Here is a 72,089-nt window from a genome sequence, read left to right as displayed (position 1 = left end):
TTTTTGGTCCATTCCATGATGTCTACTGTATTAAACTGATGCTCAGAACAGTAGAAGGTAAAGCTCTAATATATTTCTATCTGTAGCAGACCAAGTTCACATAAGACAGGGGTATTGTTACCTTTAAATCATATCATATATGTCTTAATTATGCCAGAAATCAATGACTGTCATGTTTAAAACAACGTCAGTCTATTCTTATACGTCTGATAAATCATAATAGCACAAACAAGATCAACTATTTTATTTACTACAATATTTCTACAAGTTACAAGATCTATTTATCATATCATCAACTTGTTGATGCAATAAAAGACTGTTATATCCCTTGACAAGATTTACCTTCTTGTGAAAACAAAACAAGTGACTTGATAAGATTTCAAGTGAGATAGAATGATGTTACTAGCTCAACTTTATTTGTTATCCAATACCTTACAAATCACTTGTCAGCTTGTGTCCGCTTCAAATCACCTTTTTTTATCACTTTAAAATAAGCTTGTCATCTAATTTTCTCCTGTAAATATATGCTCAACAAGAGGCATTAAGCTACTTATTGTATGGTTAAAGATTTAACTCATGTTGGCAGACAAACTTCTCTCAATGCAGGTGGCTGAAGAATTTCTTTTTCTCCTGCTGTCTTTGTACTGTTCTTTTGACAAGGGACCTGAATGGCCTACAAACACAACACCTCAATCTTTGTAGTAAATCTACACCACTTTATCATAAAAATAGCTTACTATAGGTCATATACTGTATAGTGGTCTACAAGGTCTCACCGCTCACTTTATCTTCAATTCACTGACTTGTGCTGTTATTTGAACAGTAGCTGATCTGCCTAACACCAGACAAAAATGGAATGTGCCGTTGTCTGCTAGCTGGCCTACCCATTGAGATTGTCGGGATCCTTAGCTTGGCACACTAACCATTGATTGATACTAACTGGTGACTAGCTGATAACTCGTCTTATTCTATACATTTAACTCGGATAGAATTACATGCATGTACAGACACACGGAAATATACAATTCTATTTCTTCTATATTGTGGAGAGATTAAAGAGCTAAGTGCTTTATTACAGACTATGACATTGTGGATATAGTTGGTTGTTTGTGTTTATGTGACAATATATATCAGCTGTTTATGTGTAATTTATATTGTGTATTATATACTGACATGTAAGTTATATATGTATGTAGAGATTAGTTCCTATGATAGTGGTTAATATAATAGAATAGTTTGATATCAATATGATACAACACCAACATTCGACTATTCTAATTACTTCTTGTATGCATTGATTGAATCAATATAACAATTTCACAGTTTGCATTGTGTTGACAAACCATGTCAAATCTCTCTTTTACACTAGTGTCGTCTGCTTTCCTCCAATTCATTTTAATGGCAATATCAAATAACTAGCATTTGAAACGTAAGGAAATTATTACCATGCTGTCTTAAAGTAGAGGGTAGATGACAATGCTGTGGTTGTTATAGCTTGTTAGTTTACAATAACAACTTCTTAACTCGCTTTACTTATCACTAATTACTCACTTATATTTCATTCTAGTTTATGCACTATTAGTTTTCAATCTATCAGACTAGTGTTTTCTTGAATGAACCTCTCAACAAAAATGATGCACATCACTGATTTTGTGACATACTTACTTTTTTCAGTGTTTCCTAAAGAAACCGGCTGTTGATGGCAAATTAAACTAGATATTTGGGCTAAAGAAAGAAAAGATTGTGAAGGTCTGTTAGTGTTCACACTCGTGCTGTGTAATGGTTTCATAATTGGTGTTAATCAAAAAGTAAGTAGACTTTAGTTGATCTATGATTTGTACTTGTTTACTAGTTCATGTTGTTTATGTTATTTACTACCTGGCTTATTATAGGTACAAGTCAAACTAACAAATCATTCTGTATACGGGTAGTTTGGCACGTGGGTTGTACACATGTTGACTTGCAGTTACACAGTGCATCAACAAACACATGTCTTTGTTAATTTCATGCAATGCAATATCTGCATACGATTAGAGGGCAAAATGCATATAGTTTTCTCAAATGTTACGTGTTTACGTTAACGCAAATATTTATTTAATATGTTTTAGTAACAGTTGAATAATCTTTGATTTCTTTGATCTCATGGTGTTGATTTTTTATTAATTTTCATTACTTATTTGTTAAAAGTTTTTGTGTTAGAATTGAATGATGTTGCCAGAAATTAATGACTGTAATGGTTTCCTTACATCATGATATTTCCCATTAATTTCAACCAGTTTCTACAAGGAGAAGAAAGATTGACGTTTTTTCTCTAAATTAGATTAAAATCAAGACATGTAAAGTAAAGGTTTGATTAAATCAGTAGATCATGTGGTAGGCTGATATACAATAGATATCTCCAGTCTTAACTTCTGTCAATGTCAATTCTGTCCATTTCTCTTACATTAAAGGAATGCCTTCAAATATCTGACCTTTTTTGTTGCGATAAAATCAGCATCCCATGGTACTTCTTGATTATCTGATCAATTTTGTTTGTGCAATTCATCTACTGGTTGACATTGCAAATTGTCCATAAAGAGACATTGCTAATCATAAATTGTTTGACTTTGCAAATTGCCCATTGATTGATATTCAACCTTGAATTGACATTAAAAAGGCCCTGAATTGACATTGCAAGTTATCCATTTGCTTGCCTTGATATTTGCCCATTGGTTTGCAGTATGAATTAGTCGACACCACAAATTATCCATTGATGAACATTGCAAATTATTTATCGGTTGACATATCAAATCATCTGTTTAATGAAAATAATCTATTGTTTAACATGACAAATTATCTGTAGGTTAACATTGCAATCATCTTTCTGTTGAAATAGATTGACTTTACACATCTATAGCTTGACATCAGCTGACATCACAAAATAGCTTGACCTCAGCAGATATCACAAATCAACAATAGCTTGACATCAGCAGACATCACAAATCAACAATAGCTTGACATTAGCAAACATCACAAATCAACAATAGCTTGACATCAGCAGACATCACAAATCAACAATAGCTTGACATCAGCAAACATCACAAATCAACAATAGCTTGACATCAGCAGACATCACAAATCAACAATAGCTTGACATCAGCTGACTTAAAAAAAATCATCTATAACTTGATATTAGCTATAATTTATCTATAAAATTGTCTAATGTTATCTATAGGTCGACATTGCATACCATTTGTTGGTTGACATATCATTTTATTGGTTGAGATGTAAATCATCCAATAGTTAACGTTGCAAATCATTGGTTGACATCACTAATCATCTACAGGTTGACATTTAAAATCATTTATTATAAGCCTATTGATGGAACAATAATCCAAGACCATGTTTGTGCAAGCTAAAGGTAGAAAATAAAAAAGAATAGGATTCTGTTGCTGTCCTGGGAAATTTTCATCACTGCTCACTGCATGTCATTGATGTCCCAATTAAGATTTTTAAGAATGTAAAATTCAATGTAATTTTATTTCATTATGTATATGATGTAGGTGTATGTCATGTAAAATGATATGTTTTTCTTGTCAAGTTATTTTAAGAAGATTTGTGATGGAAAGACTGTTTGTAATTAATGAAGAAGTAATGCTATCATTGACAGAAATATATTATCTATTCAGTAGACATCTTTATCTTAAAGATTAGTCAATTCCTATTAAAACCTTGTCTGTAGACTATTGATAATGAAGGCTCAGTTTATTGTAAATGTTATTAGTTGAAAATGGTCAGTGAAGGCAACTGATTGTAATTTTCTTCAGAATGATGTTAGCTTTGTTACCCTGGTCAGAAGTTAATAACAATGGAGAAAGTGTGTTGTTTATCATTAAAATAAAACTTTGACTTATGCACAGATGTTCTATGCTTGGTATTATGCTGTTAATCTGAGAGAAAAATTGGATGATATTGATAAATTAGGGGCCCATGTAAAATACAGGATTGATGACATCACAAAATCAAAAATATAAATAAACTTAGAAAAGGAATATTCTACATTTGATGCAATCCTCAATGGTAATTGCTGGCATTATTTTGAAGTCAAAATTCTATAAGGATATATAGGAATGTAGAAATCCTTTAAATGAGACCATTTATAATACTAAATCTAATATGATATTTATTATTGGTTTTATTTTAATCTTATCTTGTCCTGTATAAAACTCACAACTTGTCAATTGTTTACTACCTATAATTGCTTTGTCATTTTATTTCTCTAGGTAAACTTGAAGCTTTAGTTTGATAGCTTGTAGATCAAATAATTTATCACCTCAGCGCATGTTCATTGGTGATATTATCGGCCTATATTACTCTTAGAGAATTACAAAGATAATAGTAGGTTATCTTCAGATGGTTTATATCTTATTTAGATTAGCGCTTATTTAACTTGAACTATGTGATAGAGTTATGATAGTTATAATATTTAAACATTATAATAAATAAAGGTATTTAAACAGACAGGTAAGTGACAGATTTAATCACACTTGTCATTTTATTCAAGAAATATTTTAATTGTTTTTCAATCTCATTATTTCTAAATATAAATTCAGTACTTTATTGTCAATCCTTTTGTTCTCTATTGTATAATTATTAATTGAATTAGTATCTAGACAATAGGTATATTTTCTGTACTGACACAAGAGTTTTGATTTATTGATTGTATATGTTTAAAAGTAGATCGGTTAAATTTCTATAGTGGATCCAAAGTAACACAAGATTAATTGCAAACCTGTTTCTGCTTTAGACTGAATGCCAATTGAATATTACCAACATCAGATCTATCTGCAATGGCAACTTACTGCTTTGGACTAACAAAAACACATGGTCTTAAAGCTTTTAGGTTATGGAACACACAGATCTTTGTAGTGTTTCTTATTGGGTTTGTCTTAAAGGTGACATCCCTGATATAAATAATGTATATCTGTAGACTTTATACATTTGGTATAATTATACCATTTGAATATTTTAAACATTAGATTTATCTGTAACAGAAACTTTAATGTTGGTTTAAACTGCTGTTTGTGAGGGATTTTGACAGGCTTATGTTGTGGTTTTGTCACTGGTCTTCAGGATTGATGCAGATTCTAGTTGGTCAGTATATAGTTCTTTGATAGAATTGTTAATCACCAGACTATTGTAATCTGTAACAGGAAGATGTCACCTGTCACCTCTCATAATCACATTATTAAATTTGAAATTTTTGTGGTCTGGAATGCTTCTAAATGTGTCAATGAAGTGGAAAGATCATAAAGATGTTGAAATAGTTAGTGATTTGTTTAATTCAAGAATTAGATATATAGATATATATTAAGTATTCATGTACCAGATTGAGTCCTATTTGATCCATATTGTTTATGCGAGTTCATCTCTGTTCAAACACTGAATAATTGAAATATTATTGTAGTTGATAATAAGGGAGAAAAAATGTCAATAGTGGAAGCGAGTTATGTCAATAGAAGTTGACGGAGGTGTGACAAGCGTAGATACTATCAGATTATAAAACATGTTTAATTAGACTCCAGTAAGATATTGAATCATGTTAACAAGGTTTAGCCACATTACTAAATTAACTATACATTGTTTGACCTACTCTTTAATTTATACTTATTTTATACAGTTAATTAAAATTTGCTTTCTTTTACTCGTAATGATATTTATGACTAAATATTTATTAACTAAATTATGTTTTTGGTCATGTTATGCTTGCTGAAATTTGTGGTTCTATAAATTAGTATGAAAAACTTTCTGCTACGTGGATTTATGATTAACTGTTGTATTAACAAGTAATGGAATGCATATTTTTATGTAATAAATGAAATTAGTGATAGATCCAGATTTGTATAGATTTCTGCATGAGCAACAATGCTAAGTATGTGTATGTTTCTATGACATACCTTTTCAAATTAAATAAAATGCATGTTTTTGAAATAAATAATGTTTTTGAAATATTCTATATTAGTATATAACAGTTTACTAATTGTTTATATTAGTTACTAATCTAACTTATATAAATATAACCTTATACATCATACTATCACTTATTAATTATTTTAATGGAAGTCTAAGATCTTTTTACTAATAATGTTTCAATGTAAAATCTATTCATTAGGGGACAAACAACTTAATTTTCTCTACTAGAGTTACAATAGGCTATATAGTCAACCTACTTAGAAATCAATAATCACCTCCTATATTCCCTCTAATCAAGCACACTACTTCATAACATATGATTGGAAATGTACGATTTGTTTTCTAGTCTATATAATAAACATGTATGGCTTTTGTTTCACCTCAATTGACAAGATAGCTGCCTATAAATAATATATATTTCAATAATTTCATCTATCAATAGTTATACGTAAGTTGCTATAACATGAAAGTCATATATATTAAAATCAGCCATCTATGCTATGATCAGCACTTAATATAATGCATTAAACTATAAATAACATGTAAGTAAGTCATCATGTAATATTTGCTACATATACTAACATTATTGCTGAATTTAAGCATAACCGTAAAAGTTGGTGGCTTAAAGCAAGAAAACTGTTGCTTAGATCGCAACATGAAGAGTAAAATGGTTTATTGCTCAAAAAAAGGCAGAAAGAAACTCAAGTATCGCTTTTCAGCCCAGCAAAGCATAGATGTCAAAAATTTATCTCCATGTAATGTGTGATTTTGAATATCTTTTAAGGAAAAATTAATGATAGTTCATTGACATAAGCGACAGTGGTGTTGAAATTAAGATGTAATTTTTTTTAAGTTTCAACATTTCATACTTTGTGTGGTTGAAAATTAAATTTAAGCAGATTTTGATTTGACTGTCTGCCACCTACTTGCAGGCGAAAATAAATGATTTTATTAGCTCTTTACAGTGATATTTAACAGGGAAGTTTAAATTCAATACACCTTGTCTCTTCATAAATCTTTCTACTCATTCCAATTCAATTGAGTTGAATTTCTTTTTCTTACTTTGATGTGTCTGAGATTCATTCCAACCCCTCTAGCTAATATCTTGGTATTGTCACTTTATTTCACTTTTTTTTATTCCATTGTTATTTCATGGTTGTTCTGATTGTAGTCATGAAATATCTGATGAAATGAAAATCTTGAAATATCTGATGTTTGTCATGAAAGGTTTGATGGTGGTCTTGAAATATCCAGTCTTGAAATATCTGATGCTAGTCTTGTAATATCTGATGATAGTCATAAAATATCTGATGCTTGTCTTGAAATATCTAATATTTGTCTTGAAATATATAATGTTTGTCTTGAAATATATAATGTTTGTCTTGAAATATCTGATCGTACTCTTGAAATATCTGATTAGTGTCTTGAAATATCTAATGGCATTCTAGAAATATCTGATGTTAGTCAGACTTAGTCTTGAAACATTTAATGGTACTCTTGAAATTTCTGATTGTAGTCTTGAAATTTCTGATTGTAGTCTTGAAATATCTGATGTTAGTCTTGAAATATTTGATGGTACACTTGAAATATCGGATGGTACTCTTGAAATATCTGATGGTACTCTTGAAGTATCTGATGGTACTCTTGAAATATCTTGTGGTCTTGAAATATCTGATGGTACTCTTGAAGTATCTGATGGTACTCTTGAAGTATCTGATGGTACTCTTGAAATATCTTGTGGTCTTGAAATATCTGATGGTACTCTTGAAATATCTTGTGGTCTTGAAGTATCTGATGTTGTACTAGATATCTGATGATAGTCTTGAAATATCTGATATGTCTTCAGATCAATTTATTAGTATCAAAGTTTCTGACTTCAGTTTTAATATTTCTAGCTTTTGCTTGAAAATGTCTGATTTTCCTGGGTTTTTAAACTACCAATTTAAAACCTAACCAACAAGATTACTTACTACAAATGACTTATTACTGATTTGTCTTCGAAAGTCTCCTGCCTTAACCTTATTAGTACATTAAGAAGGCTGTAAGTCTATTTAACGCTTTGTAAGGTATTTACTTTATGATATGATTATGTTTAGAAGTGTAACCAAGTAGTTCAAGTTTGTTAACTGATAAAATAGAAAGGGTGTTCATGGTCACCCCAGTTTACCTAATCATATTACAATAAGGTGATAATAGAACTAGTCAAATTCTCTATCTATATATCTACTCTATACACTTCTACTGTCTATATTTCACATTCTTGACAATACCCTGTTGTTATGAGAGCGTACACCAATCTATTGTATTGAAATGAAGCATAATATTATCAAGTGATTAGACTAACTTGTGCAGTTTATCAACGCTAATAATAAGGTGAACATAATTTGTTCTATTTGACTGACATGTTTATTCCTCCGTTGCATCTAATATTATAAACTGTTGAGTTATGAATAATAGCTTTTTGATAGAAATTTAAATAAAGAAATGCAGAGTTGTTAAACAGAAAAAAACAAGTTTGATAGATATCACTCAGAACAGACATCTCTTTATTAAAATAACTTTATTTACCAGACTAGAAATAAGAAAATAGAAAAGTTGATTGCTATCATTCATGGTTTTTCTACATCACTTCCTGTTAATAGAATGCTCGGTAATAATTGTGTATGATTGATTTTATTATAAAATATAACCATATTACTAAGGGAAGTAAATCATGTTTGCTTTGCTTGTCTCAACTGTGTAGACACATAAAATGGTTGAGATCAGATTCTAGGATTATGCTGTAGATCAAGATTTTTTAGGATGTGAATATTGTCCTGATAAGATTTTTATACATTATATAAGATTGCTCTTTAACTCTTATCAGCTTTGGAATTCTTTAGACAGCTAGACTTAAAGGTTGAGTCCCACCTCAAAAATTTTATTTTGGTTCATCTATTCATTAATGAATCTCATCAAGGGCAATAAGGCCAAATTAAAAAAAAATTACAATTCCAAACATATTCCTTAAAAAATCAAATTCTTGGAAAGTTATAGGCACCTTTTATTAAAACCATCATTCAAATGAATGAAATCAAAATGGATCTATCTTTGATCCAAAATGCCTTATGATCTGAAATGAATAGGCATGACCTTTTTTAATCACCAAAATACCCATACCATCTAAGAAAAGTAAAAGAATGGCTGCACTAATGAATCGAAGTATTAATAAGACAGATACTAATATCAGTTGTTAAATATATATTGTTATTTACTTCTGCTTCATTTCTAGCCAAAACATAGCTCAACAAGATTAGAGCTGTCAACCATCACCTCTCATTGCCAAATTTACAAATAGATTTGTTTTTTTAACTTCCAGATGGCAATATCATTGATGGATTAATAATAAACAAAAAGAGCTCTGCAATCAATTTTTGGAAGATTAGTAATTGAAAGGTAGTAGTAATGGTGAGCAGTAATCTAAACAAATGTTTATGTATTATTATTGCTAAGGGCTACAATATCAATGTATAACTATATATTTAAATGTATCTTTTGAAAGGAAAATGTTAAGGAGTGTTACAAGTTAAAATTATGATAAATAATCTTTTTTCATATAAAAACTTCACAATACATACAAATTCAACAATGCAAATTATATATGCTGACTACTCTACAATGGCCAACACCCATGTTAACATATGTATTGTAAAACTGTAGGATCAACAATTTTCATTTTATTTTGATGGAAGCCGATATGTAAAACATATTCATAAAAAATCTTTGTATTGAAGTATATAATCACAAAGTGGGGCTTATAAAGGCACTTTGGCAGTTTATCATCCTGGACCTGAAATATGGAAATGCTGCTAAACATTTTAATATTGAGTCTGACTAAGACCTACTATCTTAACTTTCGGTTTGGTTTGTTTCTATTGTTAAAATTTCCAAAAAAGTACGGATTTGTGTATTGTAAGTAACATCACATTTCCATAGATAGAAACATTTAAATTTTCACTTAGTACCTTAGTTACCTGATCAATGATAGTATGTCTAGTGGTGGGTTTTAGTTTTCATCAAGTAAAAACTGATATCTAAACCAGATTGTCTATGTTACGGCTATACTATATAGTATCTTTATCTCCAATCTTGAAGATATATATGTTTTAATAGACATTTAACTCATTACTTATATATCACTCAACTTTACCTTAATTAATCTATCTTAAATAAACCTTTCTTGTAGATATTGTAATTCATATTTCAACATTCATACCTTCTGTATAGTTTTATTACCTTGACCACTTATACTGAAGTTAAAAGCGGTTACAAAAATATCAAAAGAACATTATGAGCTTTATTTATCCAACCAGGAGTAGTGTGGCATTGACATGTGATTTTTAAATTGTCTTTAAGTTTAAGGTCACTTTTCTTTTACTTAAAGACTTTATTTAGACATTCTTACAATAACTTAATATTTTGGTTGTTAAAACAGTGCTTATCAAATGTAGAGCATTATATAGAAATATAAGTATTACTAGAATTTTTTCTAGAAATAGAATGTTTTTCATGTATGTGACTTGAAAGTATTAATTATTGTTACAATATGAGAGAAATATTGTTTGAATTATAACCATTTATTATACATGACAACATAATAATTATAACTTACAATATAACCATTGTCAAAAAAACATTCAAATATATCTGTTGACATGTTATGTACCTATTTTATTTTATTTTATAAATATAAAGATTCATCACTTGAAGCTTTATGATGCAAGGGGTTGAATTTCTACATGTTCGTAACATTTGCAAAGCATCAGTAACAAAACATACAAATGTGAGTGCAGATGTTCCACAACATAGTTTGGCAAACATATGGGATTTTATAACAGTAATTTATATAAATATCAGTTAAATACTCTTGTGATATTGTATCATGTTGATGTGGCTCAACATTATAATCATTATTATATGATATAGATAGTTATCAGTTATAGTTGAAGTTAAATTCAAAATTGTAAATGCATCTGTGAATGAGTATGAAATTCTTTTATGAAATTTAACAAAATACACTAAATAAATGGAGTAAATTCTGCTCCATTAGAGAGAAAAGAGGTACACAAAACACTGCCAACATGTTTAAGTAACAAGTTAGATAACAGTATTAAGATTTTAGAAGCAATGATGTATATAATATTTCACAAAAAGCAGCAGACACACCATAGCCATTATAATATGAAGATCTTATATTTACAGATAATTGGTTAGTGAGAGAATGCATTACCAGTATTTATTAGAAATAAAACTATTATGATCATATAGAAGAAAATTATAGCAGGATGGTGTTGAGCTTCATGTTAATTATTAAGTACAGATAAAAATCAATTGTCTCAATGCATGGCTGATCTCACTGAAATTTTAATTTTAACAAAGTAACTGGCAGAATCAGGAGTGTTGGTTAGGTTACATTTGCCAGTTATGACTGAACAGTTAAAATGTTTGCAGAAAAGTGGTTAAAGTGAGAAGAGTTCATAGAAACTCATAAGGAATTTTGAACACTGCCTTGTCATTTTTGATTGACAATGGTTTGATTGTAGTATATGCCAGCAAATACAGTCAATCAGAAGGCTCGGTTACATAAGCAGCCATATTGTATTTAGTCTTTCTATTGATTGGTTGTATTTGGTAGCATAATGTCCAATTAAATCAATGCATATAGTTCTAATGCCTTGAAATTGCAAATATGGCTGGAATTATAATATTTAGGTAATGACTTCAGATTTGTGATACTCCAAACCATAGAGAAAAACTTGTGAAGAAAAAGGAAGACATGACATAAATGATGAGAAACAGATACTTCAGTTGGACTTTGATTTGAAGAGTGAAAAGAAACATGGATTCCATTCGTTTCTAATCATGATATAATTCCTTCTTATATCTACAAGTTGAACCTAATTATAATTCTTTATACTAAAAACCAATCTAGTTATTGTAACAGACATTGAAAGTAGATCTGGATTTGGCGTTGTTTTTTCTATTAACTGTGTGACAGTATGTCAGTATGAGGCTTCTAATACTTTCCTTGTAAAAACGGTATGGAAAGGAAAACAAGTGTCTTAAGGGTATAATTATACATGTCTGGTATAGAACTCTTTCTATTGAATACTTTATTAGACTGAATAAACCCAAATGAAATTGAACCAATCATGACGAATAAACTTTCGATTTATTTTCTTACAAGATTTTATCTTGACTAAGGCTCTTTAAAGTTGATATAAAAATGGCTATCAATTGATTTTAATTAACATTCTACTTGTACTTGTGTTTTCTTGAATCCTGAAACTTTTACTATGTGAATATTAATGAGCTTGTCTGGAGTAGCTTTGTAGGATGGAATGAATAGATAGAAAATAAGCTTTCAGAGAAATACACATACAGACACCAAGGAAGTGATGAGATAGACATTTGAATAATATGCACATTAGTTACTGTTACTCAATAAATGATGGTTAAGAGATGAAAACAAATGAATAGACATATGATAATAGAGCTAGACAGGGATGATGATAATAGGAAAATAGAAATCATTAATTAGACTAGATAGATAGAAACATATACACAGACTGGATAGATTGAAACTGATGTAAACTTGATAATAATAATCAATCATTAGACTGGATAGATAGAATCAGATACACAGACTGGATAGATAGATGATCTTGATTATATAAATTAATACAGGATGGATATAGATGGATACATAGGCTGGATGGATAGAAATGGATACTTAGGCTGGATGGATAGAAATGGATACATAGGCTTAATGCATAGAAACTGATATGAGCTTGATTATAAATATCAATATAGGATAGATAGAAACTGATACACAAGTGGATAGATATAAATGGATAGATATAAATGGATACATAGGCTTAATGGATAGAACCTTATATGAACTTGTGTATAAAAATCAATACAGGATAGATAGAAACTGATACACAAGTGGGTAGATAGCAATGGATACATAGACTGGATAGATAGAACAGATACATAGACTAGAAATCAGTCTACAATCTGGATAGAGGAGATAGCTCCTTATTGATGAAATTTATCGAAACGTACCATTTAAGCAGATATATAGGAAAAGATACAAGAACATGTACATTGATCAAATACAAATGCATATCATAATGACAAATTTAATTTTTGTCAAATATACAACAATATCGTTGTTATAGATATATAGATTATTATGCTTCAAGGCATTTCTAAATTGAATAGTCTACTAATAATTGAGAGAATATGACTTTAACAATGTGTTAAAGTATGTCATATTTATATTTTTGAAATGTTTATGTATAGACTAAATAATTATATATCTAATAAAATAAAAAGTTGAAGTATATTGGACAGCTGTTTGAGTATATAATTAATACAAGGAATAATTGTTAACTGTATATTCTATTGTTGGTATGAGTTATATTTGTTACAAATTAATCAATGAATAATATAATAGAAAGTATTCAAACTCAACTACAATTCAAATTTAAATAATCAAAATAAGTTGATATATTATGTTTACAGTCAGTAATGTGAATGGTTCTTTCTTTGATTGAATTTCAATACATCCAATCATTATACACTATCAGGTATTAATACTTTTCTTTTTTATTCAAATTCTGTTTTAAATTTTGCATTTAATTAATGATATTGCATGAGCATTACTATTTAACATTTTCAGTGTGCGAAATAAGGCGAATAAGGCGAAAAAATTCAATAATTGCTTGCAGATAGATTTTCAAAAACTGCTTTAATTTATATTAAATGTTAATGGTATGCAAATCAAATTGTCTCAGGAGTGATATTGAGTCATGTTGGAGGGTGAAATGACATCATATGAACATTTTGACATTTCTTATTTTGTCAATAAAATGCTTACTAATAACCATTAATTGTCATTTTACTGCTGAAACTAGTAACGAGTGTGTATAAGGCTAGTGTTATTATTAAAGTGTAAATTTATCAGTTATGCAGCAGTCAGTATTTAATCATTGATCTGATAGACTCTTATCAATTCATTAAACATTTAGGAGGATCAGTAATATTCATGATAAATAGATTAGTGAGAATTTAACAGATTAATATCATGTTGAATATAATCAACCAACTGATTTAATTATCTAATAACATGAATTATTCCAATATACAGATTACCTTGATTATTACTAATATGTATCAGTTTATAAAAAAAGTGTATTATTTCATTATTAACTATGATGATATAAATCGGACTGGAGATATTTATAGCTTTCTTTTAGTTGTCCTCTTGAGAGAAAAAAAATCTTACATTAGCTCTAGTTTAATTCAATATGGTAGAATGTTTTTACAGGCAACAGTTCTTCTACTGAAATAAGATTTGATTTCCAAGCAAAGATTTATTTAATAGCTAGAGATGATTAAACTGAGCTCTTTAACTTTTCTCTGGCTCTGATCAAGTTTACTTGCCAGTGTTTGCACCCAACATAGATTTGTAGAGAAATGGTATTGATTCGTGACAAGTTGTGAAACGGTAATTCATCATGTATAACCATGATATTGACACATTTTATTATACGTATACACATATGTGGATTTGACAGTCAACATTGCTCATTATTGCTTGTTAGTATTGATTGATTTTTCTACTTCGCTTAATATTTCATTTAGAAAATACAAAGTTAATATTTACATAGCATGAGTTAAATTCATACACATCGACTAAATACATTTTATTACTAGACCTGCTGGCGATTTCTTACATTTCTTTATTGTTTGCCTGGTGCCCTAGGACATATAACGAGACCAGAGGCCATAAAATAATTCCCAAATCACTTTCTAACATATTGATTATGATGTTTATAAATTAAACATAAATCTAGAGATTTTTATAATTAAAACTTGATAGTTGAGATTACCGTTTATTGATTTTCACCAACATTCTGTTAAAACATGTTTTCTGTTTAATTTTTAACTGTTCTTAATAGACTTTAACAAATTAACAGTCGGGTATATTTAAATGTTCAGAGTGTTCAAATATGTTTCAGTTTATTTTGTTGAGTATTAAGAATTAGGGTTGATTGTCGGCATGGTTTTATTCCAAACTAAATAAAAAATTAGGTTAAAGTTTGTTAACTGGCAGAAAGTGTCTTACAGAAGTACATATTCTTGTTATGATGTTATGTATTGTTACACTGCATACATATGCTTTAAATCCATACATAATGTAATTAAGTATCCCATTTCCACAAAAAAACATATATGTTTACTTTCAGCCCTTGAGGGTGGGAGTAGGGTAGAGTAGGGTCAATGAATAGCCAGCATATTTTCTCTTGCCATTTTGCAAGTTAAAGAGATTGTCAAGAGGTTTTCTAAAAATTTGTGTGTATAGGGACCACTGATAACATCCGTTTGCACAATTCCAATTGCATGTCCACTGTTAGTTTTATTGATGATATCAGTGTCCCGGACACACATAAGAAGTTTAAAAAAAACTTATTACAATCCCTTTCATAATCCAAGGTGTCTTCATGTATTGCATGTTGTAGTAGGTGATATGATCAATTTATCAATAATTCATGTTTAATGTTACATATCAGATTTTACTGCATATTAATTAAAGATTTATATTTTAAACTATATTTAATTAGTCTTAGTTTTATCCCCAGCCACTGTCAGTGATAGAAGGGAGCATATAAATTACATGTTACGCCTGTAAATATATTCTGAAAAGAAATTGTGTGATAATGGTCAGAAATTGTTAGACATGAATTGTGCACTTTCTTATTAAAAAGAGAAATTGTGAGGAGAGTGGAAGGGATTGGGGATTAATCTCTTGTCTACTTAATGTTCAAAATTATGAAAATAGTTTATTATACACAATATTAATTTTGGGGTTTTGAATTTAGTTTAAAAGTTTTCCCACCCCAAATTTAAAATGACCAAACCAGAACTAAGAGTTCAGGATGTGATTTTTGAATAGTTAACAATTTTTACATATTTGAATTTTTAAGTGAAAATAAAAATGATTTGAATAAATTTTATTGATTTTTTAGAGTAAAGGTATTAACATCTGTTACAATAAATATACAATATTATTTTAAAATAATTTAACTTATATCTACCTGTAAATTATAATCTCAGTAAAATGTCATCGTGCATATAAATTCTATTTTCAATCTAATTTGAAAATTGGTTGTATGAAATTAACTTTCAGGCAATCCTGTCTGATAGATCAAGTTTCATTTTAATTTACCTTTATTTTCAAAATTAGAATCTGATGTTCAATAGACATTGTTTTTTTGTAATATAAATAGTTATTACCTATTTGAAAGAATAGTGTTAAACATGATCTCAACTATTTTGATAATTTCTATTGCTCGATGTAATTGATATTTTCATACTATCCTTAGTCCATTGTTTAACAAAATATCCTACAGTCTTTTAATTGCGAATTTTGTCATGAACAGGGTTTCATAAAAATCACTCTTTGATCAATTTTAACTTGAAATCTACTGTGTGTGAAACTGTCAAAACTGTAGCATGATCCATTATCAGATAAAAAAATAAGGATTAGAATTAAGTGACAAGTGGATACATTTTGACATGCACTATATAGCCTCAAAATTTTTTTCTTTCCATTTAATGTACTCTTAGGGCTTAAGTGAGGGGTTAGGGCAAAAAAATTAAAAGAAGTTTACTTTTCTTTAATACTCCATTTATAATAGTTCAAGCATAAATAAGTAAATTATTTGACATATTGATTGTCCTATAAAGTAGTATTGGTGTCAATTTATATAGGTGAACAATATTATCTATATTGTAATTTTAACAATTGCAAATGGATTATTGAATGGAATAATAAACATTCCTTTTAAAATAAAGAAACTACATTGATGTCCTTTAAGACATTGTATTAGAATTTGATATTAAAGCATTCCTATTTGATTTTTTTTTTCCTCAGAAAAACTCCTACTGGCATTTAATTTCTGTGTAATTAAGCTGACAGGAGGACAAGCCTATGTATTTATAGATAAACCTTCAGAAATATTATGTATTTATAGATAATTCTATTTCTATAACTTCCTGATTTATATTTTCTGGTTCTGTGGTTTTTGTGTAGGATTCTGAAAAATTAAGTGGTTAATTCTGAAGTATTGCACAATGTTGTCACTTAAACCATATTTATACAATATAGAACAATCTAATAACTAGAAAATGTTTCTAAGACTGTAAAATTAGTAATGCAATATAGATTACTCATATCTAGAAATCTGGAACATTATCAGTGTATTAAATATATATATAACTCCAGAGATCTGGACCATTATCAGTGCAGTATAGATTATTGGAAATCTAGAGATCTGGAACATTATCAGTGCAGTAGATATATTTGTAAATCCAGACATCTGGACAATTATCAGTAAAATAAATATTAATCTAAATCGGGAAATCTGGAACATTATCAGTACAGTATGGATTGGCTCAATGTATAAAACTGGAACATTATCAGTGTGCTATAGATTATTGTAAATCTAGAAAACTAAAACATCAGTGTAGAAAACTGGAAAACTATCAGTGCAGTAAATATCAAAAGTTGAAAATATAGAAATCTGTAACATTATCAGTGCAGTGTAGTTTATTGTAAATCTAGAAATCTGTATCATTATCTGTGCAGTAAATATATTTGTTAATCCAGACATCTGGACAATTATCAATGCATTAAATATTTATCTAAATCAGGAACATTATGAGTGCAGTATGGATTGGCTCAATGTAGAAAACTGGAACATTATCAGTTGTAAATCTAGAAATCTTGAACATTAACAGTGCAGTATAGCACCTGTATTCACTTGTCACAATTTACATTCTATCAGCCAGTACTGTAACTAACTTCATTATATTTATATACAATAAATAATTTGGGTCTTGTTGTTATCATGAATAGAAGTAAAGTGCCATGATAGTTTGTGTAACAGCAGTTCTCCAAGTTAAATGAAAGTTTGAAGATCAATAAAGACGTAAATGGGTGTTAACATGTATAAGTGTTGGTGATACCACATGTTACTGTATTAGTTATACCTTGTTTTCCATATATTAACACCTCAATAATATCTACCAATCCTTACAGTGTTTTCTATAATCATCCTTAGTAAGGTGCTAAATATTAGTTTTGTTAAGTACTGATCTATATTGACTGGTGTGGGATCAGTTTAAATAGATTTCAAGCTTTCGGGTCAATTACATATGATGAATAAGATATTTCAGGTGTTATAGAAATTGATTATTGTATTAGATTTCTAATCCTATTGGTATGTGCTTTGTTATTGATAGATATTAAAGAAAAAAAAAGATTTACAAAGGATCAATTTCTTGTAAATATTACTTAAAGATAATGATCCTCAGAATTTTGAGTATTAAGTTAAAAAATGTTTATTTAATCATTGTTAAATTAAAGTTTTATCTGGCTATTTATTAAGATATTCTCTAATCTTTTCAGGCAGTAAAGAAGAAGAGGGAATAGTTTATTTTATATGATGTGAAAAGTAAGATGAAAAAACCCTCCCAGTGTGGTCATTTACATAAAGTTGTAAGCAATGATTGAAATGGAAAGACATGTCAATCAAACAAATGACCGGCTGCTTTGTATCAAACAGGTGAGTTGTGTTTCAATTTGATTGAAAATTCAATACTTCATTGATACTGGAAATCATGCTTTTTTTGTGAGTGAATACAAAGTATTATCATCCAGGAAGAGAGGAGGGGCGCCATCCTCCAGTATTTAGGCTCGCCCTCCCCCATTTTCAAATTTCTTATCATTGAATATAGGGGAAAATTGCATTGTGGCCCTAACTCAGCCCCCTCACTGAATGATTCTTCAAAACGCCACTGTTTTCATCATTTTGTGGCATCAAATTACATCAATATGTATCTATCAATTTACTTTTGCTTCAATCAATTGTCTTGCTGCAATCAAGTTATGATCATCTAGTATCAATAAGACAGCACTGGTTTCCATCATTTAGTTTCATCAATTCATAATAAATTAGTATTCATTTAGTATCGACAAATCTACTACCTAGTAGCAATCAATTCATCATCGTTTAGTTGCAATCATCATTAACATCTAGGCAAAATCAATTTACAACCCTCAAATAGCATCACTTCCATCATTTAATTTTGATCAATTTACAATCATTTAATCATCATTGACATCCATTTAGTATCATAAATTTATAATCATTTAGTATGATTAATTAGTCTCGGTCAATTTTTCCTTATTTAGTCCAGTAGTATTGATTGATCATCATTTAGTATCCATCAATTTGCTGCCAGATATGGTAGTATGCAAATCATCATTTAGTAGTAGTGAACTTGCCATATCAGAGAAGCAGTCAATTGCTGTATTTGAGTAACAATTGAATTGCTATCATTTGGTAGAATCAAATATTAAAGTAGTAACCAGATTTCCATTTTAAGTAGCAACCATATTGTCATCTTAGATACACGTGGTAGCAGTCAAATTACCATGTCTGATAACAGTTTTTGATTAGCAATCAATTTACTGTGTTGAACTTTAATCAAGTCAGCATTTTTTAGTAGTTAGTGATTGTAATTTGTATTCATAGCTGTGCATTCTGGGTATCCATCCAATAAGTTTTCGTTAATAAATTAACATAATTGGTTTTAATATTTTATCAAGATTTTATTTGTCTCCTTTCTAAAACTATATATGGAATTCTTGTTGAATGTATATAATCATGATATGTATATCAAGTGCTTATAGTCTGCTGTTTCAGCCTAATATTAGACACATTAAATAATTTGATTTTACCTGAGACAAAAAGGAAGTTTGTGGAATACAAAGAAAGCTTTTAAAATCATTTTTCCTTTATTAGATATACAACTATCTCATTTACGTGATCACTTGGTCTAATGACATCTATTTCTATGGCTTTTTTCCACTCTAATCTCTGAAAATCCCATCAAAATGTAACAATAGTTGTAATAGAAACTATACAATATGAGATGCTAATAGCTTGGATGATGAAAATTTAAATGACATTATAAAAAATATCAAACATTAAGAAAAAGATTAGTGCTGAAAATAATGCAGCATCTAAATTTGTTTAACAGAAAGAAGGGAAAATGTTTGGAATTTAATTGTGACATGGAAAGAGGACTAGAATAATGTGAATGATGTGACTAATAAAAGACAGACAAATTAAGGATCGGGAGAGATTTGGTATTGTATTCATTGTTCCATGACTAATCCAATTTAATCGGTATCTAATACTAACGCAGGTTCTGTAACATTACTACAATAGTTACACAGTAAACATTACTTGCATTAGCTTGATTAACTTTCAACTCCTGAGGGTATTTCTCACTGCCTTTATATCACTTTTAAATCCTATTTATAATAATACATAATAATGCAGTTTTGATATATGGTGGTTTACACAGTTCCTTTGAATTATATTTGACTTTGAAAGTCCTAGAAAAAGGACCTAGGTTGAGAGAAAGATCTAAGTTGGCACTGTCTTCGGCCATGCATTTTGTCAAGCTTTGATCAATGTCACAAAGATGTGGATGCCATGGCTGGTGCCTTCGAGATTTTGATTGTACCAGTCCAATTATTCATGGTAAATTAAAAATTGGAAACCCTTTATTTTTCAATAAGCATGTGAAAGTGCATTCTTAAAGGTCAAGTTCATCGCACAGGTTAGCATTACGATTCTAGTGACGAAATGACAAAATTTTACTACATCATATACTGGTACTTAAAATGTACTGGTACTATATAATTGACTTTAATAAGTGGAAATTAGCAAATCTAGGTTATTTTTGCCCTATAACTCTTTATTGACCTTTCACAGTTTGTCAGGAAATCTGAAACGCACTGAATGACATTGTTTAGAGAGTACTGGGGAGATTTTAGTAACATAACTGTAGGACATATAGACACTGAGACCTTGACCACATTATCCAGACTTATTCACTTCAACATAATTTCTTGGATTGATGAGCTTGTAGCATGATTTTTTTAACTGAAATAATCAATAAGCCAGTGGCCAAATATGGATTTAATCCTCTATTTGTTTATCTATGCTTCTAGGTTTAATGTTGTTTCAACGAAATTTATTATCAACTAAGAACTTTCAATCAAATAATTGTGGAATATGCTCGAAAGTCTTCAAATCAAACCTAGATTCCATTATTTTGAAATTTTCTGGACAATAATTTTCAGATTTTTTGGGCATCTGAAAGTTGTATAGACAGAGGTCAATCAAAAAAGATTAAGATTAAATCGAAGCAGTTTTACAAAGACTTTAATATTTACTATATTTTTATATGCCCACATGAATATGTGGTCGTATATCGTCGTCGCCCCTGTCCGTCGGTCCGTTCGTCCGTCCGTCCGTCCGTCCGTCCGTCCGTCAACATTTCTTGTGAGCACTATAGAGACTACAGTTTTTATCTGATTTTGATAAAACTTGGTGTGATGCTTTAGATTGATAAGATCTCAGTCAAGTTCGAATTTGACATATTTTTGATGAACGGTTTTTGAGATATTGCCCTTGACTTAGAACGCCTTGAAATTTGTTAAAAATTGTTCGTGAGCAGGATTGAAGCTACAGTTTTCATCCGATTCTGATGAAACTTGGTGTGATCTTTGGAATTCATAAGATCTCGGACAAGTTCTAACTTGACGCATTTTCGATGAAATGTTTTTGAGTTATTGCCATTAACTTACCAAAAACGCGTCAAAATTTGTTTGTGAGCACAATAGAAGCTACAGTTTTCAACCGATTCTGATGAAACTTGGTGTGATCATTGGAATTGATAAGATCTCGGACAAGTTCTAACAAGAGATATTTTTGATGAACATTTTTTGAGTTATTGCCCTTGACTTTGGAAACACGCGTCAAAAGTTGTTTTTTGCCCTTGATTAGAGCTGTGTGATTTAATTGTTTGTTGTATTTGGGTTATTGATATTGATTTTAAAAAATTTTGTGGAATTATTCAGCAGAAATAATTTCTTCAATATGAGGAAATTCGTACTTTAGTCACTAAAGACTGTTTTATTATTTCTGACAGCTGCCAGTGGGCGTATGTTACCTTGCAACGCAAGCTATCTTTGTTTATGGTTCCAGAATATAATTTGTATGCATATTGTCAAGTTGCTAGTCTGTCACATCTATGGAACAACATGGTATTTTGGTATATGCTTTGATGATATCATAGATGACACCTTTAATTTTCTTTATTATTTATCAGTTATTGCCCTTGACTTAGTCAATTAGTCGTTTGGGTTTGATGTTACAATTTTTGTTAGAAGGTTTTAGAGTTTTTGCCCTTAAAATCTTCAATATAGAATGAATGATAGATACCACAGCTTTGAGCACCTAATACTGATTAAAAAATTGTTGCTGTGTGGGCATATCTCACTGTTTGGGAAACCACACATCTTTTTATGACATTATGCATTTACATACTTTATTTAGCTTTTAAGCTCATTATATATAAATAATATGCCGGTAAGATGTCAATAACGAAAGATTTAGACTCTGACAGAAAAACTACTCTGATTTGATTGCCGTGTTGACTATATTCTTTTCTTCTTTCCTCTAACCACATGATTTGTGTATAAAAACAGCTCATAGCACACTTAGTACCTCACTAGTGTATCAGTGTATTTAACATTCTCATAATAATCAAGTCAACAAGAGTCAGAGTTTTGGGAAGTCTAGCTATAAATACAACAATATGTAGAAGATATCAGATATCTTAACTTCTCACTAAATATTTGACTAGGTAAAAAGAAGTGGAGTTGGGGGAAATAATAACATCTTGATTTATCCACTAAACCTTGTAGCCAACTTGTAGAAGAGATAGTAGATAAAACATACATACTTATTATTTTAACTCTGAAAATATTTCAACAATTACAAAAAACTTGATTATCTTTAGTTCTAGATTAAAAACAAACCTCATTACTTTTTAAAGAGTGAAATGCATTAATGTAATTATCATACTGCATGAAGTATGTCTTTTGAGTACAACATCATTTATTATAATACAACATCATTTATTATAATACAACATCATTTATTATATTTGTAACATCTTTCTCTATATTTTTTTCAAATTTTGTTGAGGGATTATGGTTGTTCCTCTACCAGCTATGTATAAACTAAATTACGTCAACTAACCTTGAAGTATAGATTGTGGTAGCTACCATACCAATTATTACTGATACTGGTATTTGCATTGATAAATGTTCATAATGCCCTTGAAGTAACAACAGACAAAGCTTTGGTGTTTTTTTTTGTTGAATTATAGGAGAAACAGATGTCAAATTTAATTCTGTAAAGTGATACATTGTATATGAATATTTCTTTATTTTATATAATTGATTGTGTCATCAAAATATTTGACCAAACCCACATTAAGTGACTATACTTTTATGATTTGTTCATTCCAGCATCTGTTGACACCAGGAGGGTTTCAAAATGCAGCAAGAGAACTATTGGAATGGTGTTCTGATCTTCGTGCATTTCAACGACAGTTTGAAGAGAGTTTGATGTCATGTTTAACTGTAAGTTTGGCAACTTGATTTATTTCTTGTCACTTCCATTCCAGATTGCGAGAAAATAATGAAAAAAAATATTTTGACATTTCATTTGTCTTAAGTTCAAATAGCTGAAAGGAATTCAAATATCAAAAGTTGATGTTGGAAAAAATTGATTTGAATTGAGGTTATTTCCGCTTTAATTGATAATCAGCAGGAGATCGTCAATATTCTGGAAATAAAAAAACTTCTTTGTAATGGAAGTAGGTTCTCTCCCTTGTTAAGTCGTCTGCTAGAAAGCCAGTAAATATATGAGAACTATTACCATAATATAAATCTTGTGGAATCTAGTTATAGAGTAATTGGTGTATATTTATAGAATGAGAAGACAACAGTTTATATAAGATAATTAGACTATCTTTAACATAGCAAAGAAAGTTATCTGGTTTTAGCATATTAACAATACTTCTACACTTACAACTATATAAATGACTTCACACATTTTTTATAGTAATTATATTATCACAACCTACAACAAAGCTTTCACTATCTAATCAACTTACTTTAAAGGAGCATGATCTACAGTTTTCATTATCTACAGCAAACTATTACCTTACTTACATACTGTTTCTGAATCTTTTAATGTGCTAAATTGAAAAGTCTGAAAATTTCTGTCTATTTCTATTATTCCATTAATTTGAAGATATTGAAAAGTAATAGGTTATTGCCCTAGACACGCTTGATTTAAGTATTCTGATCTCTATTGAAACAACTGTTTGTTACATCAATTGTAGAGGCATTGACATGTAGGCCTACATTTGTAACAATACAGTTACATAACTCTAAAAAGATTTAGAGAGACATTGGGATGTATAGTATAGCATAAAAGAACTTTAGTAATAGTTTTAGAGAGATATTGGGATGTACACTTTACAATGTAACATAACAGAACTTCAGTAATAGTTTTAGAGAGATATTGGGGTGTGCACTTTACAATGTAACATAACAGAACTTCAGTAATAGTTTTAGAGAGATATTGGGGTGTGCACTTTAGAATGTAACATAATAGAACTTCAGTAATAGTTTTAGAGAGATATTGGGATGTACACTTTACAATGTAACATAACAGAATTACAGTAATAGTTTTAGAGAGACATTGGGATGTACACTTTACAATATAACATAACAGAACTTCAGTAATAGTTTCAGAGAGACATTGGGATGTACACTTTACAATGTAACATAACAGAATTACAGTAATAGTTTTAGAGAGATATTGGGATGTACACTTTACAATGTAACATAACAGAACTTCAGTAATAGTTTTAGAGAGATATTGGGATGTACACTTTACAATGTAACATAATAGAACTTCAGTAATAGTTTTAGAGAGACATTGGGATGTACACTATACAATGTAACATAACAGAATTACAGTAATAGTTTTAAAAAGAAATTGGGATGTACACTTTACAATGTAACATAACAGAATTACAGTAATAGTTTTAGAGAGACATTGGGATGTACACTTTACAATATAGCATAACAGAATTACAGTAATAGTTTTAGAGATACATTGGGATGTACACTTTACAATGTAACATAACAGAACTTCAGTAATAGTTTTAGAGAGATATTGGAATGTACACTTTACAATGTAACATAACAGAACTTCAGTAATAGTTTCAGAGAGACATTGGGATGTACACTTTACAATGTAACATAACAGAACTTCAGTAATAGTTTTAGAGAGATATTGGGATGTACACTTTACAATGTAACATAATAGAACTTCAGTAATAGTTTCAGAGAGACATTGGGATGTACACTATACAATGTAACATAACAGAATTACAGTAATAGTTTTAAAAAGAAATTGGGATGTACACTTTACAATGTAACATAACAGAATTACAGTAATAGTTTTAGAGAGACATTGGGATGTACACTTTACAATGTAACATAACAGAATTACAGTAATAGTTTTAGAGGGACATTGGGATGTACACTTTACAATATAGCATAACAGGATTACAGTTATTGTTTTAGAGAGACTTTGGGATGTACACTTTACAATATAACATAACATAATTACAGTAATAGTTTTGGGAGACATTGGCATGAAACATAATTACAGTAATAGTTTCAGTGAGACATTGGGATGTACACTATACAATGTAACATAACAGAATTACAGTAATAGTTTTAGAGAGCCATTGGAATGGGTCAGAATTACAGCAATAGTTAAAGAGAGACATTGGAACGTACATTTGTTAGAATACATTGTATATAAGACATTTTAGGATGAGATGTACATTTGTTACAATACATGGTACAATACCCAATTACATTAATAGTTTTAGAAATGAAATAATACATCCATTTCATTCTGACATTGAAATGTGCTCATGTCTTAATTTGTTACACAGCTCAGTAAGTTGCATTAAAAGTTATAATCTTATCTTATATAAAGATATTGTCTGAGGTGCCATCATGATATAAAACAGAGCCTGGTGTAGTCGTTTGATTTTCACCGTTTATTGAATTATAGATATCAATCTTTAACTTATAGAAACTATAATCTAGCCTTTAGCATTTCTACACACTATCATTACCTTCTTGTGATATTTAGAAAAAAGGATATTTGTGATGTAAACCTTTCATTATTTTCTATTCTTCTTTAATGGACAGTTTCTTTTTTCTTAAAACAAGTGTACTTCGTTTATAATTATAAACCTCTAATATTGTCAGCCCATTAATCTAGCAGTATTTTATATTTCTTATAAACCTCTAGTGAGTTCACTGTTCAGATTGTATTTCAAATTTCACAAAAATCCCTTTCTTTTATAAACCTAGAAATATATAATATTGTAAACTATAAAAAAGAGTTTTAAGATGCAGGTTTTAAATATCATTAAAAAAAATCCTTGGCTGAACTGTGTATATATATAAATGCATTTGTTGAGAATTAAATGATACACAGGTTTTAATGAAGATTCAGATATATTTTTATACCCTTTTGCAAGTACCAATTTAAGTATATTGGAAGAAGACTACAAGGAAGGTTAAATTGAAATGTAATAGAATTTTGATATGACACATTATATATTTATTATTATGATAAAGATATGTGATAAAGAAAAGTGACATCATATTAAAGACACATGATTTATGTGTGATTCACAAATTGAAAGCCAGGGAGAAGGAATTTGAAAAAGTAACAAAATTAAAATTGAATGGCTAGAAAATCTGATAATTTTCTCAAGCACGATTGTTAAGGACTGTAAAAAGTATGTTAAATGACTGAAGAGTATTTCCTCTCTAGAGAAATAATTCACCATTGATCTAGCTAAATTAATCACAAACATTACTCTGTTTTCACATGGCACCAAGCAAAGAAGAATTTCAGGATAAAAAGCAAAAGTATTTATTCTTAAAGAGACTTTTCTTAATGAAATGATTCCTTTATGGACATGATTACCATGCTGTAAATGTCAGTGGAATTAGACTATTATCTTAACTTGTCAATCACTTATAAATACACTAACATTATTTGAACATATCATGTATTACTTCCTCCTTTTCTTTTTATTCTATATGTAAACAGACTGTTTCAGGAAGAAATAGAAGATAGGTGTGTAAATGATGGTGCAATGGTCACAATGGCAGCAGTCTTCGATGATTTTAAACACACTTTATTAGTGCCTGATGTGACTAAAACTTAATATTGTCAATTGGAAGTCAAAATTTGTAGAGCTTTACTTTCTATTTTAATAGCAATGAAGACAAAGAATTGGGTTCGGGAAGAACGAAAAATTGTTCAAGACTACTAAAGACACAAGTTACTCCTAAACACTTGTAATTTTCTCATAACATCATTTGAAATTTATTCACCAAACACAAAGAAATATTTTTCACTGTGTTGATTATTCAAATTTTAAGTGATGTTGAGTTGAGAAAAGTAACTATAGAGTGTTCTTAAGTGTTTTAAACCAGGGTAAAATGGACTCTTTCTGTCAATTGAATAAAAGTTAAAAACTTGCTGCAAGGCTTTCATAAGGAAGTGGATCATTTTGTTTACCCTTTAAGTTTTAACCCTTTTACATTACAAAAATTATCTGATCTGATAACAGAATAGAACGGAACAGAACAGATGAACATTGTGTAATGGACAAGAATTTGGAGAACCCTTCCAATTCTGGCCCTACATGAGGTGATGATGTTCAAAATAGTGAATGTCTTCTCCGAATAGGCTTGATAAATTAGTGTCATGTAAAAAATGACGATCAGAGAATGGTTTACTGCATATGGAGAATTTCATCATTTTTCAGTGCTATTCTGTACATTCAGGAATTATTTTAACTTCTTGTAGAAGAGTTCCACAGATAAGCATGCCCAAAGCCATTCTCAAACCTCTTGATTTCACTGTAAAGTTAATAGGCACATTTTATCGCTGGATATTAAGAGAAAGCAGAGTATGCTTATGCTACAAACCCAAATCTTGAGCTTTTTTTAATGAAGTTTAGTCTCATGAAGTCTTTTGGATATCTATTACATTATGTAATCACCTCAAATTTTGATGAATGGTTGCATGTCAATAACTGTTAGTATAGTTGGTTAGAAAGGCTGTTAACAATGTTACATATGGTTAAAACATGAGAGTATATATTTAGAGAGATTTTTTATAACTTCACTAAGAAAGCAGGTCTATTAAGTACAGTTGAATTGTATAAAAAGAAGTTTTTTCAAGGTGTAAACTTTCCTATATCACGTAGTTGACTATTGTTTACATTGAAACCAGAAATATAGTACATCATGTTACTCTGTTTGAATTATCTGGTTACAAAATCAATTCATGAATAATGCACAGTTAATGATATTGAATAAATCAGTTAAAAAGACACTCAGCTGGTTGCATTCAAATTTGAGACGTAATATATTTTGAAAACGAAGACTGCCTGGTGTTCTGTTATTAATAAATATTATTAGTCAACAATTACTGTTATATTACTAAACACATTTCTTACAAGAAAGGAAAATTATATAATGGATAAAATTGATTGGGAATTAAAATTGAAAATGAAATATTTCTAAGAAAATAAAGAAATATCTTGATGCAATATTTCAGTATTTTCTAATTAAACTTCTTATGTGGTATCAATTATTTGTTTCACTCCATTTCAGGCATTTTATGAAAGATTTGAGTGTTTTCTAAATGTGTTACATGATCCTTATAATTGACTTTCTCTGCAGAATAATGTTAGATGACGCTAGATCTTAATTGAACGGAAAAACCCAACTCACTTTTACACTGGCACATAATTTACTTTTTACATTTCAACTTGAGAGATGAAAGACACGATTTTATTGATTAAGTCATAATGCATTTCATAACATTTCACCCTGTATCTTTTCTAAGCTGTTATTGATCTCACAATTCCTACTAAAACTGTCATTTTGTATGGGTACTGGCTGTAATGACTTTCTCAATATTATATGCACATTGATCGTAAAGGAAGAGAAAAAATATTTATCATCGCATTTCATTCTATTGCTTCATTTACTTAGATTTTTTCTCACTTAGAAATTGATTTAGTAAATTTGTTTTCAACACTGATTTTATTCAGAACATGTTTCATGGAGATTAAAGGAAGTTAGAAGTCATTTTTATTAAGTTATTATCACTGCTATGAAAATACAGCTTTTTTTTACAATTCTTAATACATTCAAATTGTATTTCTATACAATACATTACAACAACAACACATCTGATTTTGCATAAAGTCTAAGATGGTGCCTATTTTTCAGAACATACTTCTAAAGATGATTCTCCTTTAAAAACTGTTATATTAGTTGTTTACAGCTGATCAGATCCTAATGAATCATGAATCACACTTCAAAATAACCTGCTTAATTTCACGGAAAAGGTTGAGGAGAATGATTTGGATATCAAAGGAATGGAGATTAATCTGATATAACAATAAATATTCATGAATTCAAGAAGTAATGTAATGAATTGAAACAATTTAACAAGACTGGGTCAGAAATCGGCAATATGGTAACCTTAAAATGGATCTGATTATTGTCGGCCATTTGTATTAGATGGCAGATAATGGTTGTTATCGACCACAATTGAAGTCTGTAATTAGTTCACATCAGTCGCTCAGCTTTACTGATTCTTCCTCCAAGCTAAGAGAGTTAGGTTAATTTTATTGACAATCATTACGCTTTAGATTCTTTGTCAGTTCTACTTCTTTTACTATTATCGATAGATTTTAAAACTTCTAACATTATGTAGGTTAGGCTTACCAGAAGTCATAATGAAATCCTTTCATGAACAGTAAAATGCCTTATTTTGATGCAACTAGTCTTTCATTACATGATTCCTATTTTTTCCCTAGATAAAAGTCATCATATTAGAAATTTAGAAATAGTCGCTAATTGAGATTTAAAGTTATTGAAACAAAACAATGAAGATAGTTATCATGTCGTTGTTACTCAAATTTTTACGCTATGCAATCTGTCTGAAAATCACATAGCATGAAACTCTGAGAAACAACATGTTGTTTTGGTGTTTCTATATCGCTCTTCAATTGATGTGTTGAGCGCTGTTTTAAGAGTGAGAATTTTTTGTTATTGTTAAGTTATCATACGGACAATTTAAAATAATTCTCAAATGAACAAATTGAGTTATGAGTAGGTAACAAAGTAAACTTTATACTGCTATGTAAGATCAATCTGACTCATACACCTTTCATAAAGAAGGATAGCTTCGGATAAACTCAAGGATAGCTTCGGATAAACTCTAGGAAAGTTTTAAATTTAAGCTTACATTGTTTTTTTTTTAATTTGAAGGATATATAGATAAGATAAAGTGCTATATATATTGTGTGAATGGTAACCTAATTTTCTGTATGATTTATGATATATTGAAGTTGTAATAAAATTGTCTTCTGTTAAAACAATCTTCTGTTAATCTGTTAGATAGATATACAATATATAAAGACAGCTGAAAGTATGTTTATATTTATTCTATTATAATATTCTATCTGTCCCTCCTATTTACTGCCTATTTGTACACAAAACACTTATTGTTTTAACAAATTGCAGAAATTTGGCAACAAAAGTTAAATATATATCATTTCCATATACATAGATACATGCAAATAACAGAAAATGTAATTTAAGTATTTTTTCCACTTCAAAGGAACAAATTTTATACACCCACACGATATTTCAAATATATGTTGTTTCTGACAAACCTTTTATAGCAAATCTAGATCTATGTTTTGCTTTTGTGCTTTTGACAATCTTCATAGCACAATGGTAAGCATGTATCAGTTGGACCACAATGTTCTTTTTGAATGGCCCCCTGAACACCTAATACCACTTTAGGACGTGTAAGTCAACTCAATATCCCTCTTGGTGAGAGCAACAAGAATATATTTCGTCTATTAATAAAGAGTGCAATTCAGAAGCTTTCTATAAGATTATGATTGATTTATGGTAAGAGTATTTATATAATGAGTATTTATATATGATATATAGGCTAGTAGGTAGGTCAAGATGATTGAAAATACAAATTGTATGAAGTTGTTTAATTGTTCAGTTATAAAAGACCCCATATATCTGAGATAATCTTGAGTGTGGTGTATAAATTATTCAACACCTCAGATTAAAATGTATGTATTCAATATAAAAAGAGACTTGATTGAATAAAAGAGTGAAATTAATCATTCACGCCACCCAAATTTCTGGTGAGTTTATTTGTAGTATAACTGACTACTAAGATAAATTGTTTAACAACTTTCAACTTATCTGTCTGGTCCAACTTATCTTAATCTAATGAACTTTATCCTGTCAAAACAGACAAATGAATAGATTTGAATTAAGGGATACTGCAACTTGAACACTTTGATGATGTTGAAGCTCTTCAATGAATAAAAACAAATAAGGGTGTGACAGCATTTTTGCAGCAGGTTCAAGAGCATAGCAACCGGCTATTATTCCACAGTCTAGACCAAAAAAACATCTCGATTTCTTTCTTTTGTATAAATGAGAAGGCTTGCCAAACTCGACATTAATTTGAACTTTTACCTCATGTTTTCTGTCTTGAAGATGTAGGTTCTGATTACACAAATAACATAACATTGGGTAATTTCCACATTATATTTTATTGCTTGATAAACTCACACATTTTTCTATCAATCTTTTTACAGCTATAAGAGGCCACAAACTGGGCTGAACAAAAAAAAATTCTTTATATCAGATAAGCTTTGTTTTTGGCACTAATATCGGTTTTCAGTCACATTCATTTAGAATTTTCTTTATTAGATATGTCATTTGAAAGGTTTTCTCTTTAATTCTTGTAGTTTATTGTTGCTATAAACATAGTTGACTGGAGAAAAGATTCTAATTTTGATGTTTTCTACAGAATAAAAAAAAATGTAAAAGTTTTATCATCTTGATACAGAACATGAAACCTATTTATCTCTTTACAATCTTTACTCACATTAAATCTTTCTTTCTGTTTCCGTTCTATAACAAGATGAATTGTTTTAGTTGCACTTGAAATAATCTTTTTTAAATGTTGAAAGATAATATATTTAAAATGGTTTAGAGGAGAAAACATGTGCCTTCTTATATATAGATATACATTCATCCTATGTAATATGTAGACTTCAGATAATCTTTGATCTGAAATTGTGTGGAGAATTGGAAGCCATACAAGTAATTTTCAGTCATAGAAAATTTATTTCACTTCATTAAAAAATAAAGAAAATCAAATTTCTAATAGTGTTTATAGGGTATTATTTTTTCAATGTGATGTCCTGTTTTATATCTGTATTTATAAGAATCTGAATGATTAGAATTAAAATATATTAGCAACAAAATAAGGTAATCCTGTTTTATGCATTACAAATGTTTGTCTTGTGCACGAATTTTCATGGAATATTGAGGTGTGCTGTATCTGTTTAAGGCCACAGATCAGATTTGCCATAGGAGGCAAAATACTGGAATTTCTCTAAACTCTTATGAACTGAAGCAAATAATTAAGCTGCCTCCTTGTAAAACACAACAATTTTGCCGTCAGGAGCTCTATTATGCTTCATGGAGCAACAATTTGCAGAGTTGCTCTGTTCTTTTTGGAGCAACTAAGCTGTCCTGTGCTCTATTCATCATGTTGCTAAATCTGCTCTGCCTAAGGTTATTTCTTCTTACAAAGCAAATTGTCATATCTGCTTTGGGCTCCTTATTTCATTAAGTACTCTACTAATAATTGATGTGATGAAACTCATCAAAACTTCTTGCTTATAAGTGGTTAAAATTGTTATGGAAATATTTGATATTCATCAGGAAGTTATCAATTTCAGAATTAAGTAAAACTCTATGTTCGATTGTTGACTTAAACATTAGTACACATTATTCTCAATGATTGTTTAGAAAGTTGGCGTGACTTAGCTACCACCTCTTTAGTTATTTGACATTATCACATTTATAATGTATAAACTTGGTATTTGAAATATGATTAATAAAGCTTTTGAAACCTGATAACTTTCGACACAGGTAAATATTGTGTTTAACATTTTTGATATAGTATGGGTTTTTAATATTAGAGTCTATATGTTATTGTATTTATGACAATCTCCCTTCAAATAATGTTAAAGTTAGAAGAGAAGTAGACTAACTAATTATTTTATGATCAGCTAGTAAACTGATCTTTATGACATTATATAGAGAAATGATATAACTTGAGGTCATAAATCTTTTACATAGATAAATTAATATAACTATAGTCAATATCTATATCATACCTGGTAATCTTTACACCTGATAGATTTAAATATTTATTAAAAACATGATATCAACATGTAGCATTTATAATCTTTTGATATATTTCTTGCAATTAGCTCAAGCATAAGCCTTATATAATACAGTTATTTTGAGCAATAATTTGACATTTGTCATGTAATAAGTTTGTAATACATTTGTCATAAGTAATAAGTTTGTAATACATTTGTCATACGTATTACACAATGCTATGTGATAATTTTGCATTAAATTTGTTATGATACATAAAATTTGCCAAGGTGATCCTTTGGAATTTGATTATTCAGCACAATAATAGAAATTGGTAAAAATTGATACAACTGATTGAAAACATTTAATTTGAGGCAAAACAACTCATGTTGACTGAGCAATACATTCAGATGAAAGCCTATATCATTAATGCAAGGATATGAACGAGCGAAGATCGTTATGACGTATGTAAACGCTCATTCACTTTTTACCTTTGGGCAACCTTTAACTTCTGCAGTGGTAGATGGTGATGAGAACATAGTTTCTTAAGGTAAAGCCAAACAATTAAGGCCTAGGAAGCAGTAAATACCCACAGCAGTGTGTTATGATGGTAATTGGACAGTATTTATAACATGATTATGGTGTTAGATTTTATACAACCCTCTTCTATCATGGTAATGTTTACAAACATCAGTCATCCTATAAAGTTATTTAGCAAGAACCCAGCAGTGGACATTCTGTTTACTACTTATTAATATACTGGCCAGTTGACCTCTGATCTCCTATATACAAGGTCAATAGTAGTGACCTTTATTAGTAGTAGAAGGTAAAGGAGGTGGTGAACAGTTCATATATACAATAATAATACTACTAGTTGATATTGTTGATATAGAAATACCTATAAAAACACTTCTATATAAACAGATTTCAAATACCTACAGTTAATACTAGTCCATTTATCATCCTATAATTCACTTGTTAAAAGCCTCATTTTCTAGGTTAAGAAGTCTAGAATTTTAGGACCTATAGGGACTATAGTTATTTTTTAAGATTTTGAATAATTGTGTAGCAGTGGTTGATAATTTAATCTTATTAACTTGATTCTTGCACAAATTACACAAATATTTTCAAAAACTTTGTTTGTGAGACTGGTAGTGCTTGCACTTCCTACATTCGATGATCCAGCTTCAGCTCATGCTTTGTCTTCTTTTTGTGATTTTAAAATTTTTTTAACAAACTTTTTTCAATTGAAATTATAATTTGGGGTAATTAATGGCTAATGGTGGCGCTAAGAAAAGATTTGACTGTTTAAAAATACACAAAAGAATTTATTTAAAAGTTGTAGAATGATGAACTGGAAAACGTCAGTTAGAAATTCTTTACTCTCCGCCATTCTACCTCTTTATCTTGGTGATTGACAGCCTATTTGCCAAGTTACCACTCCACACATGGTCATGTGACATCTTTTGTCATGCTAAAGGTCTCCTTGATGATGTTTTTGTATTGAGTGTGAGTTTCACCTGAAGCTTGATAAATTTAGTTAGTTTAGTATTATGACAAGTTGATATCTATTGAAATTAATGATATGATTGTGATATCATGTCAATATCTAGATACTTTACTTCACATTCATAATCATAAACTACTCTCATCTTCATAGAATATTTAACCATTAAGTGAAGGATATACTAGACTCATAAAAGATAATTCCATTTCATCTATTGTGACCAGTTGTAATTTAATTGACACTATATAGCCAGTATAGACATGTCTTTAAGAGATTTAGTAATTGCTTTTCCTAGTTTTCATGTCAGATAATAATAATTTGTAAAGTTAGCGCCGACGTTCAAACCTTATAAATGTGCAAATAGAATTAATTGAGCTATTTAATGAGGCATTTAACTTCTAGTATTTGTTTCTGAATAAAGTCGCAAATAATGATTTATTTATATATAGCTGATTAGATTTTCTCGTCTTACTGTTTCACGGATCAATATTAAAATTCAATCTCTCGCTCTAATTTTTTGTTTCCCCTTCAATCTGACATATCTTGTCAAGTGAATCAGGGTAGATGTAGAGCTGTACACTATGGCAGAAATAAAATCATTAAAGCTAACAAGTTCAGTGTTATTCCCTCGATCAGCTATCTTGATAATAAATCCATGATTACCAACCAATAAATACATTATATCAGCATAATATCAGGACGTATTCAGAGCTTCAACTCACAACAATATTCACCAGCTCAATGTCTCAAGGGAAATAACTCCTGTAGAAACTTTGACCGTCTGTCTAGTAAATGAGGAAATATGGCCACAATTATTTAACAAGCTGAAATAGAAGGCCAGAGAGTGGTCATTAGAAGTGGATTTGTTGAGTGCCGCCACTTTGAAGCAATTCAGCGTGAAGGCAATGAAATCACAAGCTAATAAATGATGTGGTTGTGGAGAAGAGAAACAGCGTTCAATCAATCCAATGTAATTTATTGATTAGGTCCCAGCTATATCACTTCAACTATCCCTTATGATGTTATCAACTAAAAGGTCATGTAATCTAGAACTCTTCATGGAATCACCAATTTACAATCTTTGTTTCTTTTATTATGTTTCAAATATCAAATCCCTCAGACATTTTATGGAAACAATTAGCAAATTGTTGTCACTTTCACCTCTGATATTTGCAACTAATTTATTTTTTTTAGGTTTCTCTGCTGCTAAATTTGATCTGAAAAGCTTTATATAAAAATCGCTTAAATAATTTTTCCATATGGCTAATCCGTGCAGTTGTGCAATTACAAATGAAGTGCAAAAAGTCCTGCCTGTTTCAAATGTATCTTGATGCATTGATGACACAGTGTGGAAATTGAAATGAATGTTCAGTTTTTGCAATTTAGACTTATTCTCTTGATCTTGCCCTGTGATAAAAGAAGTTTGTTGACATTTCAGATCTCTCAAAAAGCACAAGTGGATAAACAAGGACAATTCCAAGTTAATGATAGACTGAATCTATGTGCAATCTGAAATACAAACCTAGAAAAACCTTTGACAATGCACGGTCATGTAAACTTCGGATTTTGTTAACTAATTTTGATAAATGTGAATGAAAGGAGAATATTCCACCACTGTTATGTTTACTAGATTGGATTCCGGGGATTTATTGATCATACATGATAAGTAGTGGCCACTTGATCCTTTTGTGGTCATCAGCTTCCGATTTTGTCTGGAATTGATAAACAAATGAGAATTGAGACATAGCTTACGTCAAAATAAATGACAAGACTATATATTATATGTTTATTACTGACGGCTGGTTAGTGTGTGGTAATTACTATCATTTCTTCTTTCTTAACGACTTTTCTAACACTTGATGATGACAGATTGTTGGTATTACCATATTTTTAATTTAATCATTGTTGAAATACTGATCCTAGAGGCCATAAATATTTGCATTTCAATTTTCTTTGGGTGGATGTTTTTGACATGTCTAATATTTTCAATAAATTAAGAAATCTTTTTTATTGAAATCGAATAAAAACACTAGTGAAAAAAATCAAACTTGAAAAATATAATTAATATGATCATTTAAATTCAACAAATTGTATATAACTAGGCAAGGCTAAAGGATTTTCAAAAACTTTGATGCTATCCACACCAAACATAGTTCTAAATGATTTGTATTTAAAAACCTAATTAAATTGAGTATTACTTCCTTTTGCTCTGCTGTCATTGGCTGATTATGACAAATGCTTCAAGCTATGCAGTGCACTTAGGACGGTAGTACCAATATGAGTATTCTTGTTTGGTATTCCACAGTTGACAGACATGCACAGCTAGTAACATACTAGGTATCATATTGAGTCTCGTCACAACAACAAGATCTCACCTCTCCCACCAGCTTTACTTGTGTGAGTGAGTTGGTGAGTTTGAAATTGCGAAAGAAAAATCTATAAGTGAGAGAGAACGAGAGATACGTCTGTAAATGAAGGATGTGTTCAAGTGATATCAGTGTGACATTAATGGTATAACTTTCAATAAATTAGGCGTTAACTGTGACAGTATTTGTCTTATTAACTACTAGTGTCAGTAACTGACAGATTTGTTGACATTCTAAACCAGCTACTGATCTATCTTTTTCAAATAAATACAAATAGCTTCAATAACAAATTACAAACATTACTTCTTGTGGCTGCTTTGCCTTTTTGAGCAGTTTTAGAAGGTCATTCAGTGCATGAGCATTCAAAATCTAATGTTAGGTGTTTGTTAATTAAGCTTATAAACGATTTTCAATTGGCTCGTGTTCAGCATGTTGAGAAAAGACCAATCAAAAATAGTGTTAGCGTGTATTGAGACAAGTCTCAATGAAAGCACTGGCCTAGGTCACAGAGCAATAGATAATCTATTAATTATGTGAAAATTAGTCAGTCATTAGTATGATTTTAGTAAAAAAGACACACACAAAAGATAGTGTTAGTAGTTGTATACTTAAAATGTTTATTAAATCAGTTCAAGATACTCTGAGGTTCAATATGTCTGAGATATGTCTATGTCATAGGGCATATATAAAGATGAAGCCAAATTTGAGTTTCACTAATGTTAATACTGTGGCTCTAGGCAACTGGGGCATGCACAAGATGCCACTCAGTGTCTGGATTTATCAACTCAGCATTCTATTTGGAGAATTTCAATAAGCTAATAATAGTTTTAAGTTCTTGAGTCAAGTTCAAAGACTGTTTGAGCTGCAATAATGTAACTGTTGCTAGCAAGGCAGGACATGCTTACACTTCTAGAACATCTGATACCACTGAGTGACTGGGGTTTGGCAACTCAACAACCTTTTGATTAATTGGTATATTTATTAGCAGTCAAAAAAGTGCCACCTTACATATTCTAAGTTTCACAATAAATAAGATGGATTCCTAGACAGCATTTATCTTGTTTGAAATTTATAACAAATATGTTGACCTTGACACAGTGAACATGAGATATATTTTCTCTTAAACATGGTTGACATTATATACCTGACTTCTGTCACTTCACATAACAACATCTTTTATCTCACTGCACACAATCTCTCATTTCTCTTTTTTCTAATTTTTCTACAGAAATTCTCACCAAAGTGTATTTAAACTATTGTATTACCAACAAATTAATCTTCATACATGGAGGGAAAAAGACACAAAGGTGAACCATATCAAACCATTTTTTAGAACAAATGATATTTTTGTTTGACAGCTTAGACAATCCCTTTGCAAATGTTTTTCTATTACCCTTTTAGTCTACATTTATTTATATAACAAGACCCTTGTTTAAATGGCTATATATATTCTGGTTATCTGTAACCACTGTGAAACACCTTTAAGGTTCCTGAAATGTAAAAGAGGAACTTGTCTTTTATTGGCCACCCTAACCATTAACAATCTTGATGAGTAGGATTGTCTGTAGCTCAGTCAGAGCTTCATCATCTGATGACATTTGCTTGGTTATGTCGATCAGATGGTGGTCTTGAGTTTGAATCTCAATCAGTGGAATTTTTTTCTAAATGTGTATGGACAATCCAATAGATCTCTGAGACAGGAGTTGTGACAGAAGATCATCTGTTACACAGGATCCTTGAGATCCCTATATTATTATCTTTGCAAAATACACATGCTTCTTACTTTTCTTTGCTGTGAGACAGATAATAAAGGCTCAACACATCCTATTGAAAAGTGATTTATTTGTAGCATTCATTAGTGTAAGTATGATATATGCAGCCCCTTTGTCTTAAAAAAAAGCTGATCAAATTTGTCTTGCGTGTAAAATTTTACAAAAAAATTTATCACAAAATTTGATTTGTTTGAGAAATGATGACCAACTACTTTATTCATACAAGAAACAAATTTAATTCAGTTTATAATTGGAATATATTTTAAATGAGATTTTAAAATAGAATGATAAATTATCGTCATTTATAATCAAACTATTGAGAGAAAAGAGAATTGAAGCCTAAGGTTAAGATTTAACGAAGTCTGGAAGAATGTTATTATCCCTAAAAAAGACATTATTCATTGGAAACATTCAATTTTGTAAATTGCTCCACTTTCCTCAAATAATCTGTCACTAGTCAGCCATCTAACATTTTCCATTCCCCGAGGAAAACCTCGGAACAAAAATCATTAGGATACTTGTCACAAATAATATCACTGTGAGTTTCGTAGTGCAGGAAATTGCTATCACTTTCTATGAAGGAAGGAGAGAAGGTCGTGACGCCAATCAGATATTGAAAACGGAGTAAAGCAGTCAAGCAGAAAGCTTTACGTTGCTTCGGAAATGAAAATATCAATATTGTTAGTGTTGATACTAAAGTAATGATAGAAATAGAACATTGGTCTGTTAATTAAATCTTCTGTTTAATATGGTGACCATGTCTTATAGTCTTCACCAATCAACTGTTGATCATTATACTTCTACAACTCACACTTGAGGTTTGTTTCTAGTTAAGAGGAATAAGTTAGTCAATGATCTGTATCAACTACTTAGATTATAGTCTTTATAAAATATAATTTAGATAGTTTATTGTATAACCTATAGTTATTGATTTCTAGCTAATGGACTATTTACTAGTAATATTCTACTTAGTTTTTGTGAAATGATGTAACACAATATTGATTTCACTTGTCAAATCTTTCATTCTAATAAATAAAAGATATAATTCTTTCTTTTTATTTTGTCATCTGTAATAACTTAGTAAAATTACTTCCCAGACATGAATGCATAAGAAAAAATGAGTGATCAGGAAGCAATGAAAGGAAGTTTGTTGACTAAAAATGCAATGTTTTCCACCACAATATCATTGATGAATTTTTGGGAATCTATCAGTATGTTTCCGATCTTTTTATCAGTTCTGAAAGTCTATGTTAAAAAGTTCTATGGTCGGCACCACAAGATTATTGGCAATTGTTTCCTTGAGTTAAAATTTATAAACAAATATCTTTATAGTTTGGGTTTTTTTTCTTGATCACTGTGGGGAAACATTGCTTTTAAGTCACGCACTAAAACTTATAACTTAATTACACCAATGTATCAATCTGTCTACCAGTTCTTGATCATCTCATTGTCCTCCTTGAGGTGAACCACAATCAGAATGGTTCACCAAATGGTTGTCCTTTTACATTACAAATTTATCTCTTCTGTTCTGAGACTATACAATTTTTAAAACAGAAAAGGAATTAATTTGTGATAAAAAAAATTTGCTTAAAAATGTAATATTATCCTAGATGATTATTGAAATAGATGGAATCAAGTTGATCTACATTCAGACTGAAGGTTATTTCTAAAAATGATAAATAATTAGAAGAAAAAATACAGTAATTAATCTTGGTTATAAGGTGAACTATTGATTTCATTAATAGAACACATTGTCAAGTTAATTTGTTTTGTATGACAGCGTGAATATACTGTGAATCAAGTTAATAGTAGAATTAATAAGATTATTGACTCCAAGCTTCCTGAGAGAAAAACACAGTAATAAATAGTAGTAGTTGTTGGTCGAGAACTAATTACTAAACGCTGACCGTACTTATCAATTAGTTTACCTCTTTTTCTCTCTATCTATATTATACACATTAAAGGAAATGTCAAGTCTAATTGTGTATTTCTGTAGCACGTCAGGCTGGCTGTTACCTTTCCAGAAGTAAACACAATCAGATTATTTGATTGGCTTGAGACATCTGAAGTCATAAATCATAATTGCTCTGTCAGTTTTCTTACTTTACAAGTGCTATATATGAAAGAAAATTCCGTGATTTCTAAAAATCAACAAGACATTAATATTTTCTGAAACGTGAACCCCGTCTGAAAATTTCACATGATCAAAATAGTAACGCTACACATGAATTAAAACATTATCAATAGCGTTTAATTGTTTGATAAACTTGGTTTTCTGTTTTGTGGTCAAAAAGCTTTGTAGCAAAATTTGTTTACATGTAAGATTTCCTTTAAAGTGTAATTCAGTTGCAGTAAGTTAGTTTTTCAAAGAATTGGCACAAGTCTGAATTTTAATATTGATAAAGATAAATCATTAACTGTCATATTCTTAGCATTAATTACTGTTAGCATATAGTTTATATTTACACGTGGAGCCTATTAAACAGTATGAAAATATCATTACAGCTATATTATGTAAGAAAAGCCATATTTAATTCTCCTATACGATATGTTTTTTATAAAAGGATGAAACATCTCAAGTTATTTTCTATAGTGATTTATATTATCTGTAATCTATTAATAGTCAGGAGAAATTGAGAGGGGGAAAACGGCACTGATCATGTGATATAATCTGTCTGTCTACGTTATTGATCTAAAATGTGGTTATTTTCAGAAAGAAAGAGAAAATCTGGCCTTCATTACATAACAAGTTTGATCAAAGTCTATTATTTTATCTAGCTATGTAGACTAAAACCAAACCATATTATTATATTACCAGTCTTTTCTTATAGCTTGAATTTGGCCCAAATTATACGAGAGAAATTTTTGACATTTTCTTACTTCTTGCCATGAGAGCACATGTTGAGTTATTTTAAGAATGTAGCCAAATTAAATGAAATATAATCTTGTAGTTTATTGTAAATAGAACGTCAATTATATAATAATATATATAGTAAGACGTAGCTAGACATTACTGGTTTTAGTCTAATCATGCATGAACAGTTCTCCCCATAAAGAGATCTTGTGTCTTTAATAAATTGTTATCTCATTTTTTTTTACAAGTTTTAAAATCTTATACATCGAAAGTTGGAAACAGTAATTTTTCACAATGATAAGGCCTAAAACTATCTAAATGCCTTGGCAATCTATGTTAAAATTATCATAAAATAGTTATCGCTTTTTTTATGCAAATTTAAATATCTTCCAAAAATTTATATAGTAATTTATTGCAATGATAAGGGCCAAAAATTAACTAAATGCCCATCAAAATCTGATGTGGATAAGATTACTTGATGAACGGAAATTGCAATAGCCAGCAAAAAAACTTGATAGAAGAATAGTTCTATTGAATTTTTTCATGTAAAAGTATGTCTTTTATTAACTTAAGCTAAATAGGGATCATGGCTAGAGTAGAGAGATTGGTGCCAATTTCTATGAGAATCTATCACCTGCAATAACAGACGTGTGGAGAAATAGAGGGGAATATTTTTTTTATTGTGTTACAATTCCATATGGAAGTTATCAGAACATTCTCTAGAAGATATTATCTCAAGAAACATGCGACTATGTTGAGATGAACATATCCAAACTGACCTTTTATTTTACACTGATACATCAACACCTTTCATTAATTCTTAATTCTATGGAGACATATTTCAATTCACAATTATTATTTTTATATGACCACTTCTGAAACTGTTTTATTTTACTATTTATTGAAGTCTGAATGAATGAATGGAAGGTTGCAATTTCCAATAATTTTTTGGGGAATTAATTCTTGATGAGACTCATGTTTTTGATTTTCTGGACCTTTCTATTATCAAGAGATAAAAATAAAAATTGGTCTGGAAGACCAAGATTAAATCAGCTGTTGCCATATATAGATAAATCATCAATCAGATTTTCCATACTGAATTGCTGTGAATGGCAGAAATTTAGTTTACAAAATATTAAAGAAAAAACTAGAGAACTATATTCCTTGAAAAATGCATTTGATCATTGTTGGACAGTTCAAAACCTTGATTTTTGTTCTTTTCAGATTGTGAGCAAAGTTTCAGCCCAACCCGGTTATGATTTGGATCTTGGTTACAGATTGCTGGCAGTATGTGCATCTCACAAAGAAATGTTCAGTAGCAAAGCTCAAGGTTAGTATCATTAAGATCCGCAAAACAAAAACGGTGTAAAGTTTCAAGTCAAAACTACAAGTCAAAGCATACATTCCCTTGAAAATCATCTTGCTCATTTTCATATACACATACCCAATCTTGCCCTTTTTATTTTCATTTTTTCTAAGCTTTTTATTATTTTTGAGATAATTTTTCTTTTTGTTTTGAGTACTTGTAAAGTGAGTATATTGAGCTCTTGTTTTAAGTCATTACATTCACAAATAGGCACAAATTAAAATTAATAGTTTTATTCACCAAGCACACATTTTTCACCGACATACAAAAGAATTTTATAAATACCAATACAAATATTTGAATTGGCAAAGCATTTTAATGTGCATATAACAGATTTTAATTTTTTTAAATGATTGATAATGCATGATAATGTCTTAATATTTTGAAATATGATAATTTATATGATTTATATTGCTGCTATTATAGATATGCAATATCAGAAATTAATGCATCTTTCTGCTTTTGGAGAAAAAAATGGAAATTAAGTTTCAGTCATGCTGTTGACAGCATCTACATTGTATTGTTTTGATGCATTTAAACTGAATTTGTTGATTGTTTATTGCACATTAAGCATGAGTTAAAAGTGATCTTTCACTTCAATTAATTTATTAAACTTTTTAGTTAAAACTAATTATTTGCTTTATCACAAATTACAGTTGTGCACCATTTATGAAAAACACAAGTTCATTCTCCTGATCAATCTTTAAATCATAATGCACTTTAATACAGATACTAAATCATGGGGAATAACTCTAATCATTTTTTACCCGTCTGATTTATTTCAATGAAATGTATTGATCTCAATATGTGATTACTGTAATTTTAACCAATTATTGTCCAGGATTGATACAAGATTTTGTAAATAATCACTAGTATTTGTTTTCAATATCCTGGGGCCAGTTATTATTGTCCCATTGAAAAACTGTTACAAGTTATATATTACCAGTGATAGTTCAGAGTGATTTTATCTATTTGAATATTCATAATTTATAGGGCTGTTGAATTCCACCAAACATATAAGTAATTGTTTATGTTACAGGGAAGTGATTTATGAGTATATATATATATATGTGTGTGTGTACAGTTATTGTATTTTATAAGTGCTTATATATTAAAGATTGGCTCCCACTTTTTATTTTGTTCTGTGTTCAATAATCCATTGTAATCGTAGTTTAATCTTTAGAGCTTTATCTCCAGAGTCTCAAAAAGCTTAACTGATTTGAGCTACACTACAAAAATCACTGCAAGACCCTTTAACACTCTGCAACTGAGTTTGTCAGCTCAGCATTTTCTTCACAGCTAATAATTTTCAAACATTTATTGAATATCTTGTGTTATTACCTGCCATTAATTAGAAATCAATGACCTTGTAATTTACTTCCTTATCCATAAAGTTAACCTATTGGATGATTATATCTAAGCTTGATTTTATTTTGTGCTACTTTAAGATAAAAGATTTATTGAAATGTGTCATTGTAACCTGTTAAAGTGTGATCTCCTATTGATTTGACATTTGAAGATTAAGAGTTAAAATTTAAGATATTTGACACCATGAACAAACTGTCCTTTATACAGAAATGTTTAACCAAGAGTCTTTCATAAAAACCATTAGAAATTGTGTGTCACAAGTTACACAATGGTAATATTTGGAAGCATTTAGCACCATCAAGAAATTTAGAATGTAAAGCATACCATAAGTTCTGGGCTTGTTATTAGTGTTAGCAAGGAAACACAGGTATGATGGGGTTCGTTTAGACCAAGATTGTCATATTGACAATGTGATAGAGAAAGTTGATTTTGGTAGAAGAACTAATGTTGAAAGGTGTAACTAGATGTAACCAACTTGTCAAATAAAACAAGGCTAAAAACTTCTCATAGAAAAGGAAGTTGGTTCAAGAACAAACAACATGTTCTCTATTGACAAAATTTACTTTCTGACCTGTTGAGGTCAGCTCAGAGCAAAGGCCACATAGTCCATAAACAAATAAGAATGTGAAAAGAAAATAAGTTCATTTTTTATATGAAGTTATCATGAAGGTTATTTGTATGGTAATTATTAAGACTACACTGTTTTAATTTTTGTATATTATACTTATTATATCAGGTCAAATTTAAAAAATTGAATTGGGATGCATATTATGTATTTATATCTCATTCATTTTATCCATCAGAGGAGATATCATTAATAGACAGGTGATACAATTGATCTAGCAGAGCAGATATCAATAAACAGATGATACAATTGATCCATCAGAACAGATATCAATAAACAGATGATACAATTAATTCTTCAGAGCAGATATCGATAGACAGGTGATTCAGTTAATCCATCAGAGCAGATATTAATATACAGATGATGCAATTGATCCATATGAGATGATATCAAAAAACAGATGATTCCGCTGATCCATCAGAGCAGATATTAATTAACAGATCATACAATAGATTATAGCAATTAATACGATTGATCTAGCAGGGCATCAATAGACAGCTGATTCAGTTGATCTGGAATACCTGTAGCAGATATCAATAGGCAGATGAGTAAGCCTATCAAGTACATGAGAATGTGCCCTATCTGTGATATATGAAAGGTGTTAAATATTGTGTGTTCTGTTATTTTAGTATGTATGGTAATTTCCTATATATAATTATATCATATATAAATACATTATAACTTATTTTTAATAACCAATCCAGCACCATTTACAAAAATATGGCAGTTGCCCAAGTCTAAATACTTCTCTACATCTTGCATAATTTTTTCAATGAGATTTTTCTCTTGTTTTCATATGAGGAAGTTCTAAATAATTTGACTTAATGCCAATCTGTATTTGTCACAAAGCCAAAAGTATTGATAGTTTGACTGTAAACTATTGAAAGTAAGTTTGTTATTAAAGCTATTAACAAATGTCAGTTGTTAAAAGACAAGTATTGTCAATAAATAGGTGTAAATAGGGATCACAGAAATTTACAGTATGAGGACAGGTACATTGGATAGACATTACTCTGATGTCTTCCGTTTGAAGTATGTTCAAGTTGAATGAAGATGTGCAAAGATCAAATTTTACAAATGCTTTAACTTAGACTATAATGAAATAAGATTCTTAATGATCAGCTTAATGAAGATCCTTAGCTTAAACTACAGGTGATACTCTTAACATCCTATAGTATTGCAAAGGCTAAAAGAAATAATGAATGATTGATTGAATGAATGAATTAAGTATGTTTCATTGCGTAAGTACATTGCATATAAACAGCGATTGACTCAAAGTTAAATAAAACAGACAGGCCACCTTGCTCTTTTCTCTCAGTTTTGAAACTGTGTAGAAACTGATTACACAACAAATATTGTATATTGATCTCACTCAAACAATTGTTGACTGAATTAAGACATAGAAGAAAGCAGGGATGCTAATTGTTTGACCAAGATTTAGAAAGTGACTTCAGAACCAACCCTCCAATTGGCACATCTCCAAACTAGTCTTGTTGTTTCACACTGTTTGTAATGAAATAAGGCCATTGTACGTATCATTTTGTTTTGAGGTACAACAGAATTCTTAATTACCTGAAAGGAGACCTTTCTGATGGTAGTTATAAAAATTTGTGGTAGTATTAACCTATTTGAAGAGTCCGTTGTGCATATAATTTGCATATATTTTTTTAGAATTTCAGACAAATTGTAACATTTATGTCTAATAAGATGAATTGTATGTAAATATGTAAGATTTTTTATGTTATATTAGCTAGACATTCTTTTTACCTGTCATTCTTTTCCTGTTTTTAGCAGATGTGCAGAAGAAACAGATTTTATTTATTGTGAGCCTACAGAAATCTGCACGCTAGTGGCTTACACTAAGATCACCTACAAATTTGTTTGTTGAATGCAAGGCATGGCCCATTTGTTACTTAGTATTTGATTTCCTAGTTGTATTCTTTCTACCTGATGTGAGACTTACAATAAAGAAGTTGAACAAAGAGTCAGTTTAATATTATCACTGAAAAATTCTCCATTACATAATTGGGTTTATTGTCCTATATTAGCTTTTCTCCAATCTTCTATTATAATAGAGGTCAGACTTAACTCTTTATCACTGTAAACTAGATAATAGAAATAAAGCAACAAGCATGTAAAGTAATTCTAAACCTTTAAACATGCTGGCTATATCAGTTTCTGATACAAAACTAACTGTTTTTTGTCGACAATATCAGCAGAAGTATATCTACTTGTAAATTCAAAGTGGTTAAAGAGCTAAATAAACATGGCTAATGTTTTCACTAACAGAACTTTCTGTATATATCTATATTCAAATTTCTAATCAGTTTTATATAAAATTATTATATGTATCTGACAAATTGATGCTTTCTTACTTATCTAAAGTAATATACCGGTACATGTATTCACATTTACACAAATATTCCTGATTTCTCAAAAAAGCATTTCATCCGTAACGCAAGTCAGATCTTTAGAGATTTTAACAACAAGCAATTACTTAATGTGTTGCATTACATCAGCAAATCCAATATCCATGAACCAAAAATCACAGTTGGATGTATCAGTTAATAAGATGTTACATTATAAAACTAAGGCCTCTCTGGAGTTGGAAATTGAAAACAAGAAGGTTAATGCCCTGACAAAATTTCCTTCATTACACACTGCATGACAACTTGCCTCTTCGTAAGCACAAAATGGAACTAATGATCAATTAAAACTTTAAAAGGAACTCAGTTTTAAAATTGTAGTATAATATATTGTAATATGTTTTATTTTATAATAAATAAAATACATGGTTAATTATGTTCTTGGAAATAAATCTAGTTTGTATTTATAGTTTATCTAAAGGTGTATTTACAATCAGGTATTTTTGGCTCTTTATCCTGATATTTAGCTGATGAAATATTAAGAACAAAGTGGAATTTTCTTATCCTACCTTGTATTTGCCAAACTAATCTAGTTATAAAGCATGCATCAAACCAAATAGTTAGCATTATCTTGATCTATATAACTTTTATTCTGAAGTGGCTCAAATGAGATCCTATTTTTACTATCAACTAGAAGACAAAAAATATAAAGATCTCTCAACAGAAGTTAAATTGTCTGATATAAGCCGGAGGTTTATTTAAAAATTGATTGATATTGGAAAGGAATAAGATTATTAAACTTTGACCTTTTATTAAGCCATCACTATACAGATATTGATTGATATAATCATAATAATGATATAGATAGATTATGACCTATTACTACTGAACAGAAACGTAAAGGATTGTTCCACTTATAGTAGTAAGTGTTTTCAGTCAATCAAAGCAAAATAATGTATGTTGATTGTTTAAAAATCCCACTTTTCTGTACCTGCACTACACTTCTAGTAAGAAGTAGTATAGTAATAGTGAGACATGTACCGGTTAGCGTAACAGTAAAAGCAATAAGAGTGTACATTGCAAAATTTCCGGCTATTAGGATTTTCATGGTTTCATGTTCAGACATTGAAGAAATTTTATTAAAATCAAAGTACCCATTGTTTTCAGACTTTATTAACAATATAGGTGTATGTTATTGTGCCAGGCAAGGTAGACCTGTATCTGTATTTTTCAAGGATGGGTAAATAATATAACATTAAAACTTTGATTGATAAAAACTGATATTATATTACATTGTCAAACCCTGTATGTATTTAATATGATATTTCCGTCTGACACAGCAAATCTCACAGTTGAAACTTATCTTGAGACCTAGTTACACTGAACTGCAGGTGGGCACTTAGAGACCTCTAATATTTTCAACTTCTGCTAAACATATTTAAGGAGAGTTATTTCATTCATTTTTCAAGTCTGAATCTTGAGTTTTGAAAATGATATTGCTTGATTGAATATATTCTTAACAATTTATCAAAAATAGGGACTTTACTCCCAAAAAACAAATGCTGCACTAGAAGCAGTATAGAATTGTGCCTGTGATCAAATTATGGATGATTTTATCATTTTCAACATAAAGATCCCAATTTTAGATGCGCTTCTTAACAAATCCATTATAAATGAATCCATGATATCAAGAAGCATTTGTAGAAAAAATAATTTTATTTCTAGCATACTAACAAATTATTCTATTAAAATCTAAACTAAAGACATAGAATTCAACAATGATCTATTACTGACAGGATGTAAAGGAATCCACAACAAATACATTTATCTTTCTTTAATACTAGTAGAATCGGTAAGCCTGGCACTCTGAACTCTTGGAATGGTGTATTATGTCATCTGTGTATTCTATTACAATTCCCTAGCAACAGATATACATACTGCTCACGTCTACCAGTCAAATTCCTGTAAATACACGACTTTTTAAAAATCATTACACTGCTGTAGGCTTTATTATTTCTGTCAGTGAGCTATTACTGCAAGTTTTTTTCATTCTTCAATAAGCTAGACTCTCTTGATAGCATTATTTCAATTTGAGTAAGATTTATAGAAAAGATGGTAGTGAGTATAAATATAAAATGTGGAATGTAAGCCATATTTTAAATACCAGCTACAATGATGTACTTTACTTGTAAAATAAAATGTCTAAACACTTGATCATCTATATTTTTGGCTGTAATCCAGATTATTTCTTTGTTTATCTAGAATTCTGTCTGAATGTGACATACTTTATTTTGGTTTTGGTACCTAGTGCCAATTATAAGGTCAAACGGTACCAAATCAGAATTATTTTCAGAAAATAGTTTAATATAAATGAGTGTAATGATTCATCACCTCCAGGAATAATTAACGAGAGGTTCCAGGTACTGAAGACTTTTGCAATGGACATGGCACTTAATTGGCAATTCTGTCAAATGAAGATTAACAAATTTTTTCATTTCCTATCTACTGATTGTAAGTTATAGAAAATTTAAAAAAAAAAGATATCCTGTCAAATCTGACCATTTTAATAAAATTATATTTAATACAGATAGAATGTTTGAATATATAATACAAACTTAAGTGATTGATAACATGATGATAACACATATTTAACCCATTAAGAAAAAGAACACATAATGTTTCTAGCAACAAGATATTTCATCATTCACTGCACATTACCACATAAAGTCTTTAACATGTATTTAGTGCACAGAAGAGAGAGACGCAGGTTAAAAAGTAGAAAAAAAACATCAGCACGCCAAAATATTTAACAGAGAACGAGTTTAAGTGTAAAGAAAAGAGGGTGATTTAATGCTCACATTTCAAGTTGTTAGTAAATATGAAGGAAAAAGAAAGACGAAAGTAGACTACTAATGATAATAGGTAACTAAATAATCACCGATATATTGATAGATACATATAGTACTACATTACTCTTAATCTTACACAAATAATACCTAGCATACCGTGGAATATATCATCTTATTATATGTTGATATATTTAAACATAACTACTGGCTAATTAGCAGGCAAATCAATGTTACTGAGCAAACAAACTCAAATTGTTAATTCTGAAAACCATGCATATACGTAAAGGATTGAATATTAAAATTATTAAAAAAAATAGATACAATACATGGTCATGTGCCATATGATTGAACTAAAATAATGACTTGTCAACTTGCAAAAATGACTCGCATGACTCATGATTAGGTGAATGATGAATCGTATATCTTTATTTCCATTATGATACACTGAATCATTTGACTCATGACATGTATGATTGAACCAGAAATAGTATCCTCAGATGATGATGAGGATACATGTAGTGAAACTGCATATAATTATGTATGCTGCATGCATGCCAGATTGCGATACCTCATAATAGATAGTTCATATTGTTACATGCAGTGAGACCTCATTCAATGATAAATATTCTCATATTATTTAAGATACATTTATTGAGATCCCATATAACTTAAGATTCGTGTATTCATTTAAATAAAGATACAGTTATTGAGATCTCATATAATTAAAGATACAATTATTGAGATCTCATATAATTGAAGATACTTGTATTGAGACCTTATGTAATTTAAGATGCATGTATTCATATAATGACGCATGGTCTTGTGAAATCAGCGATTCATGTAAGGGAACCTTGTATATGGCATGGTCTCCATGCAGTGGTGACACATGGTGTCATATGATCATTGATACATCTTGTTAGATCTTTTACTCTTATGTGTCAGCATAGTTCTAACTGTACATTACCTGTTACTGTCAGTTCTTTGTGTAACTGTTGTGGTTCTATGTGTAACTGTTACAATTCTATGGTGTCAGAAGTGGTGGCTAAAAAGTGTTGGATCTTTTTTATGACATTAATTTGGCTTAATTCAACATAATTTGAGCTGTATTTGCAGTGATGGATATTATTTCTCTGATTAATACGCTTTTCAAGTTGGGTGAAGTTCCTTGGTGGTCTTTGTTCTGAACATCCTGCATCACGTTTGTCCAGCCCCTCAGGAGTATCCACTTAAAAATAAACAGCGATAAATGACTGGGTAATAGAGTAGTTAAGAAAGAAAGATGATGAGAATGCCAGAAAGGCGGTGTAAAACTAACAGGATAGCTAATAGTATGGTTAAACTTTCTGCGTGAATACCCGACAGATAGCTGATCTATTCGGGGTGAAGAGTGAGTTTGTAACTAGCTTTCATTGTTTGTCTCGTTGAGCTTGTAAAGTACACGTGCCGTATGTCAGCCGTATCCATTCTAACGGTGTTGTTGTGTTTAACGTCTTGCTAAGATTATATACTCCTGAGTCAATGAACTAAACACTTTCCTCTCTAGGTAGGGTAGATATTTAATATGACAAATGGTATTCTTAACTGCAGTGCTGATTGCCATACCTATAATCACCTAGCTAGATATTCCAGGTATATTGTTTGATGAACAATTGAAGGGATAAAAATAGTCATTAATTGCCTATCAATTAATTCTCCTTCTCAGTTATCGATTATGCTTTAAGAATATAAAAACTTTAAAAGAGTGAAGTAGGATGTTTACGTATTATTTAACCGATTTATTTCCAGTAACAGTATTTAACGCGCAATTGTATTGTAACCTGTTATTGACTTAGAAAATAGCAGCCATGCCTCAACATAATAAAATCGCAAGAATCTCGTCACTATTAATTACCACCGTCAAAGACGAACGTGCGACACATCAGATAGAAATCAATAGTTTTATAGAGGCGGAAAGGAATCAACCACAAATCGAAGCGTTTTCGATTCACAATAACATTATTGTGGAAATTATAGACAGACTTATTTGATCAACTCACTTGAGGTCTTTTTCAATTATTTAAAACATATCTCTTTCAATTTGTATAGGCCGGTAATAAAAAGTCATAAGCGCACCGGTAAATATTATTTATTGAGGAATGTATTTCATTACTAGTTTAATGTAAATCTTATTCAACAAAATATCTACCAATAGAGTTTATACATGACACACCCCGATAGCCTCACACAAAACTACTTTGTTGACTCAAGATGTGAAGTCGAATCTTAACACAATTTATTGACAATACCTTTACTTATATCTATGTCAATCTATGTTCGTTTAACCCTTTTTATATTCAATATTATAGAGTTACGGTTTTATATACCTTTTACTTATTTATATACTCTCTTATAATTGAATCTCTCACCACCCCCTTTCTCAATAATCATATTATGTGATTGAAATAATTTATTTTTGATAGAATAAAAGGTCATGATTACAAATAAATGTTTAATTGCACGAAGTTGGCTAAAGCAAAATGCTGAGACTTGCCAGTTAATGTGTGACACAGTGGTCATTCTTAGTGCCATGTAACGTGGCTTGAAATTCCTTGAGCTGAAAAAAACACCACTTTGCTCTGATATGATAATAAGCCGAGGCGCCATGTGCTCTAGATAGTGCACGTCAAGAGATGGAAATGGTAAATGCATCACCCAGCGTAAAAAGTTCATTTTATAAACTATGCATGGCGTTGTCTTTCTTTAAAAGTCCATTCAGATGCAGAAAGAAGAAGTGCACAATGCAAAATCGTCTCAAAGACAGACAGGAGTTGGAGTAGTTAGAGACAGACAGGAGTTGGAGTAGTTAGTCGTTAGCCCTGGAATTCTTTGAGGGTATTCGTTTCAGGCTTAAAAGTACGTCCACAGTAACCAAAGAAGGCCAATCCTTCTTGCATTCAAAGTTAATGTAAGCAATCTAAAACAAAACTGTTTCGAACACAATTTGAATTTGTGCTTTCTATACATATATAGGCCTATATATACACCTACAGAAGCTACGGAGTATTTTATAATATATATATAAGTTATTCCTAAAACAACTATTTATAATGTGTCGAAGAATGTTACTTTTGAGATCTAACAGAGAAAAAAAATTAAGTTTTGCGATCAGAACCAACGAAACTTTCAATAACGACCTCAAGGATTTTCTTAGATAAGTCATATTCGACCTTCGATTCCTAGAATGATAATGCGAGTGCTCTTTCTTTAGAGATCGCTGCGTTAACGCCCTTAACACATTTAGTTTATAATGATTGAAGTAGGCCTATGTAACAAATTTTCGCGAGGTTGATTAGCAAGGGACATGCAAATTTGCAGAATGTTCGCTTAGGCATAAAGTCGTTGAATCAAACATAACAAGTTGATAATGGATTGTGAACGTGACAGAGACCACAATTTTAAATGTTTGGAAAAAATCGAGGACATTTGATTTTCAAACGAACATGGCTATGATTTAATATGCTATTGCATGTTGATAAGATTAAGTCTACTTCCCGTAACATAACTATGTTACCGTTAATTAGGCTTAAATTGGTGCAAAAGAGGTCTTTGTAGCCTTGAAATTGCATTAGGAACATCAATAGCTTCTAATTGTGCCAAGCCTATTTCCAGTCCGACGTCTGTAGTTTCAGAAATGGCATATTTATAAATCTGTTAATAAGGTCGGTTGGAACTCATCAGCTTAAAGCTCACATCGACAAATTAACCGACTGCCAGCAGTTGCAATCCATTCTTTGGAAGTGTGCAACTCGCAGCAATTCTGATTGTTCAATTATGTGCGCACGAGGTCTACATATCCAGATTCATCAGATTCTTTGACATGGTAGCTATCAGATTCCGAGATTCTCTCCATGATATGCTGAATAATTTCGAATCCTGCACTCAGTTTTGAAGATTGTTGCATCTTTATGATCAATGTAATGTGTACACCCCTTCCCCTGAATGAGACCCATTTTTCCAATGAGCGTCTGGGGCAAAGTCTTTTGGGTTCGTCTGAATCCTAGAGAAGCAAAAACGCCAATAATCCGATTTGAATAGGTTATAGATCTCGTCTTTGTAATCTAGAATTAGTATAAGCTGTTTTTGATGGTGCTATTTCTAGAAGAAAGGAATGTTTGATCTTTTTGACCCATAAAGATAGAAAAATAAATTTTTTACAAGGATGACGACAATTAATGTTCCGAGGATCAGATAGTCCTTGCCCTGACCAAACGTCTCTGCCACTGTCCATACTCGTATGCTTAAACTGTCTTGGGAATTGCTATTTAAAGTTTCCAGACATTCGAACACTAACAGAGAATAAAACATAAGATAACCATTTTAGTGAGAATAAAATTTTGCGATACTGATGGTTTTTTTTAGAAAAATTATGTAAAGAGGAGTCTAATTTTATTTCGGGTTGGATCTTTGATAGGAGGGCGCTTAGTGTCTTCTATACAAAAGGGACACCACTGAGCGTACTCACAATTCCAATCAATTTCTTCAACTTCAAATTCGAGCATATTTTGTGCCAGCACCTGAGCTACTGAATGGACAGCTCATCTACCACGTCCTCCAACACAAACATTCATAGACGTGGAGGCTGTCAGGGTTATCTTCCTTCCGCAAAAGCTGGATTCATTTAGGCCTAATCAGAAAACAGTTTTCCGAGGTTTTTAATTTATGGGGGATTAAATATAGAAAATAAAATTTAGAATTTAGAAATAAATTTATTATTTAATTTTAAAAATTACAAATTTTCAACTATGTTTAAATCTTTGTTAAAATGAGACGTCTCTTTTCATTGTTTGTCTGAGTTCGGAACTGTTTGGCACAAAACATCTGTTCGACTATTTTCAACACTGTGACTCGATGCTCTGTTCAGCTTTCTTTGTTGTGTGGCGACAAATCACAAATCGTCCGTCTTTTTATATTAGTAGCAAACATCAGCAATTAGGTCGAAACTGGATTGTTATTTAATTATTTTAGAGTTGTAGCCTTCTCCCGTCTCAATCATTGATGTGAAGGGTTGTTTGAGCTGTGTATGGCGGTAGATTTAAAGTACCGTACAGTCAGTGTATAGTTGTGTGAATAATACCGAGTTAGGGCCGCCTATTAATATTCATGAGTTGATGGCCCTATTGTGTGAAATCTCTTATCGAGACTGTTCCGGTGTGATTGTTCTTCATCGGTTCAACACAACTCATGCTTGTTCTTCGTTAAATTTCACTTTTACAAGTTGCAAAAAGTTTTAATTTGAAAGTTTTTTCATTTGTCAACAAAGTTCAATTGATGGATTTCTTTACTTATGGAGTTTAAACGGTAAGCGACTTATTAATACTATTTAGATATCGAATATCGGCCGCCTCTTGGTGTTGATCTGACTGCTACACAGATAATTCACGCTAAGTAGTCAACTCAGACAATAACTTTTCAACACGCGTGTTTCAAATGTTTTCAATGTTTATTTGACGTACATTTTGTTTTCTGCATCTTGACAAAATTAATCAACAATGACAGTTGTATATGTAGATTTGATATACATCGATATGTCTGAAATACAACTTTGATTTTCCCTCCAAACTCTAATGACAACACTATCTCGTTCAGTTTGTTGTCATGAATCAATGGTTGTTAGTGAATGAAATCTTGGCAATTATAAGTTGACACGACTGGTGCATGGTGTTGTCTAATTGTCAGTTTTATTCCATCTTTGAAAACAGTTACTCTTGCAACTTTACAACTGACATTTTTAATAGTGTATTGGTAACAACACATAGTATGATATTGTGTATATTTGAGAGGTCAAAGATCACTGTTATTGCCCTGGAAGGAAAACAGTGGTTGGCCTCATCTCTTTAATTTAAAGCAGCAGAAGAGATTAAAAGATATTTGATTGGTACTGTGACTAGTTGGTGTATCTAATCAATTATTAATTATGTCAACATAGATTGATATTGATTTAATAACAACTTATTGTCATGACAACTTAACACACTATCTTGTTGATTATACAGATCATAGTCAAATATTTCACTTGCAACTTTTAGCTATCATTTAATACAACTTGTTAACAATTTAATTGTATTATACCTGTAAATTTGTCTTTTTTGTTAAGACATTATTGAGAAATATTGATTTTTTTATTGCCACTGAAATATTCTAATCAATTAATAGAATGAAGCATTGTGTTAGCTTATAAATGCATTTTAGTTTTATGATGCGTTAGTTTTGATAATTTGCCTTTGTTGTGATTTAGAAACATACCTATTGAACTCAATTTTGTAAGATTTATAAACTAGAGAGACCCAGAGGTGAAAAAAGACACCAATAGTTGTGGTGTGAGTGTATTGTTCAGATTGACAGCTACCTGTCTAATTGAATAGAAGACCAGTGTACAATGAGTGACCAATTGAATGGGCAATAAAGACCATTATTATTAGCCACTGGCTACCATAAGTTACAATAGGATAAATGTGAGCTCAGCAAATACAAGTAAGATTCTTTACTTGTCACTGATCACAGACAATACTAATTTCCAGTTTGTTTTTCAATTGTTTTCTTGCCTGAACCACTTTTCTCCCCTTCATGCCCTCCATCCTAGATTGTCTGATTCATCGTATAATGTAGGAGGATTTGTTTTCATATCACAGATTTTAAATGTAAACCAATCTGGTGAAGTTATTAAGACACGAAATTTGGATGTTGAATATTAATTATTTTATTCTCATTTACAGTTTAATGTAACTAACATTTTTATTCCTTAAGTCTTATGTACTCAGTGATTTGGTGTCTGCTAAGAACATAATCTGGTTGATGTTACAGTCTATGTAATTGGAAGGGAAATAACTCCATTAAGAATGAAATGTGTCGTCTGCTAGCTGTGAATATTTGATTATCAATTACAAGTGAAGAAAAGGAGTTTAAGTGGTATAAGCATGTAAACTAGTAGTTAAAATCAAATGATTGAGCCATGAAAGTTACATGAATAATTTATAGAAGTAAAGATAAAATGTAGGTTACTCTTCTATTTGTCTTTCTGTTTTATGGAAATAGTTAACTAATTAATAAGTAAAAGATGTAGTTTTAATTAGTTCATATTATTAAAAATCTGATTATGTATTGTAGACATTAAATGTCAATGACTGCTATAGTTTATCAAATGATTGAGGTATGAACAAGTTTCCTGAATAATTTATGGAAGTTAACCATGAAAGTAGGTTATGTTGCAACTTGTTATGATTTATATGTGAGAATTGTTGCACAGTAGTGCATTGTAGTGTTTGATTTGGGTGCACCGCTGTAATGAATATTACAGTTTGATGGAGGACAAATATTTCAAGATCAGGTGAAAATGATTAAAATAGTCATTAAAGGGTAAGCCTACATGGTTATCAATCTACAAATTTCAATAATCATAAACAAATCTGTTTTGATCAAAATGAAGCAACAAAATTGTTCTTTTGCTCTTTTGTTGATATCAAAAAACAATATCAATTAAAAATCAAATATGGGGACAGTAAGGAATGAAGGCAGACTTGAATAACAAATTTGCAAGATTGCCTTGTCTGCAAGCATTTCACAATTTATTTTGTTTTGTAGTTAAAAACAAAGCTTACTAGTTGAAGTGTTTACAAATTGTCTTCATATTGCCTAAAATATTGGTATAAACAGTATATATTGATGTTTTTATTTGTGAATTTAATAATCAGTTTTAATAGTTATAGTAGTTGTCTTTACAAGATTTTTATAAGACTCTACATTCACTGTCTTATTAAATATTAAAGATTAAGGCGAAGATTAATTCTACTATTAAATTACTCTTTATTCTATTAGTCTATCAAGTGTGTCCTACCATATGAAATTCAGCTCAAAGGTATATTGTCAAAGTTTAAAGTATATATTTGTCATAGACATGATATCTCCTTTCTAATAGCTTGACTTGACGCTTGTACTCTCTCAATAAATGACCCGATTTATATTTCTAACAAAGGTAAAGTATGTTTTTTTGTATGAACTGATATGAGGTTATTTGAGAAGGTGTTGGTGTCAACTCTCTCTACAAATAGGTTAGATTTGTTGTATATATATATATATATATATATCTCTTAATTATCTACGTTATCATATTGATTGAGGGTGGGCATGGTACTTCTTAACACTTAATATCAGGATGCATTTGGCATTTAATTCTCTTTGATTCCATCCAGAAATGCCTTGATAGCAATAATAGCTACCTGACAATTAAGTAAACTACATTGGTGCCACCCATGAACAGGAACCTGATAAAATTTGATGTGTATATTTTAAGTGGATCATGGGTTAAGAACGGACTGGATTTCCAGATACAGTCAGAGTTGAGACTTAATAAGAAGATCAGTTGCAAGTAAATCTAAAATTTCTCGAGTCGTTCGAATCAAATTGAAACTGGAGTAAGAAGGTATAATTTTCATTTGCGATGTCAATGCATTAGATTGAACTGCCAATAGAAAAGGCATGTTCTTGCTCCTATTTCTGTCAAGTAGATTTCATTAAATTCCAGTGAGAAAAATCTAATGGGTTGTGTACACTATTTATTTGAGTCAGAAATCTGTGAATACAAACAGAAACCTATATTCTGTATTCTATAGTATTTAAAAGAGTTGGTAGTTCACCTGTTAAGATAGGTGAAAGGTCAGTGTGTTGTGTATGGGATATTTCCTAATGTCCAGTAAAATCAACCATGCATGACTATTGTGGTCTGGCTGTGAACTAGTAGAGACTGAAGCAGTCACTTGCCACTAGGTGATTATGTAATTGAAATGGGCTTGAGAAATTTGACCTCTCCAGTTTCTTTTGTCAAGCTGACACATATCTTATTAGTAAGATGAAATAAACAAAATGGACTCAACTGACCACAGCATTTCTATTTGAAATGGTGTCTGCCCAGTCGTAGTTTGATAGTAATTTTAATCATATGTTTTTAGACAAGGATTATATTGCCCATTATTTTTGTGTAAGTAATAATTTGTTGTTGTCTAAAATAGCTTAAGAAGACTTTGATTGATCAGTTTAAAATTAGCGGTTAATTATATCCATGTTGAGAATATGTATGGCATGTTTTCAAGATTTTCATAATACTTGTAATCAAGTGATGAATCAAATTGCGAAATGTCTGGTAAAGTTGATTAGCACAGTAGGTGGTATTTAGAAAAGGCAATAGTACATGGTTAATAATAGTCTTGAGTCTATCAGAATCACTCATTGATTTCTTCGAGGTTTTAATCAAAGGTTAAATATAGTAAGGTATCCCATAATCAAATATTGTTTTTATTATGGACTAGACATTTATTCTCAGATATTAATCTTGCTTTTTGTATGAACTGAGTGAAATATTACTCTTGATCATAAGTGAGATGTCAGTTTGGATGTTGGTCAATTACGAATTTTGAGATCTTTTTTTCTGTTTTACAAGATCACAAATTAATAACCAAAGCAAGCCACTGAATTTGCTTTTTAAACATTTTAGACAGATTGTGTCTCAGCTTAATCTTTCCTGTTGAAAGAACTGGGTTTCCTGATTAGTACATAAATATCATGACATAAATTTTATACAGTGCATGAAATGGTCAAAAATGTCTTACGTTCGACAGACCATCTACAACAAGTCTGTAAATTTGATGTTTGGTTGCTAGAAGCTAGTGCTGGGTATCGCTAATCATGTCACGATACAATATTCATCACATACAAAGGTCACGATACGATATGTATCAGGATATGGGGTAAGGACATTTTATCTTCTCGGGTTCATCTTTGAAACATCCCAAAATTTTAAGAAATGCAGGGTATCGTTAAGTATCGATACACAACCTTAATATATGATACACATATCAAGGCATGTTGTATCTCGATACATTGATTCTTCAATATATTGCGCCAGCACTATAGCAATATACCTTTTAAGTTTTTCTGTACACATTTTAAAGTTAATTATGAACCAGTCTGTGTTATCGCGTAACATTTGATTAATTAATTGTTCACTTGTTTATTTTATGCAGGAGAATTTTGACACAAAAGGCACACTTGTATCAAACTCTGTAACTATCCACCACTTGTCAATGAACTAGACAATGTTATGAAATGTATTTCTGCCCTCTTGTGAAATAGTGATTCCCTCTTTCGCTGTAAAATGCTTCAGAATTTAAAATGTTAAGAAACATTACAGTAAAGACAATTAGAAGTATTCTATTTCAAGAAATATATTGATCCATGTATGTAGAACTGTTTTATATATATTTCTTGTCATTCACAAGTTTCATTCATCTATGAATATAACATAGATATATGTTATTAAGTGATAATCAGAAAGCTTCCTCACATAATATTTTCTAATTCCCATATGTCATCAGACCAATCTAGAAGGAAGATATATTTCTGTAATAAAGTTTCGAAGGAAAGCAGAAGTCATACAGGATATTATTTTAATTAGCTCTCCTATAAGGAAGGAAATTTTAAGTAACCAACATTAATTTGTTCCTGAATTGAGGTTTAATAGAAAAAGGATTATTTGCAATAATTGTAAACTTTAATTGATGTAGTTGTAAATTTGCATAACCTTCAATTTTCAAGTGACTTCATTCTACGTCCTTAGACCCCTATAGAACAGTTTCAAGCATATTGGAATGGCCAGAAGGTTAAGTTTTGTGATGTATGAATTGCAATATACCTAGAATGAATGAAAATTCTCTTATTAATAGGGTTGAAATAAAATGGTTTGTGGAAAAGAATGAAAAGGAAAATGAACCCCATTGATGTCAGTTTTAACCAGTAATTACCCTGAATTTGTGACTGACTGCTTTAAAGCCCTCTTGCTGTACTCTCACATGACTCTCTAACCTTTGACCTTGAGTCTGTCCAGTTGTAGGGTCATTTAGGGGTTATTTATTTAGATTTGACCCTGAAGAGATAACAGTATGCTGCCTGTAGCTTGTGAACTCACTAATTCAAGCCTGATTTCCATAATTTGATACCCTCTCACAAACATTTCTCCATGTTTTGTAACAAACTTTGGCCTGGTGTTATATGTTGCTGGTATTTTGTTAATTGACTACAGACTATATTTAACATTATTGTCCTCTCAAAATCATTGGATCACATTCTGTATTTATATGTATCCATTGTAGTAATTGAATACTCATGTTCTTCTCGCTATTAAATCATTATTAGTGGTAAATGCCGGTAGGAAGAAGTAGTTATTGGCCTCTAGTAAAGCTAAAGACAGACAAATAGAAAAGATTGAATGATTATTAACTTAATCACAGCCCTGTGGTTTCCTTTTACTAATTTTTCAATGATAGGAAAGAGTGATATCACTATGATACATATTGAATATTTGATTATAGTATTATGGTCGATAGTGATTTCTGTATTCTAATCTTATACCCTATAAACACAACTTCTCACTACTTGGACTGTTGAAGTGTATGAATTATTAAGTGATTAAATCCAGGCACGCTGTGTAGCATTAACAGATCATTACTCAATGAATTTGTTGCTCTGTCAAATACACAAAGAAAATTCAATAATAATGTGGCTGGCTAGTCATCAAATTGATTAGGTGGTGTATTTAGAGGGCAAGTGTATTAATAATGAATACATGATGTCATCAGTTCTAGATAGGATTTCATGTTGTAAATAATACAGGATACAAATCGTAGATCAATAATCACTTTAACTCTTTATATTCCTTTCTACACATAACAGTATTGTGAACATTAACTTGCGGTTTTATGTTGTCAAAGGATTGAAAACTTTCTGCTTTGAATTTGATTTCTGCTTTGAATTCAACAAAGAAAATAAAAGTTTGTATATAATTATGCTACATAGAATAATGATGTACAATTATAGAATTGAACATCAAAGTACAGCATCATCTGATAAGATAGCTATTCATAGAAATTTTGTTATTAAGCATGAAATAAGGTTATTTGAAAATTATATGTATTTTAAACCAAAGGTGCCCCACCCTGTTGGAGATTTATTGTCATGAAGTGAATTTGGGTTGAAATATAGAGAAAATGATTACATGGATAAATAGAGATGGTAAAGACAAAATGTAGTATCTGATACAAAGTGTTTAAAATGAACAGTGGACAAATAGATAGTATGTGTCTCTGGGTGTTTAAACATGATATGTTGGCTAACAAGGTGGAGATGTTAGAAATCGGGCGGAACTCGGACAAGTTTGTATAAAGAGGTTACTGGGTATCTTTGGTAATAGACAAGTTATGGTTAAGGATTAGCACTCTCCATTTACAACAAATGGTGGAAACAGACTTTTTCAACTTCATTTTACAATTGAAACATAGAACCTTGGACATTGTCACTTGTCCATTTTTATATCAATATTCAATAGATTGCATTTGGTGTTCTCTGAATGGTTTGAACTGTGTCAAACCAGACTTTCAGATTCCCTAGTCATTAACTAGGGAATTAGGGGTGAGAATAGGGCATAAAATTTAGGGCTCTGTATGGTTTGTATCCACTCTCAACCACTGTTATTAAAGAATAAACTATTTTTACAAAGCTAATAAGACTAGCATTAAATTTCATTGTTCTGCCGAATCCAATCGAGAAATAAACTTGTGAAAAGTTTGTGTCCTTGTATTTCCACAAAATAATCATAGATAGATATGTTTGATATAAATAGAACTTGAGATAAGAAATTTCAAATGACCATGAAATGATATTTGTAATGATATGTAATATCTGATATAAGCATTATTATTAAATCAGTGTTTTAATTTATCATAGCTATGAATAGAGGTGAATTATTAATATATGATTTGAAATATAATAGTAAATATTTCGAGATTAGTCTACTGAGCACACCTGTGTTGTGACATAGTTCTTGTTAAAATTGTTATAACATTACTCCGTCTTTGTTACTTTTAACTTCAATGTGCGTGACTCTTAGTTTTGTTGAGTACTAACTGGCTCTATTTATAGGCAATTCATAGGATTGTCACGTTATATGTCTTGAGTACATAACTTTTGTCACTTAACAAATTAGATGAGAATTAAATGATCATATCAGTTATATAACGATAATCGATGTTCGTTTATTTGTTTAAATATTGATTTATTGATTTGATAGAATAAATTTTAATTAAATTTTCATCATTGATTGGTGTTCTGAGGTACTTCAGAAATAAAATGATTATAAAATAATGCTAATAGAATAGCTGATTAGAGCTTAGAACTTAAAAGTATTTAGAATCCACATTTATTTTTCTGATTTATTAAGTACAGTATAATAATAGAAGGATTTATAGAATATAATAGAGAAAATTCAATTTGAATATAGATAAAAATTCTTGATATTTATGCAGAATAAAGGATATGAACAACTACTAGTTTATATTACTCTGTTGATAAAGATTGTTGCCAAAATTTTCTAAAGGGGCGTCTTCAACATGCTCACTCATGTGGAAATTGTTCTCTTTTCAATTTAGTGTATATGATAGCGTCTTTAGTCAACCAAGCAGAGTTTTTTAGTGTCGCCAAATAAACCGAATAAAAGCCTCAAGTAAATTGTGAACAAGTTACTTATTGTGTAAATATGTTAGCAACTGTGGTGAAATGGCCTAAAGCTTTGTGAAATATTAAGGTAGCTATTTCATACTTAGATAGTTCACGGTATATATTTATATTACTTTGAATAAATTATTTGTATAGACATGCTACTTTATTCATGCTTTTTCATCCTAATCCTTTTCACATAAGGCTTTTACTTGTTAATATACTTATCAATTAAAATTGATTGATATGATAAGTGATTAATAGCTTTATATTATCACACTATGAATGAAGTAGGTCTTGATAAACATTCTTCGGTACTTTAGTTGTTGAAAATCTTCAAGCATGAAGTCAATTAAAGTATAAAATAAAGCTGATTTATTAATAGTATATAGAAATTAATTAGGTTTTTATATAAGTTTTTTTTATGAAGATTTTCTGATAAAGCGTACAGTGTGTGAGAGATAAGAAGGCAAGATAAGAGTATAAATATGAAAGATGATTATAGTATCTGATTATTGACTAGTATTATATAAAAGTGAGAAATAATCATCCTATATATAATAGATGACAAGTCGATACTTGGCTACAGTTTCTACTATATAACAAATTATCACAGTAATTATTGAAAACTCTACTCTTCTTATTGATTTTAATCAAGGCTGAATATTATTATTGTTGATTTGACGAGTTTTGCTATTTATGTCAGACAGACATGTTAGAATACTTTGCTGGATTTTGACTTTTATTGCAAGTCATGTCATATAAGTTTGACAAAGTTTTCAGGTTATGTTAGACAAAAAGTGTTTAGAAACATCTCTTTAAATTAGACAAATTTTGCAAGTCATGTCAGACAAAAGCATTTGGAATCTTCTGTAAAGATTTGACGAATTGTGCAAATCAAATTTGCAAGAAATGATCCTTTGCAAATCCTCCGCAAAATTTTCATAATTTTGCAAGTCACTGGGCAGAACTTGTGAAATGTTTACTGTGTCGATCAATTCATATTTGTTAGCTTTGTTGCCGAGTAGATAAATTTTTGTATGATTTTGCTTTTCTTGTGAAATACATGTATTTAAATTTAATTTCAAATTATTGAAAGAAATTTATCAAACAAAAATCTTGAATTGAAAGTAGTCATTATATTTTTTGGAAGGCAGGTGTGAGTTGTTTGTACTGCTTTGCCTTCTCTTTCCAGATGGTAGGTGACTTTATTAACAAAAGCTTTTTTCTTTCAAAATATTAGTGACATTAGAAAATATTAGATGTATAGTTGTGACTTTTAAAGGTATTGAATAAAATATTTGTGGTTAAAGTTAATAAGGATATTTGTTGTGTGTTTGATGTAGTCTCTGGTATAACAACTAAACTATAAGATTGATCAGTGGAGAAATAAAAGTGATAATTTAAGTGATGGAAAGCGACTGTTATCGCTACCAGTTAAATTGTCTATTGATTATATTTGCTTAGCTGACCGTAGTATTAACACAGATTCTAAGACATCAAGTCAAATTATTATGGCAAGTGGCTAAGAGGCCATTTTCGGTTCTATTACTAGGACAAGTAGGTTATCCTAGTGATCGAAACTTTTAACAGTTAATTATTGATTATAGGTTAGAACGGCAAATGTTTAAATCTTATTTTGGCAAAGGAAAATATGGCCTGTGGGCAAGTGGTGTACAAGATAGGGCGCTTAGTCAATTACATAGTTGAGGTTGATATCAGTTATCACAATCTATATTTAGCTTTTACCAGCCTTCAACTGTTCCATTGCTGCAAATAATATGGGAACCATGTGTGCTAAAGTGATAAAATTGGCCGTAAATTGGCTTGTAGGTTTTACTTTGTTTGGGATTGTTGTAGACCACTGATTATACAAATACTTCTCACACATCAGTACATATAGATATAGGGTGAAAATAAATAGTTACTTAGTTTTTCTAACCTCTGTTCACAACTAACCTAATCACAAAACTTTTAAACATGACACAATACACCAACTACACTTTAAGACATTAAAATGTTCAGAAAAAAATAGACTTTCTTTTATAGCATATAACTTGCACTTTTACATGTTACAAGTACATTTTGATATAGGAACTATCTATATAGAAATATTTTGTTCAAATTTGAAGATTTAAATTAAATTAGAGCTACATGGATTTATTTTGTACAAAAATATTGAAAAGTTAATTCTTAGCTACAGTGTTCAATCCATTCTAGTTTGAAAACAAACCTTGTACAATGCCCTAATGGGTTTTGAACACTATGCTGTCAAGTAAAAAGTATAAATTACAGTGCTTAAATATTCTTAATCAATAGGAACGTAAATTTTTAGAATTCTGTATTTGTTTGACTAAATTAAGCCATGTTATTTGAATCTTTTTGGATCATTAGCAGTTGATTTGAATTTGAGTTAATATTTTCCAAAAATGTGATCTGGTTTCAAAACCTAGTGAAATTAGATTTTTTCTGTCTGTAAATGATAATTGAATGAATGATTTTTTTCTCATTACAGGCTCATTGACATCTTGGTGTGAGGAACTTGGTCGATTGTTATTGTTAAGGCATCAGAAGAACCGACCAAGCGATCTGGGGAAAGGTCCACCACCAGGAATGCATCCTCAGATGCAAAAACCAATGCCACCTGTTCATCCAGGGTAAGTAACCTTGTAGTACATTATTACAAAGTACTGTTTAACCTGGAGTCCATTTTCAGTGTAGCAGACTACAAAAACCATGCAGAATGATTAAAGGGCAGTAACTCTAAATTCTTGCTGTTAATTATCCATGTTGCAGGGCCAAGAATGTAACTTGCGCTTTGTTTGAGTTTGATTTGGTTGAAAGGTTATCTGTTAAATGTGCATCTCATTGACTGAATTCATTAAAATCAATTATTATTTTAACAATGATTATCATATTTTATTTTAGTCAATTGTCATATCAATTTGAAATTTTTTTCAAAGTTTTTTTTAATTAATGTAATCTTATCTTGAAACAAGATAATTAATAAGATAAATAATTAAGAAAGAAAGATTATATATAGGTTGATATTGGAGGTAAAGAGATGATAAGTAGGATTACTAGTTACAGAGATCTCAGTTTCTATAAAGACAGAAATAGACCAAGTTAATGTTAATAGATATTGAGAAACTAACTCCTCTCTATTATTGATTTTTGTGTGTGTTTACATTCTTGCTGTCTTTTTGTCCTTGCCTTGATTTAAACTAAAGAATTCTCCAGATTATGGCAATATGCTAGGCCACAACAAGTAAATGTTTGCAGCATTGAGTTTAAAAACATGTCTATCTTTATAATATTAATGATAACAGTTGTCAATCAAGTAGAAATATTTCTTTATCATGGATTGAGCTGTTCGCATGTAGTATGTTTAGAGGGCTTTTCCTAGAATTGGCAGAGGTTACTGCCCTGTCCTTAAACACCTGCACCATCCTTGGCACTTTTTTTTTTACTGACTCGGATGCAGAATAGTTCATTCCTTCAGTCTGTTTATTAGTAGACGCTAAGTTAAAACTAAAAAGGTGTGAAATTAAAAGTTCAAAGTTTCATAAACAAAACAAGTAAAAAAGGCACAAAATGTCCTGTAAATAGTTTAGTGAAAACTGATTTTTGAGATAGTATCATACATTGTTTTCTAATTGATTGTACTATTATGAATATCATGTGTTAATTAATGGTATACTTGTTCGTGAAATTGTTTGTAATGATGTGTAGATTATGTGGGAGTAAAATAGATCTTACACAATTCCCCACCTAAGGCTAGGCTGCAATAATAGTGTCATTCAAGCCTGATTTTCATTCACTAGAAGAAATGTAAAACTAATTATTAACTCTAAGATTTTTTTAGATTTTTCTAGATTAATTTATGATGATATTTTATATATCAGAATCAGGAATAAAAATTTTTAAAGTCTGGCGCAGTTTTTCTTATGTAATTACAGACACTTGTATGTGTCTATTTTGATTTTTATCCGGCGAGATTTGAATCAGTTAATTCTTTTAATTCCATTGGAAAGGTGGGGGTTATTATGAAAAAAAATTAAAATCAAGTGCCTTTGTATGCTTCTTATACCATATATGTATTTGAAATTTATTCTTGTTATTGTTGCTATATCAAGATTTTAACATATTTGGCCATGGACACAATAATGTTAGGAAAAAACATTCCTACATGTTTAATTGGCTATCTTAAATTGCTGACAGTGTAAGAAATATGAGTAACGTTTTAAAAAATATGGAGTAAAAAAGGGTAAAAGTAAAGTTTATACATGTAGAAATGTTGTGCATCTTGTGTTTCAAGTGTTATGTCATCATTGGTTAACTAACAAAAGACTGAACTCAATGGTAGTTCACATTGCATTCATAGCGTGAAGTTTGTCAAAGCGACAACAATCTATCTTTATCAACACGATTAAACATGAATATAACCAGTTGAAAACCATATATCCACACTTTGAATAGACTTGCAATTTCACACTTTATGTTGTTATTGTATCATTATAAACTTCTAGACGTTTTCACATAAAGAAAAAACATTAGAAATAAAGTACTGTTAACCTTTCAAATTTGATGTAAAAAGACTTGTACTGTTTTGTAAGTTGGGAGGTGGTGGCCTAATTTGTCATGTTACTGATATATAGACTTATTTTATTATATAATGTTAGTTGATCTCAACAATATACTTACAAATGTCTATACTTAAATATTTACAACCTAGCTCAGCTCCTTTGTCAATTTGTTAACTTTGCTTAATTTAAAGTAAGGGAAGGTTTATGTCTTTGCAGTTTGACCATGATGCTTACCATTAAACCTTTTTTGTTATAAACCAAATTTTAAATATGCTAAAAATGGACCAAAATGTTTTCTGGTGTATCTCCTCTTAAGTTTCTCTGCATTTTTGGGATGACATATTGAGTACTAGACTGAAGTCATAGGAAAATTGTTTATGAAGCATTAATTTAAAAAAAAAATCCTTCTGATTATGTTATAACGCAATTATATCATTGAATATCCATAGGAAGCCTTCAAACTGGATAAGAAATTTGTATGAGTCTAAGAACTATCATTTACTCTATTAACAATAGTTAATAATATAAAACAAAACAGAAGAATAATGAAATTTATTGATCTGAGAGGCTGAAATATTCGCTATATATTTGCTTGCTTGACAATGTATAGTGATAAACTGGAGTTATAATTAATAAATCAATAAGTACAGTGTATATATACGACCCGTCTTGATATATTATTTATATATGTATAGTTATTATCAAATCACGGACATTTTCCTCCTCCCTCCATATAATATATCTAGTCAACCTTTGCCATTTTGATTAATGATGCTTACAGTAGCATATTGATAATTTCACAAGACAGTAAGCTAGCTAGTAATCAGAAAGGATAATTGAATACTGATTCTATATAATAGTCGGAAAGATTGTAAGAGCATGTATTGAAGAGATTAAATAATACAAATGTTTTTAAAGAACTGGGTTTATTTAATCACGTAGTTTAATCCTTTGAATGTAAGCAAGGCAGCTAAGTTGACCATTTTGGAGCAGTGGAAATGGCGCGAAATCGGTTTTAACCGAAAGGTTTTTATAAGTTGCTTTAAGGAATTAAAATAAAAAATTCTATGTATGAGGTGTCTTGAATCTCTAAAAGAGATACTCAGTTAATAAATCCAGTGCCTTACGTAATTTTAGCTTTTGATTTCGGGTTGGGGGCTTGTGCGTGCTTAATTTGCATAGCATGCTTGTATCTTGACATAATTAGGGGCATCAATTTAGATTGGAAATTGGATTGGCACAAATAAAAGCTGTAAGAGTCCCTACAAAAATGCTAGTCTAGAAAACCTTTTTTGCACCCTTTTAAAAGAGCATAAATAAATAACAGCCGGCATGCTGTCTGGACACCTGCAGCCATGTTGTATCTGATGTAAACATTGAATTGATTTTTCAAATAAAATTTTTTTACAGAAATACATCAATTATAAATTTTTTGCTCTCTCAATCTGTGTGCAATGAGCAAGTTTAAAAGTGCAGAAATTTATTAACCATCAAACATCAAAAGGGATATAGCTTTAATGACCTATGTTGTAAATAATGCAAAACTGTATTTTGCATAGTGATAAAGAATACTCCGAATATATTTGAATAATATTAAAATATTAAATGTTAAAACTAATATGGTATTAAAGTTGATATTTACAAGAACAACACTGTTTTATTTAATCAAGTTTAGCATACTCTTTTAGGCTCTCCTCTCATTCTGAACTTGTATTGATTTTTATTAGTTACCAGATTAACAATTGCTAGTGTATATATGGGTTAAACACTCTCGCTTCTGCCACTATCATTATATTTGTCTGTAGCCACTTCTGATTAGGTTTTATTTTACTGCCCTCTATTGGCCAATATGTTGTGTGTATAAAGGCTGTATCTTTAACAGTATATCTAAGTCAATGAATTCAGGAAATTGATTGGAAGTAAATGGTATTATGTGGGTTGTTCTTTTGTTTCGTAATTGATGATAATGGAATTTGAAACATCATTTCTCAATCGAGAATTTTCTGCATGTTTACACAATTACATCTAACATCAGTTGATGATGTATATGAGTATCATGTGGATTAGTATTTGATGAAATAATTTTCTGTTATTGAAGCTCAGAGATAAACATATTGTTATTGTTTTGTGAATGTGGATGAGTTATGAACCTGGGTCAGATACAGTAGATTTGCGTTGATTGTGACGTCACCTGGTTTAAGTAATAAGGTCAGGCAGGTCAGTATGATTGGTTGTTAAACGTTAGGTGGGTTAGTTGACTTGATACCTGTAGGCTATAGTCTCTCCATTCACCATGATAGCAGTTAGTGGTAAACTACACAATATAGCAAGTGATTCAAAGACTAAAGTTGATTGTTGATGATGAGCGGGATAAAGTGTGGAATATGAACTAGGTTATTATCAAGCTGTTACACGAGCCAACAAGCTACTAGCCAATCAGTGATATAGTAGTGAGAATGCTGTCAGCTGTAGATCTCCATTTTCATTAACACCACATATTATATAGATATACAGATATTTATATAAATAAGAGTTGGGTGTCTAACTCACAGCTAATAGACATAGAGTTTTGGAATGCAGGAATACACAACACAAGTTGACCTCTTATTGTCAACAAAAGTTCAAACGGAAACCAGTCTGAAATCTGATGGAATGGTACAGAGTGACAGTATTGTACATACTGATGGCATCATACATACTCAAACAATGTCCTGCGTGGAAGAGGTGGAAGAAGAAGATGATTTGTGTGGATCTCTAGAATCTTCTTTATTAAGGTTTATAACATTTCATTATTTTTTTTACTTAATTATTTTCTATCATTTCAGCTTGATTTATTTTAATTTGTTATAGGATGCCTCCAGGGAAATGTTCACTGTTTCTCTATTAACTAGAATTGCTAGTGAGTTATTTTTGGATTAACATTAGATATTTGTTATTTGATAGGATTTTTTTTTTTTCGGTGTTATTGATTTGCTTCTAGTTGTTATTATATTGATTCGAACATTGAGGTTAGATGTGTACACTTCCTAGTTGAATTCAATGTGATCTTTATTCACTGTCACTATGATTTATTATATTTGATAAAGATAGCATTTCACATTATTACAATTCAAGTAGTTATACAATATGCTGAATGTGATTTGATTTCCCAGTTATTATCATATTTATCATATGTTGGGTATATGTTCAATATTGCACAGTTCATGTTATTGTAATATATATATGTAATTACACACAACAACTCATGTAAGCATTATAAACATTTAAAAATTTGTTTTATGTTAAAGGGATGGTGAACAGGGTTTCAATTAGTGTCCCAGGTATATATAAAAGTTTAGAAAACTTGTTTGTAATCCCTAAACTAATGCATATATAGAAATTCACAATTTACAGTGCAAATTTATTTTAAAGTGGCATTAAAGTTTAGCGACCGCTTCATAGTTAATATGGTACACTCAAGCAAAGGTTAAAGTACAAATTTTAGTTAATTGTCTTCATAGTGTAAT

The 72,089-nt window shown here is 30.2% G+C and overlaps 1 protein-coding gene across 1 annotated transcript; it reads left to right on the top strand.

Annotated features, from left to right (window-relative positions):
• Positions 1 to 18,569: 18,569 nt before the first annotated feature.
• On the top strand, positions 18,570 to 66,658 carry LOTGIDRAFT_106371 (hypothetical protein; the record flags this gene model as incomplete). Its single annotated transcript, XM_009061834.1, has 4 exons — positions 18,570 to 18,629; positions 23,462 to 23,575; positions 43,073 to 43,178; positions 66,513 to 66,658. 4 exons carry the CDS (start codon positions 18,570 to 18,572, stop codon positions 66,656 to 66,658), a joined length of 426 nt encoding a protein of 141 aa, XP_009060082.1.
• Positions 66,659 to 72,089: the final 5,431 nt, after the last annotated feature.

The sequence above is a fragment of the Lottia gigantea genome (assembly GCF_000327385.1).
Source record: "Lottia gigantea unplaced genomic scaffold LOTGIsca_5, whole genome shotgun sequence".
Lineage (NCBI taxonomy): Eukaryota > Metazoa > Mollusca > Gastropoda > Lottiidae > Lottia > Lottia gigantea.
The sequence above is the reverse complement of the archived record's forward strand: the minus strand, read 5'-3'. Positions and strand labels throughout refer to the sequence as shown.